The 72,089-nt window shown below is 44.5% G+C and overlaps 1 long non-coding RNA gene across 1 annotated transcript; it reads right to left on the bottom strand.

Moving 5' to 3' along the window:
• Positions 1 to 25,637: 25,637 nt before the first annotated feature.
• LOC118664780 lies at positions 25,638 to 52,890 on the bottom strand. Its single transcript, XR_004970403.1, has 3 exons — positions 52,558 to 52,890; positions 25,930 to 26,164; positions 25,638 to 25,829 (listed from the first exon to the last, which is right to left on the bottom strand). It is a non-coding gene; the product is annotated as an uncharacterized LOC118664780 (long non-coding RNA).
• Between the last annotated feature and the right edge of the window lie 19,199 nt (positions 52,891 to 72,089).

Genomic DNA, 72,089 nt, shown 5'->3' with positions numbered 1-72,089 from the left:
ATGGTGTTGACCTTGACCACTGGACTGAGATGAGTGTGTCAGGCTTCTCCACTGTACAGCTACTCTTTTCTTCCCTCTCGTTCCATTCCGTCCTTTTTGCAAGAAAGTCATTATGTACAGCCACACTTAAGGGCCGGGAAACTATGATCCCCCCTTTGAGGGTAGGGTATCTACATAAATTATTTGGAATTGTTCTGCATAATTTATCTTGTCTCCTTCCCCCCTTTATTCATTTATTCAATCATTTATTTACATTAGTGTGGGCTCACAGATACTTACTTTATATTTGGGTTATAATCCAATACTACTTTATTTTGTGGCTCAAATTGTTCCACCATATTAGTCATTGGGAATTCTGTGCATCTTGACATTCCCATCCATGTGGGTTGTTTTATCTTAATGTTTTTTAGTACTTTCTTACTTTATGGCATTAAAAGGTGCTCTAGGCTCATCTTGTATATTTCTTGCCCAAGTCCTAGAATCAGCCTTTTCTTCAAAGAGCCCTGGTCCCTGTTGATTTCTAGTATTTAGAAATAAAGATCTGGTGTGCTTCTGGCTACTGGAGGGTCATTTCTGCTAGGCCTCTTAGCTGACAGAACAAAGAAATATACGTCTATATATGAAATTGTGTGTATACACATACATATAACTATTCTATAGGTAGCCATCTATGTCTACATTAAGCTAAGTGTGGGTTCATAGTGATGCCTCAAACTCTAATCCATTACCATATGGATTATTCTAGCCTCCTCCCCTAGCTTATCTGTAAATTCCTACTTCAACAGTGAGAAACTTGGCTCTGCGGGAATATTTTATGCAAATAAACCAATGCTAACATTTTGATGAAAAATTTTCAAACATTTCTGTCTTCGTCTCTGTTCATGTTCTTGCCTTTCTGCTAATGTTATTCTAAATATGTACATAAATGTATGTATATACATATATGAGTATATGTATGTATTTCTTGATTTTCACATAAGTGGTACATACCTTACATACTGCCTCATAATGCATTTTTCTTACTTAACTACATGTCAGCAATATCTTTTCAAGTTAGTAAATTCTGATATACATGTTTGTTTTTAAAAAATAGGTATTCCATAAATTAACTAGCCTTTGAATGCTTTGGTCGTTCCCAATTTTGTCACTGTTTCAAACAATGCCATCTGCAAAATCCCTCTGTACATTATCTCTGTAGACAATATTCCTAAAAGTAGAATTTATCCTATGGAGGTAAGAGTCTTAAAATTTCCAAAATACTTTCAGAAATATATAATTTCATTTAGACTGGATTTCCAGGAATCAACCCCACCCAATCTGATGGTTTATTTGGGTGCTTGGTGAGCATGGCTGTGCAGGTGAGAGGTGATAAAGGGGGACGCACAGGTCTGTTTTTGACTCCCAGCAGAATCAGTACCTTCTCCAACAGGGGCCAGCTGCAGGGATTGCTGTGAGCCTTGGCCAGGCTTCTCCCCCATGCTCCTCCACCCCAGCATTTGCTGATTCCACCCTGTCCTAATTGACCACTGCTTTATGCCCCCAACAGCGTTAACACATTTCTTTAAGTACCTGGAATAGATGGGCAAGCCAATTTGCAGACCACGCAGGAAAGAATAGAAATTAGATTAAACCTTCACTCAAAACTTGGAACTGAACCCAGGGCAAGACCTACTAGGAAGTGCCAGGAAGGGGTGTTGTCTGACATCCTGGTGTGCTGATGCTGCTAATCTCTGCCCTGGTGTCAGCTGCTAACCTGCTTGCCTAAGAGGGCATAGAGACCTTTCTTAGAGGGATTTTCATTAAAGAAACTCTTAAGGATTAGAAGTCTTCAATGAAGTGGCAAAATGACAGGCAGTAGAGCCTGAGACCCCGCCTGATCTCCTCTGTTTGCTTCACACATTTGTTGAGAGGATTAGAGAAGGTAATGTAGAGCAGTTGGCATACTGTAGATATTCAGTACATAACAACAGTCAAAAGCAACTAATATTTCTTGAGGGCTAACTATGTGCCAGACACAATTCTAAGTATTTTACATGTACTAACTGATTTTATCCCCATAGCAATGTCTGAATTGAATGTCACTAGCCCCCCAGTCTTATAGATGAGGCAAGTGAGGCACAAAGAGATAAAGTAATTGGCCTGAAGTCGCACATATAGTAAGGGGAAGGGGCAGGGTTCAAGGTTAGTCATCCATCTCCAGAGTTTATATTTTCATCCCAGTCTGATCACTCTTAGGTGGTGTTTCCTAGTGGAGTGAAGGCTGCCTGACTCTGATCAATATATCCTTAATTTCCATGGTCCCTTCTCCCTTACTAACTAAACCCCAATACTTTTTACAGGGTGGTAATATACCCAATTAAAAATAAACACCTCCCAGACTCCCTTGCAGGTAGGGGGACATGTGACGCTGTCCTGGCCAATGAGATGTAAGCTGAAGGGATAGAAGGTAATGTAGAGCAGTTGGCATACTGTAGATATTCAGTACATAACAACAGTCAAAAACAACTAATATTTCTTGAGGGCTAACTATGTGCCAGACACTTGGCTGGCACTTACCTTCCCATCGTTCCTTCACCCCCCTTTTACTGCCTGATGGCCATTGTGATGCCTGGAAGTTCAGGAGCAAAGGGATGAAAGCCACATGCCAAGGATGGAGGGGCAGAAAGATGGAGGGAGCCTGGGATGTTGGCAGCATTGTGATACCACCCAGCAGTCCTGGAGGGCTACATCTGACCCTTCCGGGAAGGAAAATAATTACCCATCTTTTAGTGAAGCTACATTCAGTGTGGTTTCTGTCATCTGCAGCCAAAGCAATCGTAATTGATACAAAATCCTAGCTCTACTAGTAGGTCCCTTGAGTGAGGGCTGTGTGTATGCATGTCTGAGCTCTACTGCATGAAGCTCAGACCTCAGTTTATTTTTTTATTCTTACTTCCCATCTTACACAGTACCTGGAAAGGCATGTACACAGCCCATTACTTGCAAGAAAGGAAAGGAAGGGAGGGAGGAAAGAAGAGACAGAGGAAGAAAAAGTGAAAGGGAAAGAAAAAGAGGGAGGGGGGGAGGAAGGGTGGAGGAAGACAGGAAATTAATTACTACCGGCTGTTTCAGAGGATGGTACAAAATAGGACCTGTTTCCATTGGGCCACACAAAGTCAGCTTCGATGGATGCCTGGGAGTTTTGTGTTCCCTTGGCCTTATTTCTACTCCCTTTACTTTAGATTTTTCCCTTTCCCCATCTTTGTTTTCTTTTGCTGGTGCTTCCTGTGGTCAAGCCCTGAACCCCTAACCTGGTTGTGTCACCAGCTCTGGTCATTCCCTGTTCGGTTCCCCAGGAGCAGGCGTATAACAAAATAGTCTTTCATCTCCAAAGCACTGAGCACCGCGTGCTACAGCTGCCCTGGCAATGCTCACCCTCCAGGGGAGACACAGCCACGGATCAGGACAATAAGAGAAAGTCCAGCTAGTACAATGGCACAGGGCAGATGTTGTGGAGGAGGCAGCATCAGGGGAAGGTTTCATAGAGGGATGCGCTTGAGCTGAGACCTGAACAATAAGTAGTTTTCTAGAGATGGGGCAGGGATATAAATTTTCAGGGAGCTGAAAACAACATGTGCAAATAATGTTAATAATGCGGGTGAGATAGAGGGCATCCTGTGTTCAGGGACCTAGAGATAAATGTTGTTTTTATAGCTAGTTTGGGGGAGGGGGCAATGGCACACTACGTGGTGGGACCAGCAGGCAAAGAAGTTGGACCAGCAGGCAAGGTTGAGCATGAAGGCCCCTGAGCCCGCCTCTGGGGCCCGCCAGGACCCTGCCTTGTTCTCACCTATCACTCACCCTTTCCCACTCCTCAGACTCATGCCTTGAGGCTGTGATTGGTGCTTTCAGACCTCCCACCTGCCTTGATCTCTGCATATCACTAACCCCAGACTGGGCCAAGCAGCTCTTTGCTTGCCTGGCAGCCAGCCATCCTAGGCCCTGCTTCTGGCCCTCCTGCCCGAACTCAGAGGGTCCCCCAGTCTTCTGGGGGGAAATTATAATTTCTGATTAATAAAATGTTTCCCTAGAATGGGCCTCTATTTCCTACTTGCCAATGAGATCTAGCCTCACTTCTTTTCCTCATCAGATTTGTAAGTGGAGGACAGTGGAGATCACATGCCTGGGCATTCTTATCTATAGATCTAGGAGACAAGGCATACAGAGTCCTTGTGATTCTGAACTGCACAGAAGCCCTGCTCTGAGTGTTTGCTGCAGGGAGCACGCCAAGGGAGAGGTGTGACTAAAGGCTCAGGGATCAGCCCAGATTCAGCCTGTGGCTGTTGCCCCATTTCGATTTAGATCCTGACTCTGTTGCTATCCAATTAGTTGTATTTTTACTGGGTCTATAGTAAAAGTCCCAATATTAGGAATTCAGCATCTAAGATCCTCAAAAAGTGATTGAGTTGGAACCCTTATACCTTGCTGGTGGGAGTGTGAAATGGTGCACCTCATGAGGAAAGCATATTGGCAGTTCCTCAACAAATGTTAAACGTTTGGTGAAGCAGTTTTGCTCCTATGCATACCCAAGAGAAATGAACACTTACGTTCACACAAAGACTTGTACACAGATGTTCATAGCAGCCAAATATTCACAAGCTCCCAAAAGTGGGAACAGCCTAGATGTCTTCCACTGATGAATGGATAAACAAATGTGAGATATCCATGCAATGGAATATCCTTTGGCCATGAAAGGAATTGAAGTGCTGATGCTGAAACATGGATGGACCTTGAAGACATCACACTGAGTGAATGAAGCTGACATGAAAGACCACATAGATATGATTCCACTTACATGAAATAGAATAGGCAGCTCTATAGACAGGAAGTAGATTAGTGGCTGCCAGGGGTTGGGATGAGGGGTGAATGTACTAAAAGCCACTAAATTGTATACTTTAAAAATGGTTAAAATGTAGAATTTCATGTTTTGTGACTTTTAACTCTAAAAAAAAAGTGAGTACATTCAGTTTTAAGCTTCCTATGTATATAGAGTTTCCTGATGGACCTGTGATTTTTTTTCTTTTCTTTTTGTAATCCTATCTAATAATAGACAAACATGGTAATTGACCATACCTTCGCTACGCCTCCCATTGGCTAATCAGCGTGATATGCAAATTAACTACTAACAAAGATGGCGGCTAATTTGCATACTGCAGGCAGGGTGGGAGAGTGCCATCCCACCTGCCCCACCACCATCCGGGCCTGCTATTTGCGACCCGGGGCGGTGGGGCGGGACAGCGCCATCCCGCCTGCCCTGCCACCATCCAGGCCTGCTATCTGCGATCTGGGGCAGCGGGCGTCCTGTGTGCGACCTGATCCGGGGCGGCCGGGCAGGGCAGAAGCGATCCACTGGCCCGCCCGGCCGCCCCGTGTGCGACCCTACCCGGGGCGGCCAGGCCAGGCAGCGAAGGCTTGAAGGTGGCTCCGGCCAGAGCAAAGGCCTGGGTCCCAGGTGCAGGGGGAAAACCGGTGCCGACAGCCAGGGGAAGGGAAAGCCTATTGCACAAACGTTTTCGTGCAACAGGCCTCTAGTCCTATATAATAAAGGGGTAGTATGCAAATTAACCCTCACACCCTCACAAGATGGCTGCCTACAACCAGGCTGGCAGGGGGGTTAGTGAGGGACGACCAAACAACTGAACAAGCAGGCTGCGTGGGACGACCAGGCTGGTGGGGGCGGGGGCGAATGGGTGACAGACCAGAGGGGGGGCAATTGGGGGTGATTAGGCTGGCAGGGGGGCAGTGAAGGGCAACTAGGCCAGTGAGGGTGGGGCAATTGGGGGCAACCAGGCTGGCAGGGAGGCAGTGAGGGGCAACTAGGCCAGTGGGGGGTCAGTTGGGGCAACCAGGCTGGTGGGGGGGCAGTTAGGGGCAACCAGGCTGGCAGGTGGGGCAGTTAGGGGCGACCAGGCCAGCGGGGGGGGGGGGGGCGGGGGGCAGTTAGGGGTGATCATGCTGGCATGCAGAGGCAGTGAGGGGCGATCAGGCCAGCAGGGGGGGCAGTTATGGGCAACCAGGCAGGCAACCAGGTCAGCGATTAGGAGCCAGTGGTCCAGGATTGTTCGAGGGATGTCTGACTGCCAGTTTAGGCCTGATCCTTGGGTCTAAACTGGCAGTCAGACATCCCCTGAGGGGTCCTGGATTGGAGAGGGTGCTGGCTGGGCTGAGGGGACACCCCCCATGCATGAATTTCATGCACCAGGCCTCTAGTTGATATATAATTGACATATCTACACTAATAAAAGACAAAGATGCTAATTGGCCGTACCTTTGCTATGCCCAAGACACGCCCACCAGCCAATCAGAGTGACTATATGCAAATTAACCCAACCAAGATGGTGGCCGGCAGCCACGGAGCTGGAGCAAACAGGAGGCTTGGTTGCCCCGGTGATGGAGGAAGCCAAGTTTCCAGCCTGCTCTGGCTAGCTGTGGCCTCCGCAAAAGGCAACAAAGTTTCAATTATAGAAGCTAAATAAGTCCCAGATACCTGCTTCCAGCCAGCCTCCACTGGGAGCTTAGGTGGCTGGGGGCTGTGGCCAGCCTGCAAACAGCCATCAGCCCCTCACCTGGGCTGTCCAGGCACCCCAGCAGGGACCCCCACCCTGAAGGGCTGAGGCCAGCCTGCAAACAGCATCAGCCCCTCACCCAGGTTGACCAGGCACCCCAGGGGGGACCCCCACCCTGAAAGGGCTGTGGCCAACCTGCACACAGCCGTCAGCCCCTCACCCAGGCTGGCCAGGCACCCCAGCGGGACCCCCACCCTGATCCAGGACACCCTTCAGGGCAAACTAGCTGGCCCCCACCCATGCACCAGGCCTCTATCCTATATAATAAAGCGGTAATATGAAAATTGACCTAACAGTAGAATGACTGGGAATTACTGGTCACTATGACACACACTGACCACCAGGGGGCAGATGTTCAATGCAGAAGCTGCCCCCTGGTGGTCAGTGTGCTCCCACAGCGGGAGCTCTGCTCAGCCACAAGCCAGGCTGATGGCTGCTAGTACAGTGGTGGTGGTGGGAGCCTCTCCCGCCTCCTCAGCAGCGCTAAGGATGTCTGACTGCAGTTTAGGCCTCCTTCCTGCTGGCAAGTGGACATCCCCCGCGGGCTGCCAGGCTGCCAGAGGGATGTCTGACTGCCAGCTTAGGCCCAATCCCCTGGGGAGCAGGCCTAAGCCAGCAGGTGGTCATTCCCCAAGGGGTCCCAGACTGCGAGAGGACACAGGCTGGACTGAGGGACCCTCCCGAGTGCACAAATTTTTGTGCACCAGGCCTCTAGTAACATTATATTAGTTTCAACATAATGATTCAATATTTGTATACACTGTGAAATGATCACCACAATAAGTCTGGTTAACATTCATCACCATACATTGTTACAAAAAAAATCTTTTTTCTTGTACAGTGATGTTTCTGACGTCCTTATATCCTGTCTCTGGTAGATCCTGAAGCCTGGTGGGCCTGCGTCGGGTTAGGACATCCCTCCCGAAGAGAGCAAAGATGGGATTGGCCTTTCTCCAATCTCAGGAACAAGCAGTAATTTCTCACCCATGACATCATCAGGTCAGACATTTATATTTTTATTATATTTCATCTGTTATTCTGATGGATTTTGGTGTTTGCGCTCCGTGTGCCCCTGTGACATGGAGGCCTAGGACTTGTCCCAGGCAGGATTCTGGGTCTCTGAAGAATGGAGCCTTCCTCCTCTTTCACTCCTCCATGCCCCCGCCCCACCATCTCTCCCCACAGCCTCTTCCTGCCCAGGAGGGAGCTCTTCATGGGCTTACATTTTCCACGGGCATTTGTTCAGACTTTTGCATCAGGCACAGTCTTAGGTCCTGAGGATCCAAAGATGGTTAAGACAGAGTCCCTTCTCTTGAGGAGCCAGTGGGGGAGGCAGAAAGACGACCAAGCAAGTGCAGGACTAGTGAGGTAGAGAAAATGAGTAAAGTGACAAGGAGAAGGGCTGGAGGGGAAGCTCATGAATGGGGTCTGGAGGGACGAGTAAGAGTTCATTGGAGAGACAAGACCAAAAATACAGACTTCAAAGCCATGGGTGTGTGGAACAGCCTGTAACACTGAGTGAAATTGTTGGAAAAGGGGTTGGGGGGGGGGGGGCGGAAGTATGGGCAAGTGGTGAGCAGATGAACTTGAACAGCTTGGAAGGGGCAAGGCTTAGAATGCCTTGTTCTCCAGCCTGAGTTGGGAATTTACCCTGACAGCAGAGGGATCACTCAAGGATTTAACAAAGAGAAGTTCCATCATCAGATTTACATTTTTAGGGAGGAAAACCTACTGGGAGCAGAATAGAGGCTGCATCAGAGAGAGTTGGAATGGAGGTTGACCAGGAGGCTACTGCAAAGGTCCGTGCAAGAGATGATGGAGCCAGATGAAGGCACTTGGCCATGGGGATGGAGGAGGCAGAGACAGAATTGACTGGGCTAAGATGCTGATAGCTGTGGGTGGTGCAGTAGTGGGGTTATATAAGGGAGTAAGAGCAGCCCTGGGAGGCTCTCTGATTTCTGGCTTGGATAGGAGTCGTTATGTGAGAAGGGACCTAGAAGTGAAGCAATTTGGAAGAAATGACAAGCTGCATTTGGAGCAGGGTAGGCCTGACAGCCTGAAGCATGTCCATGTGGGAAGGTTGAGCAGGTTGAAGGCTAGGTGACTGCTACCTGAGTGTCCCTGCTTGCAAGTCCTATTTCTCCTCAGTTCAGTCTTGGGAACCGTGACCTGGCAGCCGCGGTGCCTGTTCCTGTCAAGATTATTCCTGATTCAACTCTTTCTCCCTGTTGGCATGTGATTTCATGCTTTTCACTTCTCCCTTTAAATGGAAATGCAGGAAATGATCTTCACCTTCCAGAGGGGATTGAGATTTTTTTCTCTCTCAGCTCTGACACTTGCTACTGTTTCACTTGCTAATAAAGATCTGTGACCAAGTGCTGTGCCTCAGATGGTGCTAAATGGGTATATGGAGGATGTGAAGAAATGTCAGGAAAGAGATGTTAGAATGTGAGTCACAGCCAAGGGGAGCAAAGATCTGTAGCCAGGGTAAGGATTTCTGAGTAAGGACCATGGTATGTGCCCCAATTCAAAGGCCACCCTCTCTCTAGCGTGTAAGGCTCTGCAACTCTTCCCAAGCCTCCTTCCTACCACTTACCTACTCTAGTCCATCTTCTGGGCATGTCTTCTTCCACCTTGTCTAAGGTCACAGAGTTCATAGATAGTGGAGCCAGAATAGAGTCAGGTGGCAGCTGGCAGAGTCTGTCCTCTTTATCTCTCCCCCACAAGGACTGGTCCCAGCAGGGTGGGATTAAAGCTATCTAACCCTACCCTACCCGGCTCTAACCATGAGACTCAAGGGGGAGTTCCATCTGGAGAGAGACATTGGGGCGGTGGGCATTCTGCACAGCCCCTTGCCCTGCCTCCCCTGGGCGCCCACCACCACCACCGCCTTGGGTCTCTCCTCCTCAGTCCTGCTCAGGCTGCAGAGGAAGCGGGAGCCACCTTCCAGGCCCGGCTTGTTTGCCAGTTCATTTTCTTACACACAAACCCTGCCTTGTGATATTGTTGCTGTGCTGGGCAAGAGGTTCGTCTCTTTCCAGTCCTGCTATGTGGGCAGACTTTTAAGGGACCTGTCTGTTTTCACTTCACATATTAATATGCTGCCTGTCACAGCTCCAAATACCTTCTGCTCAAAATTTCAGGCCATTTTATATAAGGGGGTGGGGTGGGTGGGGAGAGATAATATTTCACTTGTTACATTTTCAAATGAGGCAAAGTTAAAGGGACATTGTCTTATCTCCAGACAATACCTGAAGGGATTTGAATAAGATAAAAATCCAAATCTTTTATTTGTGAAAATTCTTTGCTCAACCGAGCTGATAAGAAGCCTATGGTGTGTGTGTGTGTGTGTGTGTGTGTGTGTGTGTGTGTGTGTGTGTATGTGTAAGCACACGCAGGCATGCAGGCATTTAAAGCTGTTGAGACCTCTTCCTACCCCTCCTGGGAAAGCAACATTTCCTAACTGAGAGATGAGTCATCTCAGGGATGCTTGTGGCTTCCTTTTTATCTGGAGACACTGACAGCCTTCAAAGGCCCACATGAAGCAGTAGAGAGCCTTCCCCGTGCCCTTGAGGCCTGTCAGTGGCACATTTTTCAACTTCTTCCTGTGCCCCCCAAGGAGGTGTAGGCTAAGACACCACTGGTTAGAGCTCCTACGTCCCAAGGCCTTTGCTGACGTATAGTCTCCCTAATCCGTATGATGGCATGATATCCTCTCATGTTTAACTAATAGAAAAGCACATCTGGGCTTTGGTGGGCAGACTGTTGTAAGAGGCAAACTGCTGCAAGGCCAGGCGGAGAATCCCAGAGTGGACCCAGGAGGGCTGCAGCCACCTGCCCACCCAGATCTGCTGCCCTGAATGGTTCCTCTCGTGCCAGTCCTGGTGAGTTGAAGGATTTGGAGTTCTAATCCAGAAAGCAAAATGTAAATGTCCTTAATTCTCTGCCCCGAAGCTTCAGGTTCATTAAAACCCTAACGTTTCCATCTTTTTGTTTTTTTTAGATTGCATTTTTTAATATATATTCCTCTTCCTCAAATGGGAACCTAGTGACTTTCAATCACCATTACTGGAGAGGAGATATGTTATTGCACCACAGGCTTAGAGGCGCTTGTTATTTGCAGAGTGGTTGTGTGTGTGTGTGTGTGTGTGTGTGTGTGTGTGTGTGTGTGCTCTCCTAGGTTTTTCCTTGCCTACGTGATGCTACTTAAAATCTGCTGCGTGATCTTCATACTCTGGGTCTCATTTGCCTTCAGAGTTCTGGGCCTTCAGATGCATCTGTGGCCTTCTCGTCTATGTATTATTCATAGACACACCTGTTCTCAAGCAAGAAACCAAATAGAGATTAATTCTTTTTTTTTTTAATTGGGAGACAGGAATCGCAGCTCTGGACTTGCAAACCTGCTGCCCCCTCCACTCATAAGCTATTCTGGAAACATCCCTCAAAAGCTTTTTGCTCTACAGCAAGAAGAGGCCTGCCTTCTCTCCGAAGAGGACCTGAGAGGCCTGGGCGGGGCCTCAGCCCCTCACATCTGCAATACCCATGTGTGCCCTCTTCGCTGGGCTGGGGTGGTGGGCAAGGACGAGCAGGCCTGCATCACTGGAACGCATTTTGTGTTGACATGAGAAATGCCCAGAATTTGGAAGATGGAGCACATTGTATCCTCTGAGAATTCTGTAGGGCTTCCATACGGTCAGACTTTAAGCTTTGCTACTGTTGATTAGTTTTGTTTCTAAAATTAACTCTAAAAATATTTGAAGTTGTCTTCTGGTTGAGGATTATTTCTAACCTCGTAATTGTCCCTTTCCTCTATATCTGTCTTAGAGCTTCTTGGCTGTCCCGGCTTAAATAACACCTCATCCTATGGCAGATTTTTCTCCCAGAATGAGCCAGCTGCTGTTTGGGTTCAGAGCAGTGTAGCCAATGGACCTGGCCTGAGTGACAGGGAAACTCAGGAATCTCCTGACAGGACGTGTTTATGTGTGTATTATGTGTGTTGAGATGTTGAAGTTGACAAAAATATAAAGATGTTTAGGATGTTGTAATGTGGTTTAAATCTTTGAGGGTATGGCTGCTGGGGTTAGGACAAACTCTACCACATATTGGTCAACTGACCTCAGGTTACTTAATATTTCTAAGCTATATAACCTCATCTGGAGACAGAGACAGAGAGATAGGGGATGGGGCCACAGAGAGACACACAGAGAAAGGAAAAGAATAAAGGATTAAACAAGGTAATTACATTTTCATGCCAAACACCCTCAATAAGTGTTAGGGATTGTATTATTAATATTGAGTTTGTGAGCCAAGATTTAAAAGCATAGCACTGAATGCGAGATGGTCTGACATGTAGATGGATGCACAGGATAGCTTGTGTTGAAGACAACCATCTCCATGACAACCACAGTGCCCTTTACTTAACAGGTCCCCTGACAAATCACCCAAGGCACCATCTTGCTTATAGTTCAAAGATTCCCAGTTCTTCCAGGTGCCTAATGGGTAAAGATTAGGAAAGGTTTTCTTCCTTTTAAATAACAACCATTTTTCTTTATCTTAATTATATAAGTAACATATGAATATATTCTCTTTATTTAAAAAATGGAACATTACAGATAAAGCTGAAGTTGCCTGTGAACACCACCTCCAACCCTCGTCTCCACCCCAGAGGTAACTCTCAGCATCATTCTGATGTATCTTCTACACATTTTGCCATGCATTGAAAGGCCCATAGAAAAAATATAATATTGTTTAATGTGCAGGGATATTTTATATGTGGGATTGTATTGTGTGTTATCCAGCAGCTTGATTTTTGCTTACTCAAAAATAGGTTTTGGCCGAAATGGTTCAGTGGTTGAGCATCAACCTATGAACCAGGAGGTCAGGGTTTGGTTCATGCCAGGGTTGTGGGCTCGATCCCCAGTGGGGAGTATGCAGGAGGTGGCTGATCTATGATTATCATTATTGATGTTTCTACCCCTCTCTCCCTCTCCCTTCCTCTCTTTGAAATCAATAATATAGTTTTGAAGATCGTTCCACATAAGTACATATACTACATTTTAAGAAACTGCTGCAGGGTGTGTGTGTGTGTGTGTGTGTGTGTGTGTGTGTGTGTTATGGATGAAGCAATTTGTTGCTGTTGCAAAGCTGCCCCACCCAGCCACCCTTGAACCTGCCTTCTGAGCACAGGGGTAAGTTTCTCTGGGGGAGAAATGGAGACATGCAGTCACTGGACTGTGGTGTATAAACATGTGACACTGTACTGATTCTGCCAAGTTACTGTGCAGAGGGATCACACCAATTTGCATCCTTCTCTATAGTGCATGGAATACCTTGTCTCCCATAGAATTTTACTTCTTTTCCAATTAGTAAGTAAAAACAAAAACAAAAACTCTACTATGTTTGAATTTCCATTTTTCTGATTACTAGGAAAACTAAGCATTTTTATCATGCATTTTGGGGCCAAATTTATATTTACATTGCCTTTTTATCTACATTTTACATATTTATTTTATAGAAATTTGTACATTCATATTTCTGTGGATTAGTATTTTGCATCTTTAGAATATGTTTCTATTGTATTGCTTTCCATTTTCTTTTTGATCTGTAGAAGTTCTTTATATACTCTAGATACTGATCCTTTGTTGTGAGTGTTTCCTCTTTTTCCTTTAACTTTGTTTAAATTTCTTCTTCCATATGGAAGTTCTTGTTTTTGATGTAGTCAGGGTTATCATTCTTTTATTTTTTGTGTCTTGCTTAGAAATCCTTTTTTATAGCAAGTCATAAAAACAACATCCTGCATCATATTCTAATGTTTCTTTACATCCAGGTTGTTGAGGAGAAAGGTTTTTTAAATACGTGATGCCTTATCCACATTGCAGGTATATCTACAACCCAGGTAGGAGGGGATGCCCTAAGAGCTCAGAAGTGGCACACAGCCCTCTCTGAAGACTTGAACAGTCCCAGCCGTTTCCAGCAGAGGGCAGTGTCTGAGCAGGTCTACCTCCCTCTGTTAGGGCGCTCAGGGGTTCCCTGGCTCACCAAAGGGGACGTTTTAACTGCTCTGCAATTAGCCAATTCCAGTGAGGGGAGGGTGTATCTAGTCAGGGGAAAGACCAGGAGCAGAGTCTGTGGCTGAATGTGCTGCACAGTGGGAAATAAAACAGAGCCAAGGGGAACGTGTTCTGGTGGACTCTGCGTATGGGGAGAGAGCCAGGATCGCAGAGGGTTTTCTCCAAGGAAGCGTCGCTGTCAGCTTAAGTCTGGTCCACACACCACAGATGAAAGCTCCAGTGTTATAGAGGAAATGCTGTCCACTAGACAAACAGCAGGCAAGATGGAAACAGGCAATCCCCTAGCTTCTCCTTTTGATTTCGCCAATAATCCAAGCCCTGTCTCCTTTTGGAAAATGGAAGGAAGGAAAGAAGGAAGGAAGGAAGGAAGGAAGGAAGGAAGGAAGGGAGGGAGGGAGGGAGGGAGGGAGGGAGGGAGGGAGGGAGGGAGGGAGGAAGGGAGGGAGGGAGGAAGGGTGGGAAAGGGAAGGGAAGGAAGGGAGATGAGGGAAGAAGGGAGTGAGGGGAGACATCCAGTGGCCAGAGCCACAGCTGATATCACAGGGGAAATGGATAAAACAGACAGTATACTGTCCACTCACCGCCCCCCCGACACACACACACACACTCCTCCCTAGGCGAATCCTGGGCTAGCAGTTCTGTTTTCTGTTGCTTTGTCTAATACCATCAGTGTGGGATGAACTGTGTCATTATAAAACCAGAAGAACATTGGCAGTGAAATACATAGATCCACATACATATATTGATCTCCATAAATTTGCAAATCTGAATTGGTCAGGCTCTCAGCTCATGAGCTGGGTTCTGTCTGCTTGTCCCTGCTCATCCACTGTTCACCTTTCCCTGCCCTGCTTTGGGCCCGGGGAGGCTGCCTGTGTGAACTGGGTCAATGTGCTCCCTTGCTCCTTGGTTTTGGTTTGGATGGACAGATGAAAGAAGCACTTGCAAGAGAGGTTTGAATATTTATTCCCCAGGCTCCCGCCCTGCTGGGCTGTAGTTGGCAGCGGCTTCATTCCTGGGCAGATTCAGGGTAATCCTACAGTCTCGGAAATAATTAACCACTCTCCCTGCTTCCCTCCCCATGCCTTGGGGTGTTAAAACTTGCCAGATTGCCCAGTGCTTCGCCATCCCCAACTGGCTTCCTCATTCCCTGCTCACACCCTTAGAGAAAGTTCCTTCATTAATTTATCTTTAATCATCTCTTCTGCATGGATTGCTTGATTCCTGCCCCAACCCGGACTAACACAGAGACCTAAATATCGGGATTCTTCATCCTGAAATAGATTAAGTGTACAATTAAATTTTTATTGATGTTTTTCATTCTCTTTTCCACACAAATAACCTCCCAGCCCAGTGGTGGCTGCCACCCCTGTACCTTCCTGAGAGACAGAGCAACAAGTCATTGCAAACCTGCCTCAAAGCCCCGCTAACTGGATTTATTTTCTGCAATTGTCTCCTGTTTAGTTTTCGAAGGCTCTTTCCCCCAGGCCCACAAAAATGTCCCAGTGCTATAAATACTCTTCAATTCCACTCTAAGCCCCAGACAACCTGGAAGATGAAAAGATGGCAAGAACCAATTTGGATGCCTTGGCGGCTTGACTAATTCATTAAGGGATGGTTGTAGAAAGTTGCCGGAGATGTAAATTGCATTTACATCTCCCCTTTCAGGGGAGAATTGCTGTCCTGTAAGCTCATCACAATAAACCGCCCCTCTAAGTAGGTGAGACCATTTAGTTTCCATTTATCCACCACATGTACATAACTGAGTGACCTTGTCCCCCACCCCAGCCTTTCCCTTCTCCTTCCACCTGCTGGTAAAGGCAAGAATGAACAAAGCCCAGAGCTGGCAATAGGGGAAACCGACCCCTAGTCAGCACATTGGATCGCCCCGAATAACTGAGCTTTGGACACCCACCTTAATTAAACACTGAGAGCCTATTCGCTGCAGGCTTTCTGGGTGCGCCACGTCTACCCTTGTAGCTAAACCACTCTGCCTCCTTCTCAATCCAGCTCTCATCCTATTTTCAGTCCTTGTCTAGTGACCTCTCTGGTGACCTAGCAAAACACCTTTGATGCCTTTTTATCCGACTATCCCATATCCAATCTACTCAAGGTCTGTGGATTTCACCCAAGTCACTGTTTCTAGTTTGTATTCTTCTCCCCCCTCCACCCCAGCACTCGGTCAGAAACCCCTGGACCACCTACTGACCTCATAACTGGCTCTCTGCACTCCCCTCTGCCTACCACTCCTGTGTCCCTTCCTTGGGTCTTCTTTCGGGTCCTTAAACTTGCCATTTCCATCTTGGCTCATGTCTTTGTACGTTGCCTGTAGTGTTCTCACCACCATCAACACCTGCCTTTGCCTAGCTAACCTCTGTAGACCTCGACTCAAATATCCTCATCCACAAGGGAGTCTTCCCTGACCTGAGACTAGGCCAGGGTCTTTGTTACACATGCCCCTGCCGTGGTCACGGGCTGGAGAGAGAGAGTGACACCCATCTCTTCCACTAAAATCCGTGCTCCGTGAGGTTGGGAGTAGTGTTTGTCTTTGTGCACCTAGCATTGTGCCTGGCATACAGGAAATTCAGGAAATTTCCAAAAAAAGACTTGCTAAAGGAATTAATAGGCACACTTCTCTTTCCTTTAATACCAGTGAGTGGGTTGGCACCTTACCAGACTGAAAATATGGAAGTCCAAGGTCAGGAGAGAGATAGGCATGGTACTGATCAGAATTGGGAAAACAAACTAGATTATGGCAGCTAGTGATTCTTTGATTTAGGGGCTATTCCTATCCTTTTGTCTTTTCTGTCTGTGTAGATGCCACTGCCCTCCCCTCCCCCACCCCCCCAATCTGACTGTCTTGTTGGTTCCATGCCCACCCCTGCCCACCCACCCCATGCTCAGCCTGGAGTCACAGAGCCCCTCTTCCTCCTGGTTCTGTGCCCTTGTTTATTCTTGGGCTGAGAAACCTGGGCCTTGCGTTCCGGGCATGCTTCTGATCAGATACAATAAAGCACTTAAAAGGCAGTTGGTCTCCTGGAATTTCTTTCCTCCATTATTATTGGCAATGCAAACGAAGGATTAAATTACCAGCAAGGGAGGTTTTGTTCAGAAGCTTGAGTTTTCAGAACTATCCCCAGGGTAATAAAATGGAAAAGGGAAAATCCGAGCACACAAGACCTTCCTTCCATTTCCCCAAATGTCAGCCAAGATTGCAGCCTAAGTGATGTAGAAGACGCAAGTGAGCCAGGGCTTGGAGAGGTAATTGTCTATACAGCGGCTCTCACACTTCAGCATTCAGCCTGGGAAGGCTTCTTAAACTCAGATGGCTGGGCCCCACCCCCAAGGTTGCTGATTCAGTTGGTGTAGGGTGGGGCCCAACAATTTGCATCTAACACATTTCCAGGTCCTGCAGACTTGCTGGCCTCTGGGGACCACACTCTGAGAACCACTACACTGCAGCGCACTCCTTCTCCACATCCTCCAACTTTACGTGAGTTTCGGTCATCCCAGATCCTGGAGAGGCCCAGACTGATTGAGTAGGTTGGGCTGGATTTTGGTGCCCATGCTATGCAGTGAGGGCCACATGCTCAGAAGTGAGGCTCAGGTAAGCCATCACCTTCTCAAGCTTCTGGCCTCTGTGATAGAGGTCTCTTCCTTCCTTTATGCCTTCCTGGAAATCAGGGGATATTTGGGATGACATTGGAAAGAGGTAGATAGATGCCAGGCAGTATGACTCTAACCTAAGTTTCCAAGGTCTCATTGGCCTGGCCAACAGGAATCCAATGTCTGGGTGCGGGAGGCAGCTTTGGTCTCCGCTTCAGAAGAAACCTGACCTTTTACCCTCTTTTGCTGAAAGACCCTTACCAGCGTGCTGAGAGTTGTGCAAAGGAAATACAGGAGAAGAGAGGTGCTGGCAGAATCGTGCTGCCGGGTCAGACAAGGGTTAAGGCCAGGTCTCACCAAGGCTGTCAAAGGTGAGGAGTCCATGTGGAAATGTGGAGCTATCCCCTTTAGAGATAACTGTGCTGCAGCAAATTGGTTCCAAGCCTGAGCTCTGTGCTTAGACATGGACTCAAAGCTTTAAATAAAATAGCACTTGGAAACTGCTTACCACAGTGCTTGGTGCTTAGTAAGTACTTAATGAATGACAGCTATTGTTATCTTTTTAATAGGAGCTATTGATTGTCACAGAATCAGAATTTGTATCTAGAGGAAAACAGGCAGCCCAGTGGATTGGCTCGGTGGTTGAGCTTTGACCTATGAACCTGGTCAGGGCACATGCCTGGGTTGTGGACTTGATCCCCAGTGTGGGGTGTGCAGGAGGCAGCCAATCAATGATTCTCTCTTATCGTTGATGCTTCTATCTCTCTCTTCCTCTCCCTTCCTCTCTGAAATCAATAAAAATGTTTGTGTGTTGTTTTTTATTAAAGAGGAAAACAGGCAGCTTGAGAGCCTATAGACTAAAACAGGAGGACTGTTTATCCATTGGAGTTTCCTATTCTCTGCCTCTCAGTGCCTGGCCGGTGGAGATGCTCAGTGCATGTTTGTAGGACAGAAGGAAAAAAAATAACACCAGTCTAGGTAAATTAGTATATGGGGGGATTTGAACTGATGGAGATTGTCCAAATGGGAAGAATTATGGAAACACCTGAATTCTTAAAAGTGAGGGTTCAGGCCCTGAATAAACTTGCTCAGTTTTTTAAGTTATAAAATTGGTGACAGGGTGATTATGAGAAACATTTGACAATGAGAAAGGGCTTGTTAATTGTAAAGCACCAATCAAGTATTAGCTACTTTCGTAAAATGGATCAATTACCTAACAGATCCTTTGGGTGATAACTTCAATGCTGAGGCTGAGATGAATGAAAGTTACCAGCCCTTGGGTTTTGATATATTGGCTTTGCCTTTTAGGTTGGCTCCTGTTTGCTAGAAATGCCTCTAAACGTCTTCTCTTATTTGCTAAATGGAATAAGAGCTTCTTCAGAGGCCTGAAGATGGGCACGCAGCTGAAGCCACCTGAGAAGGGCTCACCTTGGTTGGTAAGACAGGGAGCCTGTGACCCTTGCCGGCGTGGAACAGCACTGCAATCTCTCCTCCCCTCCTCTCCGCGGTCTATTGCCTCTCATTTATTGTTAATGCTGTTTCCACTGGCTCATTTGCAAATACTCTGAATAAAACATCAGAGCAGGGAGGGAGGGGCGGTGCTCTCCCTCTTCCATTGCAGCCTCTGCCACATTCCTTCCCTCCTTCTCTTTCCTCAGATCCCTTCTCCCTTCATTAGTCTGATTAACAATCTTTGTCTAATTGGCTTGTCATAAAGTAGCCAAATGGGACTCCTGGGCTCTTGCAGGGACGGTGAGGAAAACGACGCAGACAGGCCCAGCATTGGTTTTGGGTTTTTGCTGTTTGCCTGGATGGATAGAGGCAAAGAGCAAACCCTGAATTTGCAGTCATAGAGAGGAGAGCTGGGAATAACGTCGAGGCCCTGCTCCTCCCTGGGAACTACCTCGGCTCATCCATCCCATGGCAAAGGGTGAGCCTGGAGATGCGAGGCCCTGTAGCTGCTGCTGCAGGGGTTGCAAATAAGACTACAGAGGCATAATCTGGAGACAAGGCAGATTAGGAAAAGTGCAGCCAGAAAGGCAGGTACTTGGCGTGAGTCTCAATCCACACACGCAATTGCATGGGGAATGCAGTTCTGTTATTTTCTCTGGTTTAACTTAATTGCTGACTATCTTGATTCTTGTAGCAACCACTTCTTTTAGAGTTTTATCATTAAAAGGTGCATCCCTAAAATACTATAATTTAGTCTTGCCAATTTTTAAAAACTTGGTATGTCTTTTGAGTCCTTTTTAACTTATAAATTCCACCTCTTATTTTTATAAATTTTCTGTTTAAGAACCTGAGCTTTTAAACCTGTGAAGTTTCTGACGGTCTGAATTTTGCTGATTACGTATTCAAGTTTAATATGTTCTTCTGAGCTGTTCCTCTGAGCTTGGTATTTCCTGGAAATTGGTAGTTGGATCTAGTCTTGATTAAACTTAAGTTAGATCCCTTTGGCAAGATTATAGATTGTTGGTGGTGTGTTTTTCATCCGAAGGCACAGAATGTGTGCAGTCTCCCTTTTTGTGATGTTAACCGCTGTTAATGGTCAGTGCCCAGATCTGGTCATTCACTGGGGGCTGCAAAATGGTGGTGTTCTTTCATTTATTTTTTATTGATTAGTTGGAATACTCCCATAAAGAGATGTTTCCTCTTATCTACCATTGCTTACCCAGTGGTTCATGAAGGAAAGGCAGGACAAATACTTGATTCTTTGTCCTGATCAGTTTTCAAGATAATGAATACTCAATAGCAACCAATTTGTGTGTTTTTTAATATCATTAGGAACCCGTGGATTTAACCATATTTGATGGATTTAAATAACTTTATGCAATTCTTATCCTTATTGAAATACAAATTGTCCCATCTTTGGCAGTGGGAGCTTCTTCAGTTGGCTCCTGAGTCCTGCTGACATGACCCTGGTGGTCTTTCATCGCTTCCCCACTAGCTGGGATGACAAGATACTGCAGGCTCTTCATATACATCTACTGCCCCAGACCTGTAACTAGCCATTCCTCCAAGAAGCCCTGATTTCTTTAGTGGAATATGAAGCCAGGGATGCTCATTGCTAATTTATTATACCGTTAGTCATTCTTTCTAGTCCTTTCAGTGGACAGAGCTAAGCAGTTAATAGGGAGGAAATCTACATATAGCCAGTTCTGCTATAACACTTGTTTTAAAAACACAAAGTAGTTCAAACACAATTAAGGAACAATTTGAGCCTAACACAAATTGTCTACGGGTGATTTTATACAGGAGAAATATTAGATGAAGCTGAACCAAGCTGTGTAGGAATATGCAAAACAGCAAAACAATCTGGAGTAAGCTTTTCCACAAAGAGAAAGCACAGTCTATACATAAAGACCTTAAATCAAAATCGCCAAATCCTGCAGCAGTGGCAGCTCTCACTACTAGGAGTGGTTGCTTTGGTGGTTTCAAACATCACTACAATTTCTAGAGTTTCAGCTGTCAGATGAAGCTACAAATACAGATGAAAAACAGCCAAAGAATTTCCAGCAATGACACAGAAAGCGGCTATAATATGGATGGCATTTCTGATTGTGATGAAACGGGTATCTATTATGAATGCATACCTCAAAGGGCCTCCATCTCAAAGGCAGAAAAAATGGCCCAGATTCGAGGCTATAAAAGATCTCGGAACTCTGGTGTTCAGCATCAATGCCCAACAGAGGACAATGAGCCAGTCACCCACAGCTGGTGTTACAACTTTCTGTCCAATTTCAGGTACACCTCCTCTACTGCTTCCCAATCCCTACCAAGCCACAACCCTGCCAATGCCCATGCCACAAGATGACTTCAGGTCCTTAAAAAGGCAAAGTGCTCTGTTTATTGCAGTATTTATGTATTTCTTCACTAGTTAACACATATAGAACTGTGCTGCCATCTTTGCTGTTTCTATCCTTTTTAAAAATGTGTCGCTGATTAAGCTTTTGAGTGTGGTGCTCTTACCCCCATTTTTTACATAAGCCCATGGTTTTTATTGCTTGATTTTGCACACTGTGGTGATTTATAGGAATGCATATGTCATATTCTAGCAGAACTAAACACATACACCACACACCTCATGAATTCATATTGATACTTCTAATTCAATTGTAGGACTATGTGATTTTTGCTTAACCTCATCAATAGTATATCTGCATCTCCTTTCTTCCACACCCCAAATCCTGCTTCTCAAGGATATAGGAGATGAGAGACTATTCCAAAATGACTCATCTGCTTTAATCCATCTTCTATACTCAACAGAATAACAATACAAAACTATCACAACTTATATAATTACTGAGAACTCTCCTGGAAGGGAGCCCTAACAGGCCACTTTCAAGAGTTGGCAGGGTGAAGACCACTATGGGGCCTCTTAAGACCTCATCATAGACCCCCTTGCCTGCACCACTACTGGTTTGGACAAAACCCTTTCCAGGTTCAACTGCTCTTCTCAAGTTGGCCTGCCTGCTTTGTCAGAATCCCCCTCTCCCAGCTTCCCCAGGCACACACGCTGACACCGTGCGGATGTTGACACTATTGGTGGTTTGTCCTGCTTGTACTTAAAGGTTCATGTGGAGACTTCATCAGTTAACTATTGTAAATGCTGTCCACCAGTTTTCATTTTTTTTCTAAATGTTCTGTCTGCTTTTGTATGGGGATTCTGAGAGATTTAAAACCAAGCCACTGTCACTATCTTCCCAGAATCCTTCCTTAAAAAACAGTTTTTCATAGGTTGTCTTTGAATATGAACATTGATCTTTTTATATATATAAAATGTTTAAAATTTTTATTTAGTCAAGTGTATTTGACCTGCCCCCATTGTTTTTATATGAGAAAGCCTTTGTCTGTATGTGTTAGATAAACATCTTTTTACAATTTCTTATGATATTTTAAGTTTCATTTTTTTATATATATATATCTCTTATCCATCTTATCCATTTGAGCATTATTTTGTAAAGTGCTGTAAATGTCTTAATTCTTTTCTTCCTTGAACACTAAACTTCCCATTTAGTGAATTTTTAATTCTTCCTTTATTATAGCTCAATTATAAATATCAAGGTCTATGGGATATTTCTTCTAGATATGTCTGTCTAGTTTTGTAGTTATACCAAAATGTTTATTTATTTTAGTTTAATAATATATTTTAATGTCTAAGGCATTCCCTCCTCACTATTTTTCTTTTAAAAGAAAAGTTCAGTTGTTTTCATCCACATTATTTCTTTTCTTTTTTTTTCTTTTTTTTTTTTTTCACATATCAAGCACTAGTCTGAGTTCTGGGGAAATAAAATGCATGAAATCTAACACATAATGTAGCATCTTTTTTTCTCTTTTTTAAAAAATTTAAATTCTTGCCAATCCAGTTTGGCTCAGTGGATAGGGCGTAGGCCTGTGGACTGAAGGGTCCCGGCTTCGATTCCGGTCAAGGGCATGTACCTTGGTTGCGGGCACATCCCCAGTGCGGGGTGTGCAGGAGGCAGCTGGTCAATGTTTCTCTCTCATCGATGTTTCTAGCTCTCTATCCCTCTCCCTTCCTCTCTGTAAAAAACCAGTAAAATATATTTTTAAAAAAATTTAAATTCTTTATTGTTTAAAGTATTATATAAGTCTCCTTTTTTCCCTGGCCGTCCCCACCCCCCAGCACATGCCCTCACCCTCTCCCCCTGTCTGTGTCCATTGGTTATGCTCATATGCATGCATATAAGTCCTTTAGTTGATCTCTTACCCCCTCATCCCCCACCTTCCCTCATAGGTTGGACAGTCTGTTCAATGCTTCTATTTTTGTTCATCAGTTTATGTTGTTCATTATATTCCACAAATGACAGAGATCATATGATATTTATCTTTCTCTGACTGGATTATTTCATTTAGCATAATTCTCTCCAGTTCCATCCATGCTGTTGCAAATGTTAAGAATTCCTTCTTTTTTATAGCAGCATAGTATTCCATTGTATAGATGTGCCACAGTTTTCTAATCCACTCATCTGCTAATGGCACTTGGGCTGTTTCCAAATCTTAGCTATTGTAAATTGTGCTTCTATGAACATAGGGGTGCATATATCCTTTCTTATTGGTGTTTCCTTTTTCTTGGGATATATTCCTAGAAGTGGTATTACTGGGTCAAATGAAAGTTCCATTTATAATTTTTTGAGGAAATGCCATATTGTTTTTCACAGTGGCTGCACCAGTCTGCATTCCCACCAACAGTGCAAGAGGGTTCCTTTTTCTCCACATCCTCTCCAGCACTTGTCATTTATTGATTTGTTGATGATAGCCATTCTGACAGGTGTGAGATGGTACCTCATTGTTATTTTGATTTGCATCTCTCGGATGATTAGTGACTTTGAGCATGTTTTCATATGTCTCTTGGCCTTCTGTATGTCCTCTTTCAAAAGGTGTCTATTTAGGTCCTTTGCCCATTTTTTGATTGGATTGTTTATCTTCTTTTTGTTAAGGTGTATGAGTTCCCTATAGATTTTGGAGATTAAACCCTTATCGGAGATAACATTGGCAAATATGTTCTCCCATGCAGTGGGCTTTCTTGTTGTTTTGTTGATGGTTTCTTTTGCTGTGCAGAAGCTTTTTATTTTGATGTAGTCCCATTTGTTTATTTTCTCCTTAGTTTCCATTGCTCTAGGACAGTGGTTCTCAACCTTCCTAATGCTGCGACCCTTTAATACAGTTCCTCATGTTGTGGTGTCCCCCAACCATAAAATTATTTTTGTTGCTACTTCATAACTGTAATTTTGCTACTGTTATGAATCGTAATGTAAATATCTGATATCCAGGATGTATTTTCATTGTTACAAATTGAACATAATTAAAGCATAGTGATTAATCACAAAAACAATATGTAATTATATATGTGTTTTCCGATGGTCTTAGGCGACCCCTGTGAAAGGGTCATTCAACCCCAAAGGGGTCGCGACCCACAGGTTGAGAACTGCTGCTCTAGGAGCTGTATCAGTAAAGACATTGCTATGACATATGTCTGATATTTTGCTGCCTATGACTTTTTCTAGGATTTTTATGGTTTCCCTTCTTATGTTTAAGTCCTTTATCCATTTTGAGTTTATTTTTGTGTATGGTGTAAGTTGGTGGTCTAATTTCATTTTTTCACAAGTATCTGTCCAATTTTCCCAACACCATTTATTGAAGAGACTGTTTTGACTCCATTGTATGTTCTTGCCTCCTTTGTCAAATATTAATTGAGAATAATGGCTTGGGTTGATCTCTGGGTTCTTCGTTCTGTTCCATTCGTCTATATGTCTGTTCTTGTACCAGTAACAGGCAGTTTTGAGAACAGTGGCTTTGTAGTATAGCTTGATATCTGGTATTGTGATCTCTTCAACTTTGTTCTTCTTTCTCAAGATTGCTGCAGCTATTTGGGGTCTTTTTTTATTCCAGATGAATTTTTGGAGAGTTTGTTCTAGGTCTTTGAAGTATGCCATTGGTATTTAAATGGGGATTGCATTGAATCTATAGATTGCTTTAGTATGGACATTTTAATGATGTTGATTCTACCAATCCATGAACATAGTATATACTTCCATTTACCCACATTATTTCTTAATGAATTTATCAGAGTGAAAGCCTAACATCAGCTTTATGGGTAGTCCTTTGGTTCTCTGTCAATTATATTTTTAAAAATGTAACCAGCCTGGATGATGTGGTTCAGTGGGTGTTGGCCCTGGCAACAAAGGGTCACGGGTTCATTCCCAGTCATTGCAGATTTGATCCCAGGCCCTAGTCAGGGTGCATGTGGAGGAAAATCAATTGATATTTCTCTCTCACATTGATGTTTCTCTCTCCTACCTTCCCTCTCCTTCTCTCCCTTCCACTCTGTAAAATAAAGCAATGGCCAAAATATCATTGGGTGAGGATTAACAAACAAAAAAGTAACCATGTCCACTTGTTTAACTTCTTCCAAATGTTGCATAACATCCTAGAGGTACTGTGTGTGGCTGTATCTCAGCACCAGTTGGCTCATGACAGCTTAATCAAGGCTGGGCAAATGCTTTGGGGGAAGGTTTAGGGCCTGATATTAGAAGTGCTCAGTGGGATGATGAGAAAACCATCAAGCTGGGGGTTAACATTGGAAAGTCAGTATTCACCAACAGATAAGGCTTCAAGAGACTTAACCTTTCCAGCTGTGATTTAGGAAAGTACTGAGTGTGGGTAGGTCCAAGATGGAGAAAAAGGTCCATTCACAGGTAAAAAAGAAACACATAAAAAACAAAACACACACACACACACACACACACACACACAAACAGGATCAAGCTTCAGTTCAGAGCAAATACTTCTTATAACCTATAACACCTTTGCAGGATAACTGGGTGGTGCTAGTATTGTGATGAAACAGAACTAACGGAATACAAGTATCCCTAATCTATCGTCTTGATCTCTCATGCTGAGACAACTGACTTGCATAACCACAGGCCAGCAGTAGCAATACATGTTGCATTCTGGAGTTGATTTGTTCAGCACGGGGCATCAGCTCTGACCTTGGGAGGTGAGGGCTGACATAAATGCCTTTCTTCTCTTCCTGAGACAAAAACAAAAACAAAATTAATATACACAATAAATGGAGTGTGAAGGCTCCCATCTTATAAATAAACTTGGAAAAATATTATGGAATATCTCACATAGAACATCAGCCTATAGCCTCAGTTGAAACTCAGTAGATTTTATTTCATGTGCAGCCTATTATTTAAAGGGATAGAAAGAGTCAAATAGTAGAACTCAGCCTTCAGGAAGATGCAGAGATACTAAATAGGAACAGGCAGCTCATGTCTGTTGGTAGTGAATCCTCAGGCGACACTGGCCCATTAATCTTTTCGTGTTTTTTTCTCTTTCCAGCAGTCAGAACCTTCCATGCACCTGCAAGAAAGCATAATCACTGATTCCATTAACACATTCAAATGAAGGGCTCTGAGCACTTTTAAGGATGACCACTTCCATCTCCCTCCTCTCACAGGCCTTGGGGCCTGCAGAGGGGAGGGGACTTGACCACATGGCTTGTCTGCAGAAAGCCAGACCTGCCAGGTCATTGCTGCAAAGCGGCAGCTGCATTCACAGAGTTCACACTTTTCATTTTATAAATGGGTCAGATGAAGCCAACCCCGGGGAGACTGTGTGGGATGTTGTGTGGATTGTACTGGGAAGAAAATCATCAGGCTGCTCCTTGAGAGGACCAGAGTGTCTATGGGGTCGCGTTTGTATGTACTGCCCATGAGGCTCTCCCAGAAGGTTCAGTCCTCTGAACACCCACAGACAGAACAAATACACAGTGCATTTTAATTATCGAAAGAAAACAATAAGGAATGGCGTTAAGCTAGGAGGGCTGTCCTAACACCATAAATAAAGTCAATGCATTGTTTCGAACGTGCATTAATTAGTGTTTAAATAATAAAAAGGACCATCAATTATAAAACATTACCACAAATTACTTGCGGCTCCAACAGCTTCTTTTGCTGTTATTAATAATTCTAGCTACTGATTTTCTGTAATTGGGAACCACAGTTCTCCTTTGATGAACAGCTGAGCAGGCTTACGATGCAAGGTCAAGTTCCTGTTCACACCAATAAAAGTCGCCTTTTCCTGGCCCCTTCTGCTGACCCTTCAGAGCTAGCTTGCTTCTCAGCCTGCAGTCAGTGCTGTCAGAGCAACCTGAGAGGAACGATCACTTAGTGTTTGCTCATTAAGGTTAGAACTACCTTTTATATTAAAATCAAACATCCAAGGAGATGCCTGAGGCGACATTTTCTGTTTCTGAGCATGGCTTGCTCCATGAACTCATTCTACCTTGTGTGACCAGCTCGGACACGCTGGGGGGCAGATCTTGCTGGCTAGCAGATGACAGGGAGAAGTGTGATTTATTAGGAGGCCTGGGCCTGTAGCTTAGAAGATCAGAGTTCAGGCCCCTACTCTTCAATAATCTCACTGTGGGACTCGGGACAAGTTATTTAGCCAATTTGAGATTTCTGGACTGCTCCTTGCCATATTTCACAAGGAAACGAGTGAGGAGTACAGCTGGCGTTTAAACCCCAAGTAAGACATAAGATAGATAAAAGAAACCTTTGCTCTCCTTCTCCCATTTAAAATAAGGTGCCCATTTATTCTCAGGCTGATTACGATTGGGTCAGCCATCTGTCCTGTGTGAACAGGGCCTGAGGCACAAAGGCACAGGCCCAGGTGTTCCTCACCCTCCTGATCCCCTCTGACGTTCACATACAAGGTCAGGGCCTGTCCCATGAGCAGAGCTGTGCTTCCTGGGAGCCCCTGGTGTGCAAGCACCATCCTCACATGTTACATGGACTTTCTCATTCAGTCGCCTCAGCAGCCCATGATGAGGCCCCCACATTTGTCCCCTTTTGACAAATAAAGAAATGGAGACACCAAAAGGTTAAGGCTACAGAGCTAGCAAATGACAGAGCCAGGATATCAGCCCGGGAGGGTTCTTCACCGCCCTGCTAAACCGGCAAATGCACTTACCTTTCTTGGAGTGGGCTTCTGCCCTGCACCCTGCCTCCCTATCCGTTTGGTAATCTGGGTCTAATTTAGAAGGCAAATGTCTCATGTCAAAGGTTCCACTTCCTCCAGAAAACTCTCCAGAGCACTCTCATAGCACCCTGCGCCCAGGCCCACCTGGCTCTCAGCCCAGTGACCCCACATGGCTGGAGCCTCTGAAGGCAGGGACAGCTCATTATTGGGTTCCCAGACCCTTCCCCGGGGTCTGCCGCTAGTAGGTAAAACTTTGCACCACACACACAATCTTCTGTCTCTCACACACCATCCGTCATACACACAGGACTGATGGCCTTCTACTGCAGTGATGGCGAACCTATGACACGAGAACTCATTTTTTTGGTTGATTTTTCTTTGTTAAATGGCATTTAAATATATAAAATAAATATCAAAAATATAAATCTTTGTTTTGCTACAGTTGCAAATATCAAAAAGTTTCTATATGTGACACGGCACCAGAGTTAAGTTAGGGTTTTTCAAAATGCTGACACGCCGAGCTCACAAGGTTCGCCATCCCTGCTCTACTGCCAGAAGTTCCAGAACGTCTCTCCAGAACTCCAGATTTATAATCTCTTCCCTCTGACAAATTGCCCTTTCTCCTTCCCCTCCCCCCAAAGATGGCTGCAGGGCTGGAGGTGAGAGAGAACAGCTGCCACTCTAATTCTGGGTTCGCTTCAAACATAGTGTGGGGTTTCTGGTGCCTGTTAGCCCACCCCGTCATCTTCCTCTCCCAGGGCACTTAATATTTTCCCAGACCCTTCCTCCCGGGGACTGGGTTGAGTGGCAATAGATTGAGTCCATGAGAGCAAAAGAATGCTTCTCTCTATGCAGTTACATCCTTACCCACTCGCTGTGAGTCGTCCACATCCTGCCAACCACACCACCCTATCTGAAAAAGTGACTGCAATGAAACAGGGAGTAAGAAGCAGAAAGCCCATAAGTGCCCTGGGATCTCGCTTTTGCTCACTAAACATCCAGTAAACCTCAGCATCTTATCCTGTGATTTGGGCTTTATTGGCCCATCTACTGTGGGATTGTCTAACATTTCCTCGGCAAAATGTCTTTCTTTCTTTCTTTCTTTCTTTCTTTCTTTCTTTCTTTCTTTCTTTCTTTCTTTCTTTCTTTGTAAAGTAGGTAAATTCTTTGTGCTTTCTTGTAAATTCTTTGCCTCTTTCCTCACAGTTTTATGCACAGTTGAACACACCCACCTCTTAATTTGTTTTTAATTATTATATTTTATTTTAATCCTCGCCCACAGGTATGTTTTTAATGTTTTGTGTGTGTGTGTGTGTGTGTGTGTGTGTGTGTGTGTGTGTGTGTGTGAGAGAGAGAGAGAGAGAGAGAGAGAGAGAGAGAGAGAGAGAGAGAGACATCAATCGATTAACTCCAACCAGGGATCAAACCCAAAACCTAGGTACATGCCATGATGGGGAATAGAACCCAAAATCCTTTCCGTGTGTGGTATGAAGCCCCATCGGCCAGGGAAACGCACCCTCCTTTTTAGAGCTCTCTCATTCCTTGCTTCCAGGACACTACCTTCCCTGGATGTCTCCTTCTCTTTGCTGCTCTTTTTTGAGGACTTGTGTTCATGTGTCCTTGGATACTGATGTTTGCAGAGATCTATCTGCCACATTCTTGCTTTATACTCTCTCCCTGAGGATCTCTATTCAGACCCACCTAAGTGTTCATTTATGGTCCATCTGAGACCTCTCCCAAGTTCTAGACCCATGTCTACTGAACCTGTCCCCTTGGACATCTCACAGGTGTTCAAGTTCAATGTAACTAAACATACCATCTTCTCTTGTGTTCCAGATCTCAACCAACAATGAAATGCCCAAGGAAGAACCCCAGGAGACATTCTTAACTAACTTCTCTCTACAAGGCTACTATGTCATGGCAATTAGATTTTCTAAGTATCTTTTGAATCTCTCTTTTTCTCCATCTCCACCTTCATTATCATAAGCTTTCAACAGACAGCTACAATAATCTCCTAATTCATCACTCTACCGTATTTCTAGTGTATGTCTTTGTTCAGTTAGCAATGGTCACAGTACTGCTGCATACAGAATACTCTCAACATCTAATTTTTAAAAAATTGTTTTCTCTTATGGGTTTGTGGTTCATTTGGGCTAATGTGCTTCAGGCTGCAACAGCAGGGGCAGCTCTGCTCCATTTGTCTCCCATCCTCCTCCTCGGCCCAGTGGGCTGGCCAAGGCATGTTTTCCTCATAGCAAAGGCAGAGGTTCAAGAGGGCCAGTGGAAACACCCAAGGCTTCTTAAATCCCAGGCTTAGAAATATAACACGGTCCCTTCTACCCACATGCATTGACCAAAACAAGTCATATGTCCTGGCCCAAGGTCAAAGAGTAGAGAAGCACACTTGGCTCACTGTGAGGCCATGGTAAGGGGGCGGGGGTGGGGGTGGGGCGGGGATGCAGGGAGCAGTGAGCAATGGAGCCGGTAATTCAGTCTACCATTGGCCCTCTCTAATCCATTTTCTACCCTGCAGCTAGATTTCTAACATGAAAATCTGAGTATGTTATTCCCCATTGTTTTTTAAATATAGTTTAATCCATGATGCAACCCCAGATTACCTATCTTCTCATACCACCAATCACTCTGCTCCTGCCATGTTGAATAATATTTATTTTCTAACTTTGCCTGTGTTCTCTTACCTTCAAGTCTTTGCACAGCCAGTTCCTTTGCCCAGAGCACGTCCTCATCCTCACCCCGCCCCATGACCTAGTCCCCATTCCTTGCATCTTCTAGTTAACTCCACTTGTCCTTCAGGTCTCTCCTTGTGTTGCATCCTCCAAAAACCGTCCCTTATCCCATGATAGGGCTGTCCTTAGGCTCATTTCCTGTACCATGTTCTTGTGCTCATAGAAATACTTAGGCGCCAGTATTGTAATTACCTGAGGAGTGGGACTATTTTCAGTCTTAGTGCTTAGCCACTGTGCCTGGGTTATTGTAAGTCTTCCATAAATACCTTTTAATGGGTGATTACCACATAGGAACCTGTCCATGAATATAAAGTTTAATGCCTCTATTGTTGGGTTGTTGTTTTTTTTGATTTTATATAACCAAAACAACAAATAAATATATAGCAACACTTATAAGTGTTATGAAGGAGGAGCCGAGGATGCTAAAAGAGAATAAAAAAAGCAAACTAAATCAGATCAGAGGGCCAAGGAAGGTATTCTTTAGGGAACTGTGTATAAACTGATACTTAAAAAATAAGTAGGAATTTTATCAAGAAAGAGCTGAGGGGGGGGATTGAGATCTGGCCAATGGAACATCATGTGCGAAGGTCCTGAGGCAAGAAAGGAGGGGAAAATTGTTGAGGCAGTTGTGTATGAAATAAAGGGCACAAGAGGAGCTGGTGCCTTTTAAAAACTCTTGGTGGTTTCAGGCTATGGTTCCGGTTTTCCTTTGTTGAGCTTTCTGCGGCATTAACTGTGGGTGCTCATTTACTGAAGAAAACCCAGCATAGAACAAGGCTTAGGCTCTCAAGGCCCCTGGTCCCAGCAGCCTGCTGATTGTCCTATCTCTAGAGGGTAAAGAATGATGTGGGGTCAGGGGAGTCAGTGCCACTCCTGTCATTTCTGTCCACCTTTCAGGCCCGGCTCCTTTGCCGTAACTTCTAGAGATTCTCAAAATTAGAATCATTACCTAGATAGGGAGCCTGCAATGCAAATCAAATGCGAGGCTGTGGCGGGCTAATGAAGGCCAGCGGCCTGGTGATCTAATGAAGATGAACAGCTCTGTTACAGGCAGAGGATGCTGCTGCTTCATGTGCAGCTTGGGGCAGGAAAAGAGGTAAGTTCAGGGTTTTTACTGTGCTTTACAAAGGCAGGTAAAACTGAAATATATCTCTCCAGTTCTCTCTCTATCTATTTATCTCTCTATATCTGTGTGACAAGGGAGAAAAATAGCATATAGATGCCTTGGACAGGCGAAGTACTCTTCTTATGTGGCCAGTTAATCAAGTTTTCACCATTGTCCTCCAAGCTGCAGGTGATGAGGTCAGTAAAAGTCAGACGATGAGCCTCTGCAGGCCCTGTGGAGGAATCCACTTTGGCTGAACAGATATTCAAACTGAGGTGAAGAATAACACGAACAGATCATGTAAAATAAAAATGTGTTGTGTCCTTTTATATGTAATCTCTAAATCTTAAATGTTTGAAAAACCATAGGTAATTTCTGATGTAAATGGGATTCCAAATTTTGTGACCATTTGGGGAAGTCTCTGTCAATGTGATTAGTAGACCATTATCCTCAGAATCTATTTTAATTGGTTTTCAATTTAGGAACTCAGTGAGGTCCAATGCTAGTCTACTCTGTGTAGTGTTTCCCCATTAATGCAGTGAGGCTAGGGGGGTTGGGTTTTCTGGAATGTCATTCATTGAAGGAATGCTAATGAGTGTGAAGATGAGTTGCCCGTATAGCATGATCAAGATGGCAGTCAAGGTCAAGCTCTCAGTGAGCTGACAAAAGTTTTGGAATTTGGGAATCAATTGTCTCCATTAAACAATTTTAAGAAAATCTTGAGTGTACAGAACTGGGAAACATTAACTTGAAAACCACGTGCTTGGGATAGGCCAATTAAGCTTGTATTTTCTAAGCTCATCTGGTTTTGATGGTAGCTTTTGTTCATTTTCATGAAAATTCAGCCCCTACTTTTATTGTCAATAAGTTAATAGATTTTGATTTTTATATCCTTTTATCCCAGCACATAATTCTTTATGTTCATAGATTAATATTAGGGGAAATCTCTTTGCCAAGTAATGATCCATATAGTCATAATAAAAAATAAAAATTTCAAAGGTTTTCAGAGCCAGAAAGATTTATGGCAGATACAAGTGGGTCTATAACTGTGTTGTCCAAATGTTCCACTAAATTTATTAGCCATTTTCAGCTCTTTCATGATTGAGAGTGAACCTCCTGGTAATTGAAGCCAGAGAATAATCTGTTGAGTGCTAGAGCTCGGAGTCATCTTAGATACTATACAATCCAATTCATGCACTTAGAAATGAGGAGACTGAGGCCAGGCTCATTGACAGCTTCTCCCCATTAAAAATCTTCTGGGTCATGGTCATGTCATTGACTCCATGAATTACAAACAGGATTCTGGACCCTCTCCACTCGTCTAAAGTTGCTTTTTTAAAAAGACTGAGGCTAAAAGAAGCTAATTTGCTTCAGATGATGCAGTCCTAGTAGAATTAAGACTGGAACTAATTTCCCTAACACTCAGTCTAGGACTAATTTCCATGTAACCAAAAAACATCTGCAAAATTGGGATAATACCTGCTGTAGTGTTATGAGAATTAAACATGGTGACCGGTGTGAAATTGTTATATTTACCTAGAATTCATTTTTCAGCAGGTTACTTGCCTAATCAAAGAGGTGGCTATTCCAAATCACCTGAGGTTGGGTTTGCATTTGGACTTTAAGAAAGGACCATATTCGGCGACTGAAACCCACCCACTCCCTCCATCTCTCCTCTCAGGCCCTCCTTTAACATCTGTTTGATTCTTCATTGCCTACAGACAAATCTCTTCTGCTTTTCTGAGTCATAGATCACAGTCATCCAATTTGCATGTGAGAAAGATTAAGTCTGTCTTAGTTTTCACTGTGCATTCTCAGGGAAAGGACTTTACTTGATCTACACTTTGTCACAGTGAAGTGTAGACCAAGTAACTGGGTGTGTTGGGAGTGGATATGGAGTGGGGGCAGTAGTAGGGCTACCATAAGTTCGGGAAGTGCCAAGGAGTAGATAGTCGTCTTTAAAGAAGAAACCCCCAGGGGTTGTTGTATTGTGTGGACTTTACATTGTGCTTCTCCCTCCCATCTCTTTTATTTCCTGTTAATACTGGTACCAGAGTTCAGAGTGTATCACTTGCATCCATCCTGTAAGCAGTCCTGTGTGTGGTTACTATAAACCTGTCTTAGTCAGCTCAGGCTGCTATAACAAAATACCACAAACTGGGTGGCTTTCAAACAACAGACACTTCTTTCTCACAATCTGGAGGCTGAAAGTTTGAGATCAAGGGGCCAGCTCTATTGGCTTCTGGTGAGAGCCCTCCTCTGGGTTGCAGACTGCTGTCTCCTCCCTGTGTTCTCACAAAATGGAAAGGGGCAAGGAGCTCTAATCTGATTCAGGAGGACCCTACCTCCCAATACCATCACATTGGGGGGGTTAAGACTACAATATATGAATTCTGAAGGAACACAAACATTCAGTCCATACAGAACCTCGGTCCAAGGTGCAGGGTGGAGAGTGTGCCCACTGCAAGATGTCAGCCTTTTCTTTTATCAACAGTGGCAAATGACAGGTCATCCACTCAACACATATTTAATTAAGTGCCAATTCACTGCATGGGGTGATGTACAAGATACAGTGTTGTACAAAATAGACATGGTCCTCATAATCTCCCCTATTCTTTCTCTCCTGACCTCTTTGTGGCACTGAACAATCACGTCTTAGAGGTAAGTCATGAACTGATGGTACTCTCCTCTGTGCATAGATGGAACAATGGGGCTGGGAGAAGTGAAGACTCACCCTGTTTTCTGACTCCTGTCCTGGCGCTCCCTGGTGGGCGGGCGGGTGTACCACTGTTGTGGATTCTTTAGGAAACAGACTGAAGTGTTTTGGGGAATGGGAGGGGTCTATTCTCAGGGATGTCAGTGTCCAGTCTCCAAAATGAAGCTATCCTGCCCCAAATGCCAAGAGCTCCCCCAGGGAGAAAAGCTGCACGTAGACAGCATTGATCTATAGAATGCTGCTGTTGGATATGGGGGTCTTAATGACTATCCCCAAGAATCCTGCTGGGACCCCGCAAACACTTCATTCATTTACCAAATCACTAAACCGGAGCTAGTTTTATGGTCATATTTCTCCCCTGGCACTCAAAAAATGTTTATGGCCTTCAATAAAGGCTTCTCTCTATTGAGAATTGAGTTGAGTATATATTGTTTTAAACTTCAGCATCCTCCAGTAAGATTTATATTCTTGTTTTGCTTAAGATTCACATTTTAATGTGGTAATAAAAACAAGTGAGATTGTCTCATTGCAAAGGATCCTATTTAGTTAATTATCAGGCCTCAACGCCACAAATCACTGCGTTGTGTTTCTTGTACCCAGAGAAGGCTGCTATTTTCTTCCTCTCCTCATATGAGTCCCGTGAGCCTGAGTCATATTGATGAGCAGAGCTGGGCTAGAAGCTGTTAAGGAGGGAAGAGTAGAAAAGAGGTAACTGTGCAAACCTTCCCACCCCCAAAAGCCTACCATGTATGATGTTCAGGACGCAGGATGGTGAATGGGCAGTGTCCAGATTCTGGGGTCTGTTCTCGAGTCCCAGCTCTGCCATCTACCAGGTCTGTGCGTCCAGGCACATTGTTTCACATCTCCAAATCAGTCTCTTCATATAGGTTATAATGACGCTCTATCAACCTCCTGGCTTTGTTTTAAAAATTAAATTAAGTAATGGATTTAAAGAAGCTGGCACCAAACAAAGCAGGCAATGGATGTTGGATTGTTCCCTAGTTGAGGCTATAACCTGAGGAAGCATCCAGCATGATGAGCCTGACGCTTGCCAGGGGTCACCAGACAAGTGTCCGGATGACTGGGAGCAGATAAGTATCAGGGGGTTAGGCACTCAGGCAAAAGCCTGAGTAGCAAGGAACAAATGAGGTCCAAATGAAGTCAAAAGAAACACAGAAAAGGGGTGATGGACACAAGTGCAGAACAAGAGTGGGGCTTATTAACCCTCTGGGGGATTTCTGTACCGAGACCAGGAAGACCAGAGGCTGCAGGTCGAAGACAGTGGCTACTTCACTTCAGAAGAAAGTTGGGGTGGACAGGATTGAGGACTGCCAGGCAGAGGCAAAGCAAATAAGTTCCTCTGCAGGTCCCTGCAGCAGAAATCATGGTCTGCCCTTAAACAGACTTTGGTTTCTCAGCCGTCTCCACCCCCCATGCAAATGGGTAATGCTGAGGGCAGTCCTGACAATCCAAGATGGCAACTGTGATGGAGCAATGATTCAAACACCAGTTCAGGGGGAGCCCTGACAATGACTTGGGTAGCCTGGGAGATTGCAAATGGATTTTACCTCTGGTGTCGACTGTGAACAATCATTAGTGGCTGCCTGGAATATTGTCTTGAGAAATAATTTGAAGGCCACATTTGGGAAGAATGCTATGATTGATCATTTATGTCTGCTGAGGGCTTAGAAATGAAGAGTGGAGATATATTTGCGACCTTTTAGCTGGAAATAGGGTAGCCAGTTCCTCCCAGCTGACTTACAGCTGGAGCATGCCCACAAGGCATTGGGGAAGGAATTTATTCACTTCTGCACTCATGTGTTCGGCACTCCCAGCACAGCCTCCATGAACAGCACTGCCACCTGGGAGAAAGTGAGGGTGTGCTGTAGGAAGAAGTTACAGGGATTCTTGAAGCGATTTTGCAGACCTAACAATGCTTTAGGCACTTCATTTAGATTCAACATCAGCAAACCACCCTGGGAAGTAGAAATGACTATTATCCCAATTTGCAGGCTGGAACATGGAAGTTCATCTCAGTTTTAAAAACAATGGGTTGAATAAGTCTTACTGTAATAATTGTCATGTCCTCTGATGCCCAGTCTTTTACTTCTTCCACTGAAAGCTGGGAAAAGGACAAGACCATGTACATACAAAGCCATTTGCCCTCTGGTTATTTAAGAGCAACTTTCCTGATACACTGGCCAGCCATCAGCCAAGCTCTGAGCATTACTTAAATTCAGGGAATGCGTGTTCAGTGAGCTGGCCCATATTTTATCTTCCTACAAAATAGCTATTTAAATATCCCTTGAGTATGCACTTTCTGAATCATTAAGGCCTCGGGGTGCATCAATTACACTAATTTGGGAGAGTGATCAAATTCATGCAGAGCTGTTATTTTTAAAGAAAAGACATTTCAGAGTATTGATGGGGAATTGGTGTACGGAGCATATAGATTTCCAGTTATCTCCTGTCATGGCAAGAGTCCATCAGTTTCCTTTAAGAGCTGGAGAAGACATTATGCCTGTTATTAACAAAGATCAATTTCAGTACAGGAGGACATCCACCACAAGGGAATTGAGCTGAGCTGGGAATATATGACATAATGTTTGAAGAGGTAAGTCATTGTGGGACTCCAGATTCTTGTATAAACAATGATTCATTCAATGGAATTTTTATCCCTGCCTTTTGCTAAAGGTGATATTTCTTTGCCTTAAAGTATAATGTATCTGTTTTGGGTATTGTTAGCGAACCATGCAGTTAGTAATTGGGCTTCTTAGAGATTTCAGAATTCTTTGGTCTTAACCTGAAAGGAGGGCCTTATCTTTACTGCCAACTCATTTCTACCCTTCAAACCGAAGTGACAGTCTTTTATAAGAATTTGGCTTTGGGTATTATCTTTCAAGACAACGGTATTCCAAACTTCAATACAGTGAATAGAGTTACAAGGACACCATGAGAATAATATGGAAATAGAGTAAAGATAAGCTCTCTGCTGAGATGTGAGATGCAATAAATAAAAAATAATAAAAAAAAGCCCGATAAGGTGAATAAGAACAATACTGGGGCAGGATTTCTATCAGTGTCTCTGGGGAAAATCAACCTAACCCAGACTTTTTCTGTGAAAAAATTTCTCTGGGGTCCATAAAAGCTATTTAGCTATTTAAGTATATTCATATAGGTATTTAGAGCTGGAAGAGACCTCAGATAGTTTAACAGGCGAGAAAGGCATTGTTGGGTATAGAATGGGAGTTATTGCATAATAAAGTTGTTTTTTTATATTGAGTTAGGCTGAGAGAGCTGTGGCCCAATTATTTTCCCTTTGTTTTCATCATCTGACTTCCCAGCAAGTACAGAATTTTAGCCCGCGGAAAATTTTCAGTCAGGTATCCTGCTCCAGGCATAGAGTCGTGAAGACACTGACAGGTAAGGGGTAGGCTGGGTCGAGTGGCCCTTTCATGGTTGCCTCATCCTTATCTTGTTTTCACTCTGCTTGTTTTGGTGATTTACAGAATACCTAAGCAGGGAGAAAGAAAGTAATGACTCAGAGCAAAGAGCATCTGTTCATTCTACTTCTCTTGGTCATAAGATTTTGACGTCTTTTGGCTCTTCCCTGATGCAGGAAGATAATCAATAGCAAATGATTTTGCAGGTGCAGTTCTTGAGAATGAGGTCCTCATTATGGGAAAAACTCTACACAAAGGGGCTCCAGATACCCTACAGCCAATGAGGAGGCTTTGTCATGCATGAAAGTTCCTGAGCAAAGTCCAGTTGTTGAGTCTTTCCCCAAGTAGTAGCAAAGGCATGTGTAGTGAAAAAGATTATGAATTGGATAAAAGAAAACTTCCATAAAGTAGCTATAAGCCTCTACCCAACCTCTTAACTCCATCAGCAGCCCTAAAACTCCAATTGTCCAATTGGATCACTGGGTCTCCTTTCTTAAAAGCTGAATAAGAGCTAAGGTGAGAAATAGACAGTGGGTGGTGGTCAGTCAGCAGATGTGCTCACCACCAAAGGAAAGAGCTGCTGGTCCATGGGAGATGGACTGACCACTAAAGGCCGGAGCTATTACTGGTTAGTAGAAGAGCTGTAGGCAGGGTTTCTCTGCAGATGTATCTATCTAGCCAAATCCTCAAAAATAAAATAAAATAAAATAATTTAAATCAGTTGATGTTCTTTAATAAGCTAAAATGTTTACTATTTCAAGGAGCCCAGACAGATTATTCTGGAATAATAGTTATAAATTTTGTTTTCTCCATAAATATGTTTATCTGTTAGGTTTTCAGATTTATAATAGATAATCTCACCTACTGCCAAAAGAGGGTGTCAGAGAAAGTAACAAAAAGGGGTTCATAGTGGCGTTTTCCACCCCCTCCTCCTCGGGTTTTCTTGAAGTCACTGAGTTCTTTGTTCAGAGTGATGCTGAGTGACAGCTGCTCCATGGCTTCAGGTCTCATGGTCACAGGCCGAGAGGTAGTACTGGCTTCCCACTCGGCAGTTTCTGGGTGATGAACGCTCCTTGCTATTGGTCTTAGACTTGACCACACCTTTGTAAGGCTCTTTGCTAGCGTGTCCTCACTGAATGTTGTTTCCCGTGGCACTCTCATTGCTATCATCTGCAACATGTTGGAAAACAGATAAAAGTATAACAAGTAATTTCTGTTCTTGGGTGTCATACCACCGACCTATGAAAAGACCTAACTCTGGGTGGTGCTTTGCGCTTGTTCAACGTGATGTGACGTTTGTTAAATCTTTCTTTCCTGCTGTGTCTCTGAGGAGATGGGGAGTATGGGCATGATCAACCTGTCTTACTGGAAAGGAAACAGTGTCACTGGGAGTCTAAGGACTTGTTCAAGGCCCATGACTGATTTGGGTTAGTGTAGATCTCAGCTCTCCAGCACTCTCTTCTGGCCCAGAGTGTTCTGACCCAGCAGCCAAAGGCAAGCGGGCCCATGGCTTTATTTTACCTTTTCCAGTTTCTAAAGACTGGAGAGAGAGATGTTCCCAACACAGGGTCACCCTCAGCACAGCTTCCAACTTCAAAATAACAGACTCCTCTCAAGACCATGTTGCAATCTCCTTCCCTTCTGTTTCCACACAGGAATCCCTGCTGCTTTATAAATCATCAACCTTTAACATTAGGTTCTGTTTCAAAGATCTCTCAGATCTTTGAATCTGAGGTAGGCAGCCTGGGATAGGCAAAGGAAAAGAACTACTTGCATTTAATCATTGCAAGTAGGTTTCTCTCTTTCTCTGTCTTGCCTCTGCCTGTTTCCCTCTTTCTGTGTGTCCCTTTCTCTTTCCTCCTTTCTTCATGCTTTCCTTTCGTTAGGAGGTCTTGTGGGTCAGGCTGACCGTCTTTGCATGTAGAGTCACCCAGAAACTACTGTCAGTAGGAAGCCATTGCACCTCTGTGCCTGTGATCAGAGCCCAGTGAGAGCTGTAGGCATGAGGCATGACTGCTCAGCCCCTGCCACAAATGTGATACTGAAGTAGGGAGGGCACAGGGAAGAATTACCCAAGTCTCTCTCTCTCTCCTCCCTCCTTCTGATCTCTTATTGGCGCTTACCATTGTCCAAGGCCAACTGTAAACCAGAAGGCAAGACTGCCTGGGTGATGCAATCTGTAGGGGAGCCTTGGGTCCCTAGCAGGGCAGGGAAGGGCAGAGAGTGGATGGAAACAATGGCAGGGGGTGGTGGGTGGAGAACAAATAGAAAATAGCCAACAGAGAGATTATCCCACCTATTGACAACAGTGAGACTGGTTAGTGGGATGAGTAAAAGATATTTTAGATCATTACTTCAACCCGCCCTCTTCCCTCCTAAATCGTGTTGATCCACTTATTTATGAGTTTTAGAAGGAGCAAGATGGTGATGTCGCTCGCTGGGCATTTCTGTTTTTTCCACTCAATCTGTCCTTTTGCTTTGTGCTCTGTTAGCTGGAGCAATCTATGGACACTTTGACTTTTCTGTTTTGTGAACTCATGTTGGGAGTTGCGTTGCATCTCTTCTTTTCTCCTGCCTTCTTCTCCTTTTCTGTATGCTAAGGAGGAAGACCAATTTCTGTAGATAGGCCCCCAAACAAGCCATGGCAGAGGTCTACTCAAAAGGCAACCACAGTTGTGACACCCTTGCTTCCATACATCTGTCAATCACTGGAATTGGAGAGACACTCTTACCATAAAGCTAATGAGATGTCATCTTCACCATCCCATTCCATTCATATAGGTCCTTTCCAAATCCCTCACAAGGGCCCAGAAATCTCATCTTCATAGTATTGTATTCCTTTTCTTAAAGAGAGCCCTCAAAATTGTATAAACTTCAGGCCCTACAAAACCTGGACCTGTGCTTTCCTCTCTATCTTTTCCCTGAAGACACTTTTCTACCCATGACCAGCCAGGCAGTGTTTGCAGAATCCAAAGCAGAGGTAATTAATATACGATAGCTCTACTGGCAGGGAGTCATAAGACATATGGTCCAGTCAATGGGCCCAAACAAAGGAGCAATTGCAAGGTGTCACTGCATCCTAATAAAGCTGTGGCAGCGAAACACAGTTGGTGACACGGATGACAAAGGCAGGCTGCCAAGGACCAGCCAGTCACAAGCACACTCTGGTGCTCTGTAGTTTAATAAACCTTATGTGTGACACCAGGGGGTAGTCACCTTCTCTGCTGGCTGACCAGCTTCCACACCTGCTTTTCTGGAAGGTATAGTGAGGACAGCATGAGCAGGCCTGCCCTGCTGGCCTTTCCAGAACAGAACCTGGTTCAGGCCATGTGAAGCCAGCAGGGGCTCTGCACCTGGGTGGACCTGTGGATGCCAGTGCTGTGCCACGGTGCCCAGGGTTGGATCACAGAGATGGAGCTGTGGCTCATTAGTTTCAGCCCCGGCTAATATCACCACGCCCTGAGTTAAGTCCCAGTCTTTTCATCACAAAGCGCCTGTGTGACTCATGCCATTGACCTCAAGAGCAACTGGGTTTAAGCTGCATATGCCTGAATGCTGATCCTTCCCTCATCAGAAAAACCCACCAAAGACCCATTTACACTGAGAACCTACTACCTGACAGCTCTGGGAATTAAAGGAAAAACAATTCACATTTTCTTCGTATTACTTTAGCATTTCAGTACTTACCAGGCCTTTATTTAGAGACTGACTTACACACAGCCAGTGAAGAGGGAGGAGGGACGTAGAGGGGAGAGGACTTGTAAAAGTCACTAAGAGCAAAGGCTCTGGAGGGTTTGATCCCAGCCACTTTACTGGCTCTAAGACCTCGGGCGAGAAACTTGACCTCTCTGAGGCTTAGTTTTCCAATTTTGTAGAATGGGAATAAAAAGAGTACCTGCTAGGGTGCCCATGGAGATAAATGAGTTAGCACATGTAATACCTGTAATATCTGAGCTGTTCCTAACACACAAGAAGAGCTCAGTAAATACAAACACTGTTTTATATGTACTTGTGTAACTTCCCAGGCCATGAGCACTGTCTTTGTCGGCTAAAGCTCTGTCTTTGTCAAGAAAGGACTAGGGCTCCGAGCTCACTAGCCATGGAACCTGTTCCCTTGACTTCTCCCCTTAGCATCTTCCATCCAGAAAATAAGGATGCTTATAATCTCCGCCTCATCAAGTTTGTTCTAAGAAGCTAATGAAACAGGCCTTGTGCCTGAGCTTTTATTCTCTGCAGAGGACAATGAAATGGCTACACTATTTGGAAATCATAAAATTACTCAGACACTTGGGGCTTGCCTGCCTTGTCTGGTGCGTGAATCTCTGTCAGCACCCCTCCTCCATCCTGAGATTAGTATTTGCCTTCAAGGATGGTCAAGGCCCTGGAGAAAAGCCAATTCTATGTCCACAACCTGCCAGTACCCTGAAGGATTCCATTCTGGAGCAGATTCACTCCTCTGGGGTGGAGTGCGGAGTTCCAGTCACAAGTTCTGGTTTCAGGAGACACTTGACAAATGCACTCCGGGCCCAGGAGCCACCTTGGCAGCTGGGTGGTGGGGAGCGCAGGGAGCTGCATCTTTGTCCACAGCCTTGAGGACCAGGGCAGGCCCACCCTGGCACACACTCTGCCTGCTCCTTTCCAGCTGGCAGGACCACTTAATGAACCGCTCTCAGAGCTACGATGAAAGGGGCTTTTGGATGGGCAGAGTTATGTGCACTTCATTTTAATTATGCTTCCCCATTTCTTTCTCACGTTGCCTGACAATACTATTAGGGTCACCCAAATACCAAAAGGTGAAAAGCAAATGGAACTGCTGTAAATGGGGATGAGTATGAGGCTGATTGGGAAACAAAGGACATTAGTTGCCTCTTGTGTGTGTCCACTGAGTAGGCCTTTCTGGCCTTGTCTTGTCTGGAGCCCAGGAGATGCCTCATATCTGAGATTCACTGCTGTCTGGAAATGATCGAATACCTAGCATCTGGTGCAGACAGTCCACTCAGGAAACACAAGGAGTGACTTGTCAGGAGCTCCTTAATGTCATTTTAGTGATGCAATAAGAGAAAAGAGAGAAAAAATACACCCAGCCCATCCAGGTAGCTCTGAGCACAGGGGGGCTAGCAGTACACAGCAAGTATGAGGGCAGGAGAAGCAAGAGGCACCTTCTCCATGGGAATCACAGTGCCTCTCAGGACCAGCATTGTGACTGAGAACTGTTCTCTAAGAATGAGGGGGAATCTCCCAAAGAGAAGATTTTTAGGGAAGTTCTGTTGGTGCTCAATGCTCCTGACATTTGTCTGAAAAATGTTTTTTCTCTTCCTCTATTCTCCAAAGATGTTCCCACAGGGTCTACTATCCCTGGTTCCCAGCCTCTAGAGCTGGCATCCCTTTACCTTTCAGCCTTCATCGTTGCTCTGGAGGAGGCTAGGGTCCCTCACTTGCTGTTCCTATGATCCACATGTCCTCTCTGGCCATTTTTAAGATCTTCTCTTTGCCTTTGGCATGAAGGCAGTTGTACTACAATGTGTCAAAGTGTGGATTGCTTTTTATTATTCTGCTTGGGATTTGTTGTGATTCCAAATCTGGAAAATTCTCAGCCTTTATTCTTCAGATATTGCCTCTTCCCATCTTCTGTATTATCTCTCTCAGGATCTCTGCTTAGATCTATGTTTGACCTTCTCCCTCCTGTTTCTCAGGCTTTTATCTATGGGAATCCCAGGAGACTGGGGTATGTTCCTCCAGAGAGAAAGTTTGCATTTGCTTCTGCCATCTGCTAGGGGTGCTTTCATCAGTGGGCTGCCTTGAACTAATTTCTCATTAATTAGTCTCAGTGCTCTTTGGTATAAAGAGATAGTGTGAATTCAATCCCCGACTCTGCGTGGGAACCAGCCTGTGGTTACCCATACTTGGAAGAGGTTTTTCATCTTCCAAGAGCCAAGGCAGCGACAGACAAGTGTCCTTGTTTGTGCCCTTGTGAAGCAGAATCTTCTCCTCATCTATCCTCTCACTGAGGGTGTAGCATGTGGGGGTCCCTGCTTCTCCAACTCTCCACCTGCCCCAACAAGGCCAGGAAACCCAGGCGTGGGAAGAGATCATGGAAACCAAGAAACCCTTGAGGGCAGTTGCTGCCTCCCACAGCCACTTTTTCCATATTCTCAGCCTTTCTCCACTGTCCCAAGGGTTCTGAATTTTGAAAACGTTTTATTCAGTGTTTTAAGATGTTGCTTGCTTATTTGTTTATTTTGGAGTAAAAAGGTTTTTAGGAGTTCCAGAAATGGAAGTCTACATCTCCGTATTTATAAATCCCCTCTCTGAGGAATTTACCAGCTTCTCACTCTCACATTTTTTTTAAACTTAACAAAAAGTTTTTAAATCCTCACCCAAAGATTTTTAGAAAGAAAGGAAGAGGGAGAGAGAAAGAGAGAGAGGAGGGGAGAGAGAAAGAAAGAGAGAAACACCAACCAATAGATTGTCTCCTGTATGCACCCCAACCAGGGATCAAACTCACAACCTAGGTAATGTGCTTTCACTAGGAATCGAACCCACAACCTGTTTGGTGCAGGGGACAATGCTCTAACCAATTAAGCCACCCAGCCGGGGTGCTTCTCACTCTCTTTATGTTCTCTGGAGGCCTACCCATGAGTACTCAAAGCAGCCTCACCAACCTCCCTACTGCAGGAGGCATGAAAGGAAACTTCCTATTGTGTGGGATAAAATACCATGTTTGAACCTGTTAATATGTATATCTCTTGCATTACTTAGCTTCAATTTTTTTTATATGCTTTATCATCCACATTTTATATTAGTACAGAGTACATGTTTACAATGTATTAACAAACATATATTTTTTAACTGATTGAAGACTTCTCTATCTTTTGAAGCCACTAGAGGCCCCATTTATGTTCTGAGGATTTTCTGGCTGGAGAGAAAACATCCAGAAATTGGCACACATTGAACTCTACTTCTTCAGACTGAACCCAAAGGGCTGGCATGGGCTATGAAAACAGATCGTGTGCCCCAGGTTGGTGAGGAGGTGATGTGCTTGCTAGGTCCAGGCTGGGAGGCTGTGGCTAACCCTCCAATGGACCCATTCTCTAAGACTCATTTCTGCTTCTCTACTATAACCCCTATTTAACCATTTCAACATTTCTCTCTACTGCATGATAAACTTCTCTAACGCTTTCTTCTCACTTATTGACACCACAAAGGTTTCATTTCTCTGCTAAAACAAACAAACCAAAAAAACCCAAACACACACACACACACACACACACACACACACACACACACCTAAAACTAGAATCAACATTTAAAAAATATCAACACCTGCAAAAGCAGTTGACAGCTCATGGCCCCAAATCATTAGTCCAAACTCACCTGGGTTCTCTCCAGGTGCCTTACCTGGGGCGGTGTGTGCCGGGAGCCCTACTGAGCCCACGCCGTCCAGCTCTCTCTGAAGCATGTTCCTCTATCTGTCTCTGTCCCTGTCTGAGTTATGTTGACAAGCCCCTAGTAACACATTTCACTGTGGTGGTGGACATAGTAACTAGGGTTCAGGAGAGCTACCTGGCCAAATGGCCACAGTTTAAGAAGTCTACAAAAGGAATTAGAGGTCCAAGCTTTCTTTCCCATATTGAAACTGCGTTCCAGCCTTGAATGACCTGTCTGATGATGATTCCTGGACCCTCACTTCCCAGTGTGACCCCAAATGGGGATGCAGGACAGTGCTGTTTACAGTCTTAGAAGGTAGTAGACAGAAGGCTTAGACAAATCCGCATGTGTGTGTAAGTTGATATAATCCACACATTTCATGCATTCATAGGAAAGTTTTGAGGTGCAGAATTGCGGTACTCTGGTTTATTAGAGTGGAGGACCCACAGCACAAATTTACAAGACATTCTGTGCTCCAAGGCTTGTGTGCACTGTTACTGCCGTCACACAGACACACGAATTGTGCGCACATCACAGCTGAGTTCCTTCCGGAATCATTTAAAGCTGATGCTGGTGTCATTTTTCCTCAGAATCTTTGAGAACTCAGAGTGCATTAGTGTGGACAGAAGTAGGCTTAGACTACCCTGAGCCGACGGGCATTATGGCCTCCTGTGTGGCCAAGTGAAACAAACACACTAAGTCTCCAAATAGGCCTGTGTTTTCCCGGCCAACAGCCCTCCCCTGTTTATATTTTCTCCTTAAGGGGGTTATTTTTTAAAAGCCTCTCTCACAGAATCAATTTTCATGGGCCCTTTAAAATGGGAGGTGCGCTGGAGGTAGTTCAGTGTGTTTTAATAATAACTTCAGCTTATTGAAGCGAGCACTAGCGCATCATGTCCCCATATGGCAGTCATTAGAGACAAGGGGAGCTTGAGAAGTTTATGGCTCTGAGATAGCTAATAAAAGAAATTGAAGACATTTTTATAGGACCTAAAGATAGTGCCAATAAAATAAGGACAAAACCCATTTGTAAATGATAGGCAAGAGCAGGTAATCTTTGAGGAATGAAAAGATCTTTGCTCTACAGTATACAAGGTGGGAGTAGTTTTCAGGTAGGAGGTCTATGATTCATATGCATATTAATTCATTTATTTTCTCAATGGCTCAGTCTACCAATGCTGATGTTTCCAAATGTGGTGGGTTCTGAGGATATGGATCCCTGCCTCAAGGAACTTACACTAGGATGAGAGACTAGGACAGAGGTCACTGAATGCAAGGGGATGGGATAGTGGTAGGGGGTGAAGTGCCAATGTATGATGGGGATACAGCAATGCTTTCTACCTGATCTGCCAGGGCAAGGCTGAGGTGTGGGTTGTTCCAAGTAGGTGTTGGAGGTGCAAACACGGCAAGAAGAGAGAAAACAGGGCGCCCTTGAGCAACTGCAAGTGGTTCTTTCTGCCTTCCACTAGCTCAAGGCAGGAATGTCAAGAGGTAAAGCCAGAAAGGTAAGCAAGGATCCAGATTACAAGGAGCCCTCTGTGATTCCTGCAATGGAAAACCACTGGAAGATTCTAAGAAGGGGAATTACATGATAAAATTTCCATTTTAGAAAGACAGTGCCGGTAGCATATAAGAAATGGCTTGGTGCCAGTATATGTGAGGATGGGAGACAAGTTAGGAGCCTGGTAAAGTATTAATCAAGTCAAAGGATAAAAGCAACTGATGTGGGATAGAGAGAAGTGAACAGATTGAAGATGTATTAGGAAAGTCGAATTAATGGGACTTAAGAATGGGTTGAATTCAGGGGGATAGAGAGAAACTAAGGGTAAAGCCAAGGATTCTGGCTATGTTACTAGGTGGGAGGGATGGTACACTTCACTGGGACAGTGAATACAGGGGAGGAGGGAGTTTGACCGGGAAGACACTGAATTAAATTTTAGACATCCCATGTTTGCCTGTGGGACATCCGATAAAGTCTTAGATATATGTATTTGGAGCTCAGTACAGGGAACTGGCAGGACTTAGAAATCTGGCAGTCATCAGCCTATTGCTAAGATATGGATGCAATTAGCCCAGGCTGAGGGTAAAAAGATCTTAGAACAGAGCCTGAGGGAATCAACCAAGAGGTGGAAGGAGGATGAGAAGCCTTTAGGGCAGCCTGAGGTCAGCAGAGAAGTTGCAGACTTAGGAGAGCACAGTGTCGGAGGGACCATCGAAGAAGAGAAGGATGTGGAGGGGATGGAGGTGGGGACTGAAAGGATCCACCAGAGTCAATAATAAGCAGATCATTGGTGGTCTGGGTAAGAGCAGTTTCAATGGCATGATGGGAAAGTGGGTTGCAGAGCGCATGAGAGGTAGAAAAGCAAAAGCTGGGACTAAGGATAACCCTTCTTTTGCAAGATTCTACCTGTGAAGGGGATGGGAAGATGAGGTGAGACATGGAAGAGGAGGGTGATAAGTGGAACAGGACAGTGATAGGACAGAAGGCAATTATTTAGGAACTAAATGATAAGGACAGACTGGAGGTGATTCAAATGCTGATGAGAAATAGACAATTGGGAAGAAAATGTTCATGAAGCAGGAGGCACAGGGGGGTGATAAGTGCAGAGGGGTCTCTGAGAAGTGGGGCTCACTTGGTCAGAGTGCAGTGGGATCTACTGGCCTTGGACAGGAGGACAGACCTAGTGCCAATTAACAACCAACCATAAAAACCCAGGCATATACACCAGAAAGCGTATATGTCCCCACTTCTGGAGTCAACTGGGGGTCAGTTAAGTGGTTCCACTGGTCTTGACTGGACTAACCGCTCTGGACTTCACTGCTGTCCACTGACCCGGAGGTGACTGGAGTGACTGGGCTCTGTTCCACGTGACCCTCAGCCTCATCTTGGGACTGGTGCTCAGCTCGGCTTGTCCCCCTCATGGTGATAGAGGGATGCACGGGAGCAGGCCCCAGTGGCCATGCCCATCTTCAGCCTCTGTTTGTCTTACCTCCTAATACCCCTCTAGCCAAAGGGTGTCATGTGACTGTGCCCAATCTCAAGTCATGGGACCCACATCGCAAAGTTAAATGGCAGAGAGCAAAGGTTCAGGGCAGGATGAAGAAATTATTAACACAGATAAAAGAGAAATACCATTTTGACATTTTGTCAGACACAAGAAGAAAAAGAAGTTTGCAAGTAACCAAGGGAAAAAGGCAAATTAAAGGCCGGGCTATTCACGCCTCTTCCATTCCCGCCCAGGTGCTGCTGCATTATTTATGTCTGGAAAGGTTAACGCTCGACTGTGGTTAACGAGGAAAGCAGTCTGGAGGGGAACACGGCTGATAGGGCCAGCGTCACCTTATAAAACTTAATGACAGCGAAGTCAGCTTTAGTGCTGTTGTAGAGGGAGGAAGCCTCCACCATCTCACAAAGTAGGTAAGCATCTGCTCGTGGGCAGAAGAAAAAAAATATTCTCTCCAAAGCTTGTTTACGAAAGATGAGTACTGGACTGTGAAAGAGTTTAAGAGCATATGTGAGAGAGAGAGAGGAGTGTCTGCAAGAAGGAGGACCAGACGGCTACGGCTTACAACCAGATTACACCTGGAAGGGCGAGAAGTGAGCTCCCGGATCAGTGAAGTCCAGGGAACAGGAACATGAGTCTGTGAGAGGGGGCGCTCTCCTCATTTTCTTCCTATTTCCAGGCGGGACCATTCCACAAATACCTCCTTCTGCTTTGGAAGCAGTACAGACGCAGGCTGCTCTGAATTTTATACATAACTGGCCCAGACGTACATGGTTCTTTTCCGCTGACACAAACCAGGGGTCTCCACATGGCGGCCCTCTCCATTCACTTCCTGTAGTGAGAAGTATTCCCTGTTGGAGCACTAATGAAATATCGTATCTCATTTTAGCCAAACTAACTCTCAGAAAATGGGCACATAACTTTAAAGTTTCCTGCAAAGAAATAGCAATTGAAAGTCAGACACCGCGGAAATGGCCGAGCGGACAGGAGCTCACCGCAGGAACCAGTTCTCCGCAGTCGGCCACACTGCCTGGTGGAACAGTAGTGATCTGCTCCTTCTAATGAGAATCAGCCAAATAAAAATGCAAATAATGAAGTTTATTTAAAATACTACATATTTGCATCCACTATCATAGACTGTCAGTAATTTGCCGCAGGTGTGTGTCGTACCTGACGCTATGCTGAATGTGAGAAGGAAGACATCCTGATTAGTAGAATATCCAAGAGTTGAGCAAATAGAACACAGACACCAACTTCTACAATAGCCTCAGCAATATTTTAAGGCAAATGATACTCAATCCAGTATTTTTTAAACATGTCACTATACCACAATAAAAAACATCTATTAAAGCTTCTTACTCAGGAAGATGCAAAAGACCACACATCTTTCTGTGCTCTTCCTTTGGTGGTAAAAATGGCTAAACCATGTGGAAAAGAGGATGGCCACAAACTAAAGTGGATTCCTTTATCAGTACACTAGTGGCCCGGTACATGAAAATTCGTGCACTCAGGGGGGTCCCTCAGCCCAGCCTGCACCCTCTCGCAGTCTGGGACCCCTCAGAAGATGTCCAGCTGCTGGCTTAGGCCCACTCCCTGCGGACATCCTTAGCGCTGCTGTGGAGGTGGGAGAGGCTCCCACCACCTCCACTGCACTGGCCAGTCGTGAGCAGGCTTCTGGCTGAGCAGCGCTCCCCTGTGGAAATGCACTGACCACCAGGGGGCAACTCCTGCATTGAGTGTCTGCCCCCTGGTGGTCAGTGCACTTCATAGCGACCAGTCATACCCGGGTTGTTCTGCTGTTAGAGTCAATTTGCATATTACCCTTTTATTATATAGGATAAGATTAAAAGAGGGTAGAATTTGTTGAAAGTTAGAAGAAACGAGTACAGAACAAATGACACCAACTGGGAGGTTTGTTTGGGGTATAAGTATAGATGTTGTCTAAGTTAATGGTATTACTAGGTTCTTTTCCAATAATGAATAGTATAAAGTGACTATTTTAGTGACTCTTTTAGTGAGTCACTAAAGGAAAGAGGCACTAGAGAAGATATGCTCTCCATGGAAAATTACTTCTTAAAAACTGAGTGAATGTTACCACCAGTGAAGCAGGTGGTTTGATTGGAGGAAAACAGGATTCAGAAGAAGACAGGCTACAGAGTTGCCCCATGTGTGAAATTTAGAGAGTAGTTTGTTTTTTTCCTAAGCAAGCGATTGCAGCAAAGAAGCGGAAGCCAGAGTTTTACAGGGTGGCACTCTCAAACCTGACTGTGTGTGTTTGGCATGACTGTGTGTATGAGTCAGCTGAGCCTTATTAAACTGCAGATTCTGAGTCAGTCTGTAGCCTGGCAGTCTGCATTTCTAAAAGCTCCCAGGCGACACTGATGTTCCTGGTCTGGAACCAGTAAAGAAATAGTAAAATAGTAAAGAAATATAGAATGTTAGGGTTGGTATTGATTTTTTAAAATATATTTTATTGATTTTTTACAGAGAGGAAGGGAGAGGGATAGAGAGCCAGAAACATTGATGAGAGAGAAACATCGATCAGCCGCCTCCTGCATACTCCCCACCGGGGATGTGCCCGCAACCAAGGTACATGCCCCTGACCGGAATCGAACCCGGGACCTTTCAGTCCGCAGGCCGACACTCTATCCACTGAGCCCAAACCAGTCAGGGCAGTATTGATTTTTTGTTGTTAATCCTCACCCGAGGATATTTTTTTACCATTGACATTTTAGAGAGAGTGGAAGGTAGGGGTAGAGACAGAGAGAGAGAAACATCAATGTTAGAGAGACACATGGATCGGTTGCCTCCTTCACATGTCCCAACGAGGGTTGGGATCGAACCTGCAATTGAGATACATGCCCTTGACCAGAATCCAAACCTCGACACTTCAGTCTGTAGGCCAACACTCTAACCACAGAGCAAAACCAGCTAGGGTAGGGTTAGTATTGATTTTATAAAAATAAGATCATTTACAATATAGTAAAATCTTTAGATTATTTTTTAGTGACATGGAGAGATCATATAAATCATTTGTGCACAGAGAGGTGTGCTGGTTCTATTGTGGCCTTAGGATGTGCTGCTGATGGTGCTTTTGCAAAAATACCATAGTTTTCCAAAATCTGGCCTTTTACATAATGGCAAATATCTAGTAATAGAATTCTATCTAGCGGGTATTAAATAAATTAGTTAATACACCTAATCTGTTTCTTAGAATAAAAGGGGCAGTTCACCAATGAATAAGAAAGTAACAGCTTTTCCAAAGAAACCTGTGCTAGGAAAGACTGCTGTGAAAATCGAGTAGTCATCATTATATGAATTTGCTGTTGAAACGACACTGCGCCACTTATAAAAACTTCCATGTCTTCACACTAAGAAACTAAATGTTCTTTAAAAAAAAAAAGGCGGGGGGGGGGGGGCATATGTAGCACTTTCAACAATAAAGATTTTTTTTAAAAAAAAACTAAATTTTCTAACATTTAAAATTCACTCACATGCTTAACTTTGAACACATTTTATAAAAATATAAAACCAAAGCTATATTCCATCCCTTCTGATTCATTTCTAAGAAAAGAATGTTGATATCGGGGACTATAGAATGGTGTTAGCTGAATTTTCACAAAAGCCTTTGCATAATTGGTGAATATGACTGAGCAATGAATACCATGATTCAGTAAGGGGGGACCAATATTGCATGCCTCCCGTTTGCATCTATGAAATATCTTTTCTTCCCTTTTGACAGCATTATAACCAAGTAAGAATACAAACCAAACATAGATCTAGCCCACTGAACAAGTATATCATGAAGTCCTAAACCAAGAATTTAAAACATAACAAAGAATATTCAATTGCATTGTTCTCACCAAGAATATTAATAATGTGTAAAAGACTTTAGTAAGAATAAAATGTTATCATTAAAAAATAAAATAATTATTTAAAAGCATCATTTGTTTCTTTTTTCTTATCCCTTTTAAATTTATATATTTTTATGTTATGTACATAAAACATAAGTACAATAGTACATTTAAATAATTTATGAATAATTTATAAATGAATACATATACTTTTTAAGGGGTTGTTTATTGTATTTTTATTTTTACCTAATGAGATGTGCAATCCCAAAATATCAGACGATACTGATATAAATTTACACATTTATAAATCCTGAACTCTGAATGGTCATTTTCCTTTATTCATTCTATAAACATTCATTACACGCAAATATTGTCTTAATAAGTGCTGTTTGCATATATATTCTAGAAGACATTTAACCTCAGGGTGATCAGGTTTTGTTAGCATTAAGCAAACATATAAATGAGCCATTACCTTAGAAAGAAGAAAAAGTTTTCCCTCCGGTTGGTTAAGCAGCTGTGCTGTGGAACGCCCCCGGTCTAGATCACTCCTTTAGAATACTCAGTATGCATTTCTTGCACCCCTAGTATGCCTGGTGAAGAAGTGTGAGCCAAGGGGAGGATGTGGTTCCAGGGATCTTAACGTGACTCAGTGGGATCCCTGCTGCTGACTCACGAGTCCACCCATTAGGCCAGCACTCTCCAGGGGAGCTGTGCAGAAAAGCCTAAATGCCCAAACGGGAGCTTTGTCTAAATGTTGCTTCACATTTCTGTGTAAGAGCTCTATCTCTTTCTTTAGAGAAAAAGAGTTTCTGAGGAATGCTTATCACAAAGACAGTTTGTATAAACTGCCCCTTGTGAAATCATTGCTGTGACTTTGCTAAGATAAGTCCTATTGTGCATAATCACTACTTTCTAGAAGGCCCGAGGAGAAAACTCAAAAAGAGGAGATATTTGACTCCTATTTGAAGACAAGTAGGAATTACTTTCTTAGCATTACAAAGAATCTGGGGCAGAATCCTGTGTTCAGGATAAGGGAATAGGTGGTTTTTCCTCTCTCTTCCTACTTCTGATATAGGGAAGAAAGCAAAAGAGCTGGTGCTGAGAAAAAGGGAGTTGAAACACCGGAGGAACTAAGTCATCAGCAGGCTTTACATGAGAATAGAGCTAGCAGCTGAGAGGAGCCACAAAGCTTTGCCACAGGAATCTAGTTTGAAGGTCCAGTTCCAGGGTCAGCCTGAGATGGAATTCATGTCAAAGTGAAAAGAACATTTAATTAGAATATGGCTATGGGAAAAGAGTTTGATTCAATGGTCATTAATAACTAACATACACAGAGAAAAAAGTGCTTTTCTTAAAAAAAAAAAGTGCTTATTCTCTAAGAATAAACACCTTTGTTGTTTTAAGTCTGCAATTTTTAAAAAGATACTATATAATTAACAATTAAAAAGTAAAAAATAGCCCTGACCGGTTTGGCTCAGTAGATAGAGCGACGGCCTGCCTGCGGACTGAAGGGTCCCAGGTTCAATTCCGGTCAAGGGCATGTACTTTGGTTGCGGGCACATCCCCAGTAGGGGGTGTGCAGGAGGCAGCTGATCGATGTTTCTCTCTCATGGATGTTTCTAACTCTCTATCCCTCTCCCTTCCTCTCTGTAAAAAATCAATAAAATATATTTTAGAAAAAAAAGTAAAAAATAAATCGTTATAAATCTGCTCGTTTGGACTTGGGCAAACAACTATTTGAATCTAAGGCAGTGGTTCTCAACCTTCCTGATGCCGTGACCCTTTAATACAGTTCCTCATGTTGTGGTGACCCCCAATTTCATTGTTACAAATTGAACATAAAGCATAGTGATTAATCACAAAAACAATATGTAATTATATATGTGTTTTCCGATGGTCTTAGGCAACCCCTGTGAAAGGGTCATTCGGGCCCCAAAGGGGTCTCGACCCACAGGTTGAGAACCGCTGATCTAAGGGAAAGCACTTGCCCAATAGATTGCACAGAATTATTAAGACACTTACTGCCACCTGGTGACAACATAAGCTAATTGCAGGAAAAGCACCTGTAGACTTTGTTTTTATCCCCAACTTTGCAAATAAAGATACATTTTCCCACCTACTTTTATCCTGTCTTTTAAGGTGATGTGAACTCTTAAAGCTATAAAGATGAAGACTGCCAGATTAGTTGATTCAACAAATCATTATCCAGCATCTACTTGGTATCAGGCACTATCCTAGGCACTGGGGATACAGAGGTGAATTAGAGAGTCAATGACTATGCTCTCGCGATGTTTAAATTCTGGTGAGAAGATAGGTCATGAAGAAATGAATACGATAATTTCTGCTGTTGTTAAGTGCCATATGAAAATAAAGCAGAGTAATGTGGTAAAGAGTGACTGGGCAGGTTGCTCAGAAAAAGCTTCTTTGAGAAGGTGACATTTGAAATAAAATCCAGCCTTGCAGAGATCTGAAAGAACATCATTCCAGGGAGTGAGAACGGTAACTGTGAACGCCCTACAATGAGAGCAACTGTTTGTTTGTAGTGACCCGAGGAGAGATTGGTAAGATGTTAATTCAGAGAGAGAGGCAGGGCCTACATTATGGAGGACCACAAACAGTAATTTGAAATTTATACTAAGTGCAATAGGAAGTTGCAAGAAATTTAAACACGAGGACACAAGGTTTTGCAGCCCCTCTCTTCAAGAGTTGGAGGTATTTTCCCATCTGAAATCAGGACTGGCCTTGTGACACCTTTCACCTCAGAATGGGGCAGAAATGATGTGATAATTCTGAAGGCTCAGCCTCAAGAGGTCCTGCAGCTTCCATCTTTACCTTTTTGAGCTGCTTTGGCCACCAGGTAATAAATCCCAGGCTGGACTGCTAAATGTAAGTGATCATATAGAGAACAAGGCCTGGCCAGTAACCACACCAAAGTCACAGATATGTGAATAAGGAGGAATTAATACTCGTGAAACCCAAAAGTTGTCAAATGACTGCAGCTTCATGTGTGAACCCAGGCACTTCTAGCAGAAGAACTACCCAGCTGAGCCCAGCCTAAGCTACTGACCTATAGAATTATGATAAATAATAAGTTATTTCAAGCCACTAAGTTTGGGGATGATTTGTTATATAATAATAGATGACTAAAACAGAAGTCATTGGAAAATTTTAATCTGAGGGGGTGCATGTTCCAATATACATGTTAAAAGGTCACTTTCGCATGTCACACTCTGAGGGAACCATTGGGGATCAAAAAGGGGAAATGCCAGTGAATCTAAGATATCAAGAAGGAAACACCAGCCCTAACCGGTTTGGCTCAGTGGATAGAGCATCGGCCTGTGGACTGAAAGGTCCCAGGTTCAATTCTGGTCAAGGGCATGTACCTTGGTTGAGGGCACATCCCCACTGGGGGGTGTGCAGGAGGCAGCTGATTGATGTTTCTCTCTCATCAATGTTTCTAACTCTCTATCCCTCTCCCTTTCTCTCTGTAAAAAGTCAATAAAATATATTTTTTAAAAAATAAAAAAGAAGGAAACACCAGGACTCCAACCAAAATACTTGTCTAAATGGGATGCATTGCCAAGGGCTGGACAGAATGTTTTCATTCAGAAATGACCACTGGAATATTTTATTTAGCAAGGATACATGGCCCATAGCAAATGTTGCCTCCACATTAAAATGGAACTGATAGAATCAAACCCTCTTCTGAGTAGAGCAAGGTTTGCCAAGTCCCCTTACAGCCCTGGTCCTCTGAATGAAACTCCTTCTGCAGACTGATTGCATTTCTGTAGAAATTGGTGAAGCCACTAGAGAGGTAAACCCAAGAGCAGAGTTTAAATCTAGAAACAAGAATCAGTAATTTATTTCCAGATCTGGCCACGACGTAACAGTGGGTGTCAGTTTCACTCCCCCACCACAAATAACTATAAAACAACACAAAACATTGCTGAGAAAAAATTAAAGAAGACCTAAATAAACAGAGTAATATGCAATGTTCATGGTTTTGAAAATGCAATATTGTTAAAAAATCAATTTTCCCCCATTGACCTCTAGATTAAATGAAATCCCAATCAAAATTCTACCAGGCATTTTTTTTTAAATTAATATACCCATTTTGAAATTTCTATAGAAATGCAAAGGAGTAGAATAGCATAATAATCTTACAATAAAAGAACAACATTGAGAATTTTACACTCCATGGTTTCAAGATTTAGTATAAAGCTAAAATAATCAAGCAGGTTTGGTATTGGCATCAAGATAGATAAATATATTAATGGAACAGAGTTGAGTCCATAAATAGACCCACACTTCTATGGTCAATTGATTTTTAACAAAGATGTCAAAACTTTTCAGTGGGAAAATAGTCTTCTTTAATAAATGGTATTGCAACAACTGGTTCTTCATGTAGAATAACGAATCCAGATCCCTATTTCACATCATATACAAAAACATTCTGGATGAATTATAGTTTTAAACTCTACACTTGGGTTTACCTCTCATAGTGGCTTTCCCAATTTCTACAGAAATGTAATCAGTCTGCAAAAGGAGGTCCTCTAGTGCTGATGGGTGTGGTTTGTGGGACAATAAAGTCATTTAATTCACTAGCCTAGGACAAACAAGGCACCTTAAGACCAAATCCAGCTCCTAATCCTAGAATAACAGCCCAGCTGTCATAAGCATCTGCTTGGCCTACTGCTGTGCTGTGCTATACTTCTCTTGCAGACCTCGCCCGCAGGGAGAAGTAGTTAACATGGGCAGACTTCATGTGTTTCTGGGCTCTCTGGCCGAAACTCCATCTTTACTACTATTTTAATACCAAACCTCTCTCTGACTTCTAAGACTACCTTTCTTACTTATGCCTGCTAGCCTCATGCCTATCACCTGATGCCCAGAGGAAGATTTTCGGCCAGGGTCAAGTTTTAAATAATCGTGTGTGTGTGTGTGTGTGTGTGCTAAGCACACCATGACATGCTGTAATTATGCCAATGAGGAATTATTTTCTAAACTTTCTCACCAGTTTATCAAAAATCCAAACAGAAGATTCTGAAAACAAGTGAACTCAGCTCAGTATTTCTGACATAAAAATGGTGAGACTAAAGGGGACATGAAGGAAAGCGTAAGTCCCACAGGAGTAAAAATGGTGACAGGAAAGGGACAAGTTTGAAGAAAAGAGAAATTCTTAAAATGAGGAAATCAGATAGGGACCCATGATGTTAGCGTCTCTGAATGAGAGCTTCGTTGGCTGAAGCAGCCCGTGTTAGCTTTGGTGAGATTGATGCTGGCCAAGGAGAATGTTTCTTTGTGTTGTAAGTCTATAGAGAAAAGAGTTTGGCAAAATTACTTTCTCTCCCTTCTCTGCATGTAAAATCCATTATAAAACTCGAGGCCATCTCTCTACTCTAGAGAAAAAGAAAGTAGTTACAAAGAAGACAGAAGAATGTCTTCACACTTATGCACAAAAGAAGGCCAATTAGACCCCTCAATGGGGGAGAGTTTCCGGAGCTTGTTTCTGTCAGGAACAAAGAAAAGCCTGGCCATGGACCAGCTACCTTTAGACAAGGAGCCAAATCAGAGTCATAGGGATAAGAGACCTGAAGAGTGTGTTGGAATGTAAGGCACGGGCTGTCCTCTGCCATCTTCCTCCGGGCTTCCTCACGAGGGAGCAGAATTCTCCCGGTTCAGCAGAGACGCTTGCTCACCCAGAGCACTTAGGAGAGGACACAGTCTAATTCTGTCTCCATTCTTCTCAGAACTGACTTTCCCCTCTGTGTTCCTCATTCTTTTTCTACTTTTCTATTCCAGGTTTGATTTTTCTTTGTTTTGAAACTTCAAAAAATTAAATCTCCTTACTGTCTTCTAATTACTACGTCCTACAATGAACAGGAAGGGCTCTCCCCAATTAACTCCAATGTCAGCACGTTGCGGGCCATGCCGGTGATGTAGGAAGAGAGGTAGGGCAGGACACAGGCTGGGAGGCAGGGAAGGAAGGAGGGGGTTGTACTTGGGGAGAAGACCACAAGACGTGCTGGGAGCAGTGGGGCACAGGTGGGAAGGTAGAGAAACACGAGGCATACTTTGAAGGCAGAAACCTGGGCTGCCATCTCATACTGTGATGGAGAAGCCATTGTTATGGCAAAGGAGTCTGACTCCAGTTTATGATATTAGACTGCTAACAGCTTTTAAGCCTCAACTCTCCCTCTTCTCCGTGTACCCCCAGCAGCTAATAGCCTGAGTGCTCCTTCCCTTAGTGAGGGTGAGAGAGTCAAACTGAGCAAGCCTGGGAACTCCCATGCTGGCTCCATCCCCGACCGCACAGAAAGCCCTTAGCTGTCCCTTTTCTTTGCTCTCTCAGCCTCCCAGACCTGACTGAGTGGCCTGCCCTGCTCTCCTCAGAGACTTCAGTTATTTAATCCAAACCTTTCCGTACTCTCTTGGTATGTGGAGGCCATCGTCAGTCTCCACATCTGAGCCAAATTTGGGGTGAGCATCCACCTGTTTCTACAGGTAACCAGAGAAGAATAAATCTAAGAAACACATACGCACATCATCCATATTGATATCTGGTAATGGCAAACACAGGCACCACAGCAACAGAAACGGCCTCAGAAAAACTGAGCCAAGTTGATAAGGAGAAGGGTGGGCTAGAGGTTGTTATAACTTATGGGAGATGAAGATGGACTGGGTAAAGTAAGTGTTTTTTACCTCAGCTTAGTGGTCAGAGTCTATTGGCTGAACCACTTCCATAAATTTGAACTGTCTACAAAAGCACATGCTACGAGAATATAAAACATGAGCTGGGAACGCCAGCTACGGTTCTAGGGCAACTTCAAGCCTCCATTTATCTCACTTGTTTTGAACCTCTCTAGTTCTGAGTTTTCAGTCTCCTTCCCATTCTCTCTCTGCCTCCAATGTTTATTGTATGTGCTCATGGTTTGATTACTTGCTTTGCATATGGTAGTCTGACGTGGTATTCTCCTTCAGATCTCACCCAGAATTTTATTTTTGCTACCACACATCAGCACTCTAGGTAAGCAATACCTCTACACACCCAGACATACCAAGAATCCATAGCTGGCTAGTGAGAACAGAAAGCTACTGAGATATATTTAGAATCCAAGCTTCCCAGGTGTCTTAACCACCTCCAGCCCAGGGTTTGCATCAGACTACACATTACAAAGAAATTACATGTGGATGGAGTCTGGCAGTGCTGTCTTGTTTTCTCTGAAATGAGGGCAGGATAGCTAAGAGCATTGGTGAAATAGTGATTTTATCAAAAAATGAGAGGCAGGTACTTGGCCTTGTAGGGTCTATTTTTCAGTAGAACAGTAATTTGGGGTTAACTGAGAAGTGGGCTTGAAAATACTATATTCAGGTCCTATACAAATCAGTACAAAAGATGCTCTGTGATAGCAGAGGGAACTACATGGGAAGTTTCAGTTTTAGCTTTGTCACTCTCTCTCTCTGTGATTTTATGTAAGTCACCTCATTTTTCTGGGCCTTAATTTCCTTATCTATGAGTTGGTGAGTTTAGATCAGATTCTCCAAACTCTAAGCCTTGAGAGGATATGTCGGTCGGGATGATCTAGGCTATGTTGCAGTAACAAATTAACTGAGAATCTTACTGGTTTAAAATTTAAAGTTTATTTCTCACTCATGCAAAATCCATTATTGTTCTTAGGGCTCCCCAGAGCAGTTCTCTTCCGAAGATCCAGGCTGATAGAAGCTCTGTAGTTGTACCATTTTGTAGTTGTACCATCTAGAAGACAAGGTCTCCAAGGTCTTTGAAGCAAGCATAAGAGAAAGCTGAGAGTAAAGCACTGGCTTTTACATGTTGTGGCCCAGATGTGACATATATCACTTCCACAAACAGCCTAGTAACAAGTTGGCTCTGTCCAATTGCAAAAAGAGCTGAGCAATGTAGAAAAGCATGTCTCTGTTGTGGTGGGTCTAGGGCTCTAGGCCAAGGTCATATAAGCTCACATTATATATGGTTCACTTACCCTGACATTGAAAATATTATATTTGAGTTATATACAAACTAGAGGCCCGGTGCATGAAGTTCGCGCACTGGGGGGCGGGGTTCCCTCAGCCCAACCTGCCCCTCTCACAGTCCAGGAGCCCTCAGTGGATGTCCTACTGATGGCCACAGTCTGGCAGCAGAGGCTCGGAGCAGGCGTCCTGTGTGTGTGTGTGTGTGTGTGTGTGTGTGTGTGTGTGTGTGTTGTGTGTGAGTGTGTGTGTCTGCTGGGGGCCTGCCCCCAGCCACATCATGGAGGCTTGGAGCAGGCACCCCTCTGTATTGATCTCTCAGGCTCCTGGCCTCCACTGCATGTTTTTCTCTCCCTTGAGCTATGGCCAGAGTGGGGTGCTGCCTGCAGGCTGCGCTTTCCTGCTCATGGATCAATGGATCACTGAAGAGACTGGGGGCAGGCCCTGCTGGGTGCTGCCTGTGGGGAACTTTCCTGCTCTGGGATCACCATGGCGATCCCAGGAGCAGGCCCACCTGGGGGCGGGCCGCCCTCCACACTTGCCTTGCCTGCTCTGGGATCGCCATGGGGTCCCAGCTGGCAGCGGGGCTTAGGCGGCACACGGGGATCCCGGCTGGGGGCGGGACTTAAGCAGTGTTGGGTTTAGGCGGCACACGGGGGTCCCGGCTGGGGGCAGGACTTAAGCAGTGTGGGGTTTAGGCGGCACATGGGGGTCCCGGCTGGGGCGGGGCTTAGGTGACGCGATCGCACCGCCTAAGCCCAGTCACCCAGGGCCGCACACGAGGCCCGGATGGCATCTGGCGCTGGCCAGCCCTGCCTGCAGTATGCTACAAGCACATGCTATCAACGATGGCGGTTAATTTGCATATGGCGCTGATTAGCCAATGGGAGGCATAGCGAAGGTATGGTCAATTACCATGTTTGTCTATTATTAGATAGGACCAGCATATTCGAGTTTTACAATGACCACAGACAATACCTCCAAAAAGGAGCTTCCACCTTCCAGAGATGGCTCAGGGCTCACAAATACATCAGCATGCGAATGGCCCCAAACAACTCATTATCAACAGAGCAAAATTAACTCAAAGCATAAGGTCACCTGACAGTGCAAAAAGAAATGCTCAGATGGTCTGAGATATAATAGGGGGTGGGGAGAGAATCCTGTGTGAAGCTAACAGACCATATAAGAATTGAAAATGTACCCTCACCTCATGATTCTTGTGTTCCACTTTACCTAGCACACTGGGCCAGAACAGTAGAGAAAAATAAGTTGCTTGAATTGCTCTTTCTGAAACTAAACAATGTTGAAGGCAGAGAAAGCATTTGTACCCATAAACATGTATCTACTGGTTGGCTGCCTGGCCAGCTCACTGGAACTCCGCGATGAAGTTGTAATTCCTCCATGATCCCAGCTGACCTGAAGAGTCTTGGTTCCTTCCATGGATCCTGGTTGTGCTGTGCAGCTGTGGTGAATGTCTTGGAGCCCCTTCTTGCAGAATGAGTCCAGTTTACAGCCGAAGGAAGAGAAGGTTGGAGCAGAGCCACCTGCAGCCTGGGGCTGCACAGCTGGGTCATGGATTATGCAGGCGTGCTCCTTCCAAGCCCGGGAATAAATCTTGCTGTTTACTGCCTTCATAATCCAAACAAATTTGGCTTCAAAAGGCATTAAAGGGCCCAGGAGATATGGAGAGGAAAGGAAGAAAAATGGAGTGGTCTTGCAGGGAGCAATTCAGTGTTTCCTGAGGCTGATAGTTCAGCCACCTCTGCATCTTCCAGAAGTTCCAGTGGGGAATCAATCAATTTAATATGTACCCTAGATTCTGTCATTTCCTTTTATAAGCTAGCTTCCCCTTTGAGGCTTTACTAAATGGCTATCTAAAAAAAATAGCTGTCTCACTAGGTAACACCCAACTCATCTAGATGACTCCATGTGTAGTTTCTCTTGAGGAAGCCAATTTTACAAAGCGAGGACAGGAGGAGGGATTCTCAGATGTTGGGCCATTGCGTAGTGTTTGCCGAGGCAAGAGACTCCTGTGCTCTCGTTTGCCTTGTCCCCCTGCCCTATCCCCACCTCCTTGTTTGCAACATTCTCAATCCATTGGAAGCATATCTGGGGTAAGAAGGTCCAAAGCCTGAGATTAAGCCATGTCTAATTCATGGATGGGGTTATCAGAAAGAAGTCTGTTAAGAAGTGCCCTGGGATATCATCCATTCTAAGGAATAGAAGAGCCAAACAATGAGTTTAATCCTCAGAGAAAACTTTTGTGGTCAGAGGAGGCTCTGAGTTTATTTAGAGCTGACTATGTGATTTTATTTCCCAACCAACCCTCTTGAACTCACATCAGTCTGATAATATGAATAGGATCACTTGATGATCAATTTATGTGTCTGTCACCATACCAGGTGCATTTCTGTGTATAAATAAGCTAGTTCTTAATAACATACCAAGCATGCAATTAAAATTGTCAAGAAGCCAAAGTTGGATATTTATGAACTAAAATGAGTAGTTTATGGAGTTTCCTGAAAACTTTAGTCCAGGAAACCACCAAGGAGTCTGGCTGCTTCTGCACACATGGAACATGGATGAAGCTCAGGTTGTGCCTGTGGGTATGCTGAGTGGATATGCAGAGTTCCTGAGACTTTGGGGAGGACTGCATTATCAATATGGCCTCCTTTTTGTCTTGAGTGGGTCATAATTTGCAATTGCTGTTTTCTAATTAATTGTGATACTTACAGACTCATACTGGCTCATCATTTCGTGTTCTACTCATGCAGTAGCATATTCTGGTTCTTCTCCAATGCCTTCCGATCACCCAGTTCTTTCTCCACTTGAAAGTGGGCCCAAGTCAGACAGGTGATCTTGTCTCCATTTCAGGGGCTGGGCTCCATAGATGAATTGCAAATACCTGTGTAAACAGCCAGGTGATTTTGTTTGACAAGGAGAGAAGTTGTTTGAACCAAAATGGGAACCAATTTTGGCCACTAAATTTACTCAGGAGAGTAAAGAGGCTCTGATGTTAAGGCCCATAAACATGGCAGGCAGCACACATTGCTGTGAAAGGACCACCAATGCACTGAATGTTGGTGGCATGAAACCAAAACCTTCTGTAGAACACATGGACAGATGCCCCTCGTGCCCTTCTTCTTTCCACTCATTGCCACACTTTTTGTTTTTTCTTCACCTTTTACTCACTACTCTTCCCTTCCCCCAATCTGGTCTCCATCCCAAATTTTTGGGCCAAATAGCATTTTTACAAACCTTACCAGCCACCTTCCAACCATCAAACCCAACAGTCTGTGCTTGGTCCTTATAATGGGTTGAATTGTGTTCCCCCAAAAAACACACATTGAAGTCCTAACCCAGAATGAGAGCCTCAGAATGAAATATAATTAGTGGGAATGAGATCATATTCGAGTAGTGTGGGCCCTTAATCCAATAGGATCTGTGTCTTTATAAGAAAACAATGTGTGAAGATAGACGCATAGGTTGGAGTTATGCTACTAACAAGCCAAGGAATGCCTAGGGCCACAGAAGCTAGGAAGAGGCAAGGAAGAATTCTCTTTTAGAGGCTTTGTGGGGAACATAGCCTTGACAACTCCTGTGGCTTCCAGAACTGTGAGAGTATCAATTTCTGATTTAAACCTCCCAGCTTATGTATGGTACTTAGTTATGGAAGCTTGGAAATGGCTAGAGTTCTCCTTTTGCATTTCAACCTGTTCTATTTACTGCTCCTCTATCTCAAAACTCCTTTGTCTTGACCTCCTCAACTCAGTATTATGTTACTTTTTATTGCTCTGCGATTTTTTTCCCTCCTTTCTGACTCACATGTCTAGATGTCCTCTCCCTAAATATGCACGTATGTTCCTTGTAGTTCTACCCTCAAACTTTACTCTTTTTGTGCTAAGCTTCTCCTTGGGTTTCAGCTACCTCACTCATGGAGATTACTCTCCAATTGAGATCATTGACTTACTGAGCACCCATTCTGTCTTAAGCATAGAATTAGATGATTCAAAAGTAGGAGAAAATAATACAGCTTTAGGACCAGTGTAATATTTAGCCTCAATTTCCTGTCCTCTAGCTCCATATTACCTACATCTCTACTGGCACCTCAACCCTAATTCACCAGCCTCCCCAAACCATTTCCCCACTTGGTTTACAATTTTGGTTAATTGCTCCATCTATCTTTTATTCCCCCAGGCTGGTGACCTTGGCTTCATCTTTGATTTTCCTTTTCGTATAATAATAAATCAACTTAATATGTACCCTAGATTCTGTCATTTCCTTGTCCCTCCATAACCACCTTTGCTTAAACTCACATTAATCTTCATCTGAAATATCCTGGGAACCCCTCTTTAGTCTCCATACCTCTCACCTCTCTCCCTTGTGAGAATAATTATTCTCCCTCAAGCACAGCTGTGATTAGGCATTCCTTTACCAAACCCTTGATGGCTCCCCACTGACTGACAAATTAAGTATAAATTGCCCACCCTTGAATCTAAGGTCTTTTATGACAAAGCCCTGATCTACTTTATCCCCCAACTCTACCCTTCTGTACCTTACACATCAATCAAATTAGACAACTTCTGGTACTTCTCCATCTTCATATTTCTACTTGTTATTTTTTCTACATATAAACTCTGGAGTGCTTTTTTCCCCCCACTCCTCTATCCCCACTTAATGAAGTCATATGTCCCTTCCACCAGGTAGGATCTCTACCCTCTTTGATCTCCATTACCCTTGCTTTGTACCTCTCTTGAGTTTGATTGTATTTGTACCATTTGAATCTTAGTCTTGTTCCCACAGCTAGACTGTCCTATCCAACATAACAGATAAAGTCCTCGAACATTTGGAGAATGTACCAAAAAATGGACAGTGTGAGTTTCATTATAACTTAAATTAAATTAGTAATTCCAGGAGTGAGAACACCGTGGAGCACAATGATATTCCCTAAGAGCTCTTCATTAAAACATAGAAGAAGGACTTGGCACGAGACTGAAATGCCACAATGACCTGTCCTTTGAGATTTAGTGAGATCTGAAGGGAAAGGAAAATCAAATTTGAAAAAAAAAAAAAAAAAAGTGTGTTCCATAGGAGACTGACATCTTCAGAGCATAAAATTATTAAAATAACAGCCAGTATTTATATATCATGTACTATGTACCAGACATTGTTCTAGATGTCCCACATATGTCAATTTATTTAATCCTCACAAAACCCCTTTTACTGATGAGGAAACTGAGCACCAAAGGGTTAAGAATCTGGCCCAAGATCACAGCTAGTGAGTGGTGCAGCTGAACCCGCACAGACTGGCTTCCCAGTGCATGCGCCCAAGACTGTGTTAGCTAGCCAGGCGCTGGCTACGCTGTAGGGGCAGGAAGTAGGTCCCTCCCTTGGAACTGTCCTGAGCTCCAGGGCACAAGCCACCTTTCAACTTGCATTATTCTGTCTAGGAAGCCACCCCCACATGTAAACCAGTATCCCCAGAATCTCCATGTATCACACCAAGCAGACCTGGAGGATCTCACACACACACACACCACACACACACCCATGCAAGGGGCTGCTGCATGGGCTTCTATCCTTCCTTGCTATAAGTCACCTCAGCTGGGCTGCATTTGTTAATTTGGGGTGAATATTCTCCAATTTAGTTGTATTTCTATTCTGTCCCTGGTATGAGATGCATGACATGTCTGCCTATTCGGCCGCCATTTTCTCTGCTGTCTCTGCAATGGGCTTCTAAACATGGAAATGGTGTCGCTGCCCCTGAGTAGAGTATGAATGACAGCAAGAATGGCCACTCAGGAAGTGTAAAGGGTGTGGGGTTTAGATGTTGTGTCAGCGGGCTCTCTTTCCCCCAGACACCACCTGGCCCTGCCCTTTTCGGCCCCTGTGGAGGGGGCATGACCAGTGCTGGCTGAACCGTGGTAGAGCCGATGTACACACACCAAGGCTGGGTGGGCACACGGCAGCAGGAAGCCTGCCTGCTTCACTCAACCCAGAGGATCATGCAAACCAGCATGGGTTGAGCTCCCACGTTGTGCCAGGCGCTGTCCTAAGGACTTTCTATGTATTAATATACTACTCTTCATAAAAATTGCTCACTGAGTTGCTGCTCTTTTCTTCTTTCTACTTGCCCACTTTACATATGAGAAACCTGGGGCACAGAAAGGTAGAGTGATTTTTACAAGGTCACACAGCTCGTTAGTAGAAGAGTCAGGACTTGAACTCATCCAGAGCCTTTGCTCTTAACCACAAACTTCACTGAATATCCTCCAAACAAGGACATAGTGGTAGATATGTGAAACAGACCTGTAGAGCACGTTACAATCAGTTACAGCGCTTTCTAAAATACCAGGGGCTGAGCACCAGCCCCAGAAATTCTGACTCTTGTTCCGGAGTGGTATCTAAAAGTCAACATTTTTATAGCTCCCCAGTGGATTCTAGTGCTTTAGATTGGGGCTGGTTTGGGCATCATGTAAAGTGCATTCATTCATTCTTTCCACCACCCAATCATCAACTGTCATATGTGCCAACATATGAGAAAATACAGCTGAAAGGAGTCCCATCAAGTTTTAGCCAACTTGGACACGTGAGCTTTTAGAAATATAGACAATATGATCAGAATACCTACTTATGTTTGACTTTTAATTTAGTCACACATATACCTTTAAAACCGTGCATCACACAGGCTAACAAATGAATTTAAAAACATTGCTTTTCCATTCTCATATTCCACAGAACAGTTTTATTTGAACTTCACATGCATCCTCTACCACAGTGTCGTTTTCACTTCCCTAAAGCCACAGCTGGTGACATCTGCACCGGTTTCTGGTACACATCACCCGCACAGCAGCTCACTGATTGAAACACACCAGTTTTCCCGTTTAGGTATCACATGGAAATTTCATCCCATGGCATAAAAAATGCATTTGCATAACATCAAAACAGATTGTGTGTGTGTGTGTGTGTGTTGTGGGCAGGGCTGGTGGTCAGCTGATGGGCTGTGCTTACCCTTCACTGTTCTGATTATTCTGTATCTCCTGAGCAATTGTTAGATAGTTCAACTATTCCTTCTGCTGTGGACACATTCTGGATTTTACAACCTATAAACCCCTTGCTGTATTGTTCTTTAAAGTGAATCTTAAAAAGGCTTAATTCCCAGTCAGAGAAAGACAAGTGCCATATGATTTCACTCATATGTGCAATCTATTGAACAAAATGAACTAACAAACAAAATAGAATAGACTCATAGATAGAGAACAGACTGACAGCTTTCGGCGGGGGAGGGGGAAGGGGGATGGGGTTGGGAGGGCTCCTGAATAAGGTGAAGGGATTAAGCAAAAACAAAGAAACCTCATAAACACAGGCAATAGTATGGTGATTACCAGAGAGAAAGGGGGTTGGGGGGAAGTAGAAGAGAGTGAAGGGGGGATAAATGGTGATGGAAGGAGACTTGACTTGGGGTAATGAACACCAATACAATATACAGATGATGTATTATAGACTAGAACCCCTGAAACCGATATAATTGTATTAACTAATGCCATCCCAATAAATTAAATAAAAAAGAAAAATGCAAAAATAAACGAAAAGGCTTATTTTCAATGACGGCCATACTTGCAGTTGTGAGGTGACCACTCAACAATGATAAATGGAGCTAAAACGAATCAATAATAGCTACATAGTAATGGAGCTAAAATTGTGAGATTACATACTCAGCAATTAATGGAGCTTAATTATTCAATTTCTGTGCCTCTAGTTTCTTTCTAACTGAGTCCAGCAGAGGTGACCTCTATGACTTTAGTTGGGGCAGCTTCTCCAGTGCCTGGGGTTTAAGATAAGGTAACTGAAGGCTGTGTCCTTTAATGTGGGGCACTTTGTGAGGGTTCCACAATAAGGCAACTGATCCTCCCAAAAGGTAATCCAGAGAGAGAGGGGGGAACCTCACTTTTTATTTGAGAATAGACAGTTTTTATTGAACGCCAAAAGATGAGTAAGGCGCAGTTGCTTATAATTCTGCAGCTACCAGCCCAAGTGACATCACTGGAGTTTCTTTCCCTCTTTCATTCTCTGCATCTCAGAGGTGCCAGGCAGGAGAGCTCTCCTCCTGTCTCACACCTCCACCTGCCCACTCCCGCCAGGTGTTCCTGTCTCTGCCAGCTCCGGGCCTTAGTGGGGCCTGCAGTGCAGTCCAGCAGCTGCTGGAAGGCACTCCTGTTTGAACAGGGATCAGACAGACCTCCTTAAGCTGCTTATTCTAAGTTGCGGATTGTTCTTCCTCATTATTTGATACAGGAAACAATTACTTCTTAGACTCTTTGAAAACCAAATGTGTAAAGAGAAATTAAAATCTAATTAAATGGCTGTAGGCAGTTCTGTCTGAGCTGACAACTCTTAAGCCACTGCAGTTTGTCAAAGGTTACGTTATCTCTGTCCTTGGGCCCGTCAGGCTCTGCCTGGCTCGGAGCCCAGGGCTCCCTCTCCAGCACTTTTTCTCCTGCCCTGTCCTGGGCTCCAGATCTGCCTAGTTCCAGGGCAGAGATGCTGGTGAATAGGCCACCTGTCTGGGCTGCCACAGGGCCTCCTGCAGAGGGCAGGGTTTGCCCTAATGTGTAAGCTTCAAACCAGTGTTTGCCAACAGAGGTGCTTCTGGCCCCGTGCAGGACAATTCCTTCTGTGCACCTTGGGCAGGGGCAGGGGGCTGTACCCCGAGTGGAGAGTTACTACTTGGAGCCGACTCTGTTCAGCTATCCTCATGCAGCTGCTGGCCAATAACCAGAAGCCTTAGGCCCCTCAGCTCCCCTATGACAGCCTCCTAGTCAGTGGTATCCAAGCCGGTGCAGTTGCTACCACTCTGCAATGAGATTCCTGAGTAAGTGGCTAGAAGTTTTTACAGCAATTTGACATAGCCACAACATTTTTCTTGCATTTTATGGTTGGAAAATCAGTTTGCAGTGGATTGGAGGGGGGGAAAATGGGCTGCTGCCTTGTATTGTATGAAAAGTTCTGTCCTCGACCCTCCTTGCTTATTCTAGATGCTGCTCTCCACCGGGCTTCTCCATGCTGGATTGTGAATGTGCTTTTCTGGATTTGTTCGAAACATGGTCTTTCCTCCCCTGGCCACATGTTTGCACAGAGGGCATTTTTGGTTGCAAGAAACAGAGGCTCATTTGCATCACCTGGAGGAAAGGGGGGTGCAGGTGGTCACTGCAAAGGTTCAGTGGAGAGAGGTTGGGTGTCTTTGAGAACTAACAGGGTCTAAGAGAGGCGAGGTCCTGGGAGCAGCTGTTCTCTGCTTCCCTCCAAGGCTGCGTCTCTCCTCTAATATCTCTCTCTCTCTCTCTCTCTCTCTCTCTCTCTCTCTCTCTCTCTCTCTCTCTCTCTCTCTCCCTCTCTCTCTCCAGTTGCCTCCTCTGTGATGCTGGTTTCTGCTCCTCTCCACCTGTCCTGCACTTGTCCATCATGACCTTTTCCAACCTCATGACCTCAGCTCCACCTGTGTAGAGTCGGGCCGTGAAGTCCTCTGGTTTGAGGTTGGGGGAGTCTGATGGTCTCGAGTCATCTCTTCCTGCCGCGCCTTGGTCTGAGCAGTCCAGGTGGCTGTGTTTGCGTCAGTTCCTCTGAAGGGGGAGGGGGACAGAGCCCCTTGGTAAAACGCAGAACCCTGAGCAGCAGGGGCTGCAGGAAGGGGCAGTTTCCCTGAGTGGCATCCTGGTTCTGTCTGTCCCAAACGCTCTCGCTCATCTCCGGTTGCCCAAACTGCTGATATCAGACAGTCTGGCTCACTGCTGCCCACCCTGGTCACTGAGGGGACCGACCTGGGCAACTGCAGGGCATCACGTATCTGATAGTGTGACCCTGAAATGCACGTTTGTGGACATTTCTCACCTTGGACCTCAGCGCTATTGCTTAGCTGGTGAAAGAGCGATCCCTGCCTTCGACTGGTGAATAGCTCCAAGAGGGTTAATTGGTTTTCAGCTGATGAAATCACGCAGAGCTATCCATTGTCAAAGCTTTTCGACAGCATAACAGTTATTACTCCCTGGACACTTCTCCATTCCCTTCTGAGCCATTTCATTTTCTCAGTCTTGTCGGAAATGAGCATTTGCATCAACATGTCAGCACCCCCTCGTAACAAAGCCACAATGTTATTGTCTTCACACCACTGGTAGGAGTGGGTGCTGCAGAGGCCCCCACACGCGTCCGCAGGTTCCCTGGCAGAGCCCCGTCGGGGCTCAGCGGGATGCCTGGGTAGAGAGGCACTTCTGCCCCCAAGGACCCTCTCCTGTGGCCGGCAGGGCACCTCCTGTCCTCATAACCAGGCACTAGGCATTTAGATCTCACTGCTTGCCCTTCTCTGATTCAGGGATAAATGGGGCAATGGGCAGGACCCGTTTCCTCCGTATTATTAAGGTTCATTCCGGCCGCTAGGGGGCAGCTCATGGGCTCCCTCACTGCATTTCTAATGGTGAAGGACAAGGCTGTTTCTTGCCTCTCGGATTAAGACTCTGAGGAACAAGATTGGACTCTGAGCCTAGAGACAGAAGTAAAGGAAGGACCCTGTACTGTGTTGGGTCTGGGCTATGGGACCTACAAAAGCTCTGGCTGCCTATTGTGGGTTATTTAGCATGACCTTCTTCCTGACTTGTCCCGGGGGCATAGACCCTGAGGTCCTCTCTGAGGTACCTCAAGGGTGAGCATGCTTCCTCTCTCTCTCGGTACCTTTTCACCTTAGAGATAGTTAGTAACCACTTTGCCTACCTCCCTTCTCCTGGCTTGGACCAAGTTGAAATTAGATTACCTTTGCCCTCTCTTGGACCAGGATCTTCCATTGTCATTCCTTCCCCCACAGAAGGAAATCCTGAGACAAACTGTTAGAGACCTGGATTTCCGCAAATCACTCAATGTCTGACCTTCAAGCAATGACCTTCACTTTCCTTGACTATCTTTACACAGCAGTAACATGGGTACCAAAAGATGGCTGGAGAGAATACATTCGCTATAAATTGTCAACCTAAAATGAGGGAGCGTCTCTAAAACTATGAGGCAGACAGAAGTAAGGGGGCTGAGGATCCAGGGGGCGCTATCACGCACCTATGTTGAGTGCTTGATAAAGCAGCTGGTGTCCAAGCTGGTGGCTGAAAGTACACAGGGGCCCAGACATCTGCTATTCCGCATCAGAGTAACAGAGATGGGAAGGGTACAGCTCTTGCAGGGGAGCCATCCCCAAGGACAGAGGCTAATCAAAGACACTAGGGCCAGGTAATCTGTTAGCTCTGGGAGGCATATAACAGTGACTAATACCCCTAGGGCTATGGATACATTTATAAATCTGATATTAATCCTCAATCCATTATTTATGACCCCAAATATAAATAATTCAGTGTGTCCACATTTAGCAGGTTTCTGCTTCAAAATCTGCTTTGCATTGGGTCTTGGCCACTGACATTGATCCGGGAAGGACTGGGGGGAGCAGCTCAGCTCATGTTCCCTGCGTAGGGCGGCTGAGCTGCTCACTGTGGGAAGCGTTTCAACCCAGTCTCCCCTTTACATGGGCACTCATTTAGCATCACTACCCTCTTTCCATTTACCCACCCATGTGACGAAGACAGGGGCTCAATGATCTTTAAGGTTCATTCCAGTCTTGAGATTCTGAGGAGAAAAAGAACTAAACAAAGTGATCCATGGCCCAAAATGATTTCACTTGACTGCCCCAGTCCTGGAGTGAGCCATGCCCAGGTGATTGGCTTCAGGCTCTGACTTGCCAGGGTCCTAGACCAGGGGTGGGCAAACTTTTTGACTCGAGGGCCACAATGGGTTCTTAAACTGGACCGGAGGGCCGGAACAAAAGCATGGATGGAGTGTTTGTGTGAACTAATACATGTTAACACTGCTGCTGGTGAAGGAGCGGAGGGGAGAGCAAGAGAACCCTCCGCTCTTTCGGCTCCGCGGGCCGGATAGAACAGCCGAACGGGCCGGATCCAGCCCGCGGGCCGTAGTTTGCCCGCAGCTGCC

This window comes from Myotis myotis, unplaced genomic scaffold (assembly GCF_014108235.1).
Source record: "Myotis myotis isolate mMyoMyo1 unplaced genomic scaffold, mMyoMyo1.p scaffold_m19_p_1, whole genome shotgun sequence".
NCBI classification, from domain to species: Eukaryota; Metazoa; Chordata; class Mammalia; order Chiroptera; family Vespertilionidae; genus Myotis; species Myotis myotis.
Note: the sequence above shows the minus strand (reverse complement) of the source record. Positions and strands in the feature narration are given on the sequence as shown.